At 45.0% G+C, this 69,894-nt stretch overlaps 2 protein-coding genes, 1 long non-coding RNA gene, 1 other non-coding gene and 1 pseudogene across 9 annotated transcripts; 2 read left to right on the top strand and 3 right to left on the bottom strand.

Moving 5' to 3' along the window:
* Positions 1 to 803: 803 nt before the first annotated feature.
* Positions 804 to 4,973, bottom strand: LOC118976405 (uncharacterized). 3 transcript variants are annotated; one of them, XR_005064267.1, is made up of 3 exons: positions 4,091 to 4,973; positions 2,104 to 2,187; positions 804 to 1,252 (listed from the first exon to the last, which is right to left on the bottom strand). It is a non-coding gene; the product is annotated as an uncharacterized LOC118976405 (long non-coding RNA). The 3 variants fall into 3 exon arrangements; XR_005064265.1 differs by having other exon boundaries at positions 4,113 to 4,945; XR_005064266.1 differs by lacking the exon at positions 4,091 to 4,973 and adding an exon at positions 3,838 to 3,913.
* Positions 3,920 to 50,295, top strand: RACGAP1 (Rac GTPase activating protein 1). Of its 4 annotated transcripts, none has more exons than XM_037030874.1 (17): positions 3,920 to 3,988; positions 19,136 to 19,224; positions 37,082 to 37,284; positions 38,351 to 38,487; positions 39,451 to 39,520; positions 41,095 to 41,148; positions 41,801 to 41,881; positions 42,279 to 42,396; positions 42,942 to 43,072; positions 43,752 to 43,916; positions 45,368 to 45,463; positions 45,549 to 45,747; positions 47,411 to 47,516; positions 47,677 to 47,809; positions 47,925 to 48,060; positions 48,766 to 48,874; positions 49,201 to 50,295. In XM_037030874.1, the coding sequence occupies exons 2-17, from the start codon at positions 19,140 to 19,142 to the stop codon at positions 49,274 to 49,276; spliced, it is 1,899 nt and encodes a 632-aa protein (XP_036886769.1). In that variant the 5' UTR covers positions 3,920 to 3,988; positions 19,136 to 19,139; the 3' UTR covers positions 49,277 to 50,295. The 4 variants fall into 4 exon arrangements, with proteins under 4 accessions (XP_036886769.1, XP_036886767.1, XP_036886770.1 ...); XM_037030872.1 differs by lacking the exon at positions 3,920 to 3,988 and adding an exon at positions 9,194 to 9,313; XM_037030875.1 differs by lacking the exon at positions 3,920 to 3,988 and adding an exon at positions 9,194 to 9,313 and having other exon boundaries at positions 19,140 to 19,224.
* LOC118976403 (ATP synthase membrane subunit DAPIT, mitochondrial-like) lies at positions 6,830 to 7,136 on the bottom strand (annotated as a pseudogene).
* LOC118976518 (U6 spliceosomal RNA) lies at positions 34,193 to 34,299 on the top strand. The gene has a single exon (XR_005064285.1). It is a non-coding gene; the product is annotated as a U6 spliceosomal RNA (small nuclear RNA).
* Positions 50,296 to 61,932: 11,637 nt separating the features above from the next.
* Positions 61,933 to 66,304, bottom strand: AQP6 (aquaporin 6). The gene is given in 8 exon segments (XM_037030977.1): positions 61,933 to 62,208; positions 62,825 to 62,905; positions 63,159 to 63,329; positions 64,105 to 64,296; positions 64,298 to 64,404; positions 64,407 to 64,512; positions 64,790 to 64,891; positions 66,278 to 66,304. Coding segments are annotated over 8 exon segments (1,020 nt in total). The 3' UTR covers positions 61,933 to 61,974.
* Positions 66,305 to 69,894: the final 3,590 nt, after the last annotated feature.

The following is a 69,894-nucleotide window of genomic DNA, read 5'->3' on the forward strand; positions in this document are numbered from 1 at the left end:
AGGGGATAAGAGTGGAGAGAGAGCATGGCCTCTCCTGCCTCCCCTCTGACCAGCAGCTGCTGCCTCCTGTTGTCAGGCAAGGCAGGCCCAAATCTGAGCATGGGGCCTCTCATAGTTATTTCCTTTCTAGACAGAACGCCCTGCCTGGACTGACCTTCCTCCTCCTTTGTCGCCAGCTTCGCCCTCAGAAAGGCTCCCCTTCCTCCACAGGTCTCCGCCTACCCCCTGTACTCCCAAGATTCGTGCCAAAGCCACTCACTTGGGATGGCATCGTGGCTTGTTTGGCATCCTTTCTTCCCTCATTTTCTTTCCCATGCCTGAGGACAGCTGGTGAAGTTCGAGCAACTTCCTATATGGGAGGCCAGGAACTGGAGATCAAGGTCCAACCAGATGGGAATTACCACTCACTGCTAGATGCACATAGGTGTATGCACAGCGCTGAGTGACCTGGGACAGGTCACTGTCCCTTCTGGGTCCCTCACCTCCCCCAGCTCTGGAGATACATCTCCCTTACAGGGCCTATGTGTAACAGGTCTCAGCTGTGATCAACAGACCCTGGACTGGAACCTTGGCCCGCCCTCTCCAGGAAGAAGCAGCCTTCTTGCCCAAGGGACTCAGTTTCCACATTGCACAGGGCTGCAGCGCCCCCTGGTGGCCTAACACCCCGGCTCCGGGGCAGCTGTATGAGATAGCAGCTGTAAAAGGCCTCAGAGGACATTTCCAACAAACATTTCCAAACTTCTCAGTTCCAAAGATTTTTTTTTGATAGCTGTTGATTGAGGAAACCCATAACGACTGCATTCTAGATCACATCATTAAAATTCACTGGTATTTTATTCATCCCCCGGCAATCACAGTTACATGTAGTCAATCTGTTCCACACAGATGGATTACGTATAGTTTCTACAGAGCCAGGGCCTGAATCTCCTGTGATCACTTCAAGGCTGCTGCACTTTGGGAACAACACATTCGAACCACTCCTCACGACACAGATGAGGATACAGGCCTGGGAAAAGGAAGAGATTGGTTTGAATGCACAAAGCTAGCGAGGGGGTTGCACCAGAATTTGAATCTAGGTGGATACTTGCCACAGGGACCACCATCAACCCTACAGGGGCCTAAACGGGAGTTGCAGGCTGAGCGCTGGGGGAAGGAGAACAGGACCGTCTCTGAGAGGTGCGGAGAGCTCCCATCCTGTCTTCTTCTCATTCAGATTTGGGTAAATGACACCTAGAGGAGCTGCAAAAGGGACCTAAGGGCAAAAGAACAAACAGGGATGAGTAACCAGCTCTGCTTCAAGCCCTATCCACCACCCCCCAACGCACACACACCATACCCAGATTGTACAGGCTCTAGGCAAGTCATTTAACTTCTCTGAGGCTCGGCCTTCTCCTCCGTAATATGGAGGGAACTAGAAGTCAACATTCCCCTCTCTGTGGGAATGATGCCTTTCTACCCCACAGGACAGTTGGGAGAATCTCAAGAAATGTGTATGGAAGTTCTGGGTAAACTGCAAAGTAATTGGGGAAGGGACCTCTGCATCCATAATCTCATTTTAAATCCTAAAATCAGATCTGTGAAGTAGGTTTCATTACTCTCATTTAACACTGGCGGGAACAGAAGTTGAACACAGTAGGGGAGAGCCCACATTTGACCCCAGATCTGACTCCTCTGAGAACTGGCTCTTGACTTAACTTTTAGGAGGAAGGGAAGTGTTACTTGTTACAATTTACATACACCTCTGGTCTTTTCTTAAAGAATTAGCAACTTTCCTCTCCCTCCTCTCCTACTCTCTCTCTATAGTCCCAGCCACCTTGAACCCAGAGTAGCCATGCATCCACTGAGTAAAATGCAGGCAGGCAGTGGCGCTTGCTTGGAGCAGGGTTAGCCGAGGTGGGCGCAATGAGGAGGGAACACAGGAGTATGCAGGGGAGAGTGGAGGCAATAGGAGGCTAATGGGTCCCAAACCTGTCTGCACCTCAGAATCACCTGGGAAGTTTTTAGAAAGTCCCTGAGTCTTACTCTTCATGAGTGTAAGCTTTGGATTCACATTTTTTGGATGCACATGCGCAGCAGGGCTTGAGGGGTTGACAAGAATGTTACCTTCTTGGATGCAGCCTTTCAATAGCTATTATAGAACAGTGGGGGTCTCCAGTGTGGTTCCCAGATCAGTAGCATCAGCATCACCTGGAAATGTGTTAGACACGCAAATTCTCAAGCCCCACCAAAGACCTACTGAATCAGAAACTTTAAATCAGTGGGGCATGCCAATCTGTGCTTTAATAAGAGCCCTTAGGGTATTCTGGTGCACCCCGATGTTTGAGAACTGCTGGCATTGGGCCGGAACCTCCTGAAGGCCAGGCATGTTGACAGAGATGGGAGGAGGTGGGGATGGATGAGCTGTGGCCTCTTTTTAATGAGGCTGGAGTCTGGTGGAGAGGAGTTCGTCTCTCCGTAACTACACCCCCTCCCTCAAGCAAGGCTCCTCAGAGCCTGGGCAGCTGGGAGAGGCACAGGTGTGTTTCTGAGGGGGACTTTGTTCTGTCAGAGCCTGACTGGTTTCAACACTTTACTCATTGTGAGAGGGTGATTCCTAGGCATGAAGTGGGGAAACCACGGATTTGGGGTGTTTTTGTTTTGGGGGAGGGAGGGAAAAGGATCATCAGAAGAGCGGAAAGGAACAGACAGGCAGACACAAAATAACTACTACTACTTACGGAGGACTTGTCCCATTTCATCTCCCCGACAGCCCTTCACACTGTAATCACCACCCGCATTTAACAGATAGGGGCATGAGGGCACAGAGAAGCCAAGGTGCCCATCACACAGGTCATAAGTGATGGGAGTAGACCTTGAACCAGGGCCCATAGAACTTCAAAGCCTGTGCACTTGACCACTAAGCTTTCTTACTTCTCTTAGAGAAGTAAGATGTACAGGCCGGCCATTTTGCTCAAAAACCTCCAATGGTTCACTAGTGCCCCGAGAATTAAACTTATTTGGGTTCGTATTCAAGGTTTGACACACTATGGCCTCAAAATTCCTTCCAGTCTTCTCCCTTCCCTCTAATCAGGATCCTGCACTTCAGCCGCTCTGGATTTTGTCCTTTCTATTTACTGACTACTTCACTCCCCACTCTCCTCCCCATTGGGAGCCTTCCCATCCTTCAAAGCTAAGCTCAAACGCCTCTTCTTCCAGGTAGACGGTCCAGATTCCAAGGCGGAAGCGGGCTCTCTCTCTCAACCCCCAGAAACTGCGGTTTGTCCCCACACCGCGCCCTTCCAGCTCAGCCTGGAACGCAGAAGTGGTCGAAACGTCTTGGTTGGATTGACCGAGGAGACAGTGGTTCTCGAATGGAGGTAGGGAGTGAGGTCACTGGAGATGGAGACAAACGCGAAGGGCCCGGGAGGCAAAAACCAAGGAGCGAGTGCCGGGGGTAGGGGGTGGGAATGAAGAGAAACCTTGGGCGGCGACCAGACGGACCGCAGCCCGGGTCGCAGTCCGGCATCTCCCCCCGCCCCGCCCCGCCCCGCCCCGCCCGGCCTTCCCCGCTTCCCAGGGACGGACCGCGGACCTGCGGCGACTGCCGGGCGGGCGGCGGGCCCCTGGCGCGGGGGCGGCGGGCGCGGCGCGCTCCGGCGGTCGCCCGCGTCCCCCTATTAGCATAAATCCCATTAGCGGCTGGCGGCGCGAGGCGGTGGCACCCGCGGGCGGGCGGGCGGCAGGAGCCGGGTCGCGGGTGGCCCTCCCCGCGCGCGGGCAGAGGGGCGGCTGGTGACGTGATTACCGTCCCCTCCGACGGCGCGTTCCAGCAGAGAGAAGCCCTTTTACAGCCATTACCTCGCTGGCGCCACAGAACCGCCCGGCGAGCCTGGCTCTCCAGACGCGGGAGATTAAATCACCAGGCCAGGAGCGCGCCTCCGATAAGTGGCGGAACGGAGAATCGAATCTGTGGTTTCTGGCAGCACATCTCGTGCTTTTCCCGTTACAGGTGCAGCCCCAAGAATGCCTCTCCACCGAAAGAACTACACGTTCATACTTTGGAAGGAGGGGGTTAGACACTCCGGTACCCCACCCCCGCCCCAACCCTTACCTTTTCTGTACCCGTTTCTTACCAGGCTGGTGCAGTAGGGAAGGGGGCTGAGTGAAATGGGAGGGGTTCGGTGGCGCTTTGGTTGGAGGGAGATGTAGGGTGAACAGTGTTTCCAACCCCCTACTCGTCACGTGGGACGCAGGGATTGGGAGGTGGGGTGGAGCGCCACCGCCATACCATTGACCTCTCTTCCGCTTACTCTAATGGCTGTTTGTGGCAGAATAAATAAGCAGTAAATAAAAGGCGCACACTCTTCTTTTTTGGAAGTTTATAGTTCAACAAAGAAAAGCAAGAATGTTTACTGAGCATTTACTGTGTGCTCGGAACTTTGCTAAATTCTTTATGTAGATATCTCATTTCTTCCTTTCAACAACTCTGTGAAATAGGTATTATTAGGACTTCCGCTGATAAGCGAGTGAGTAAAGGCACAGATGACTTTTGAAAGGCCATACGACTGGTAACTGGAAGAACCAGGAAGACAACATATGAGGAGGGAGAACAGTTTGCTGGGAGAGCCTATCGCAAAGGCATGGCCGCAGGCCTCAGAGAACTCCCCGCCGAAGGCAGAAAACACTTCAGCTACCTAGGAGGCTGAGTAGAATTCAACCAGGTGAAGAGCTAGCAGGATCCAGACCTGCAAATGCCAGAGGGTCAGGAAGTGCAGCTCCAGGAAGTGGTGCAGCTCCAGGTGCAAGGGTCTGGTTAGGGGATGGCAGTTAAGCATTTTGGTCTTTATTGAAGAGGGAGTTGAAGTCATTAATGGTTTTAAGCAAGAGAAAGTCATGATTAGAATTGCATCTTTAAAAAAGATCACTCAGGGTGTGAATGAAAATGGGAAGTAAACAGCTTTCTTGGTGGTTTGGGACTGCTAAACTGGACAAGGGTAGTGCCACTAGGAAGGAGAAAAGTAAGCACGTTGAAGAAATACTTAGCAGTTGCACTCAGTAATAGAGTGAGAGAGGGAGAAAGCTGAGTCATTTTACAGCCCCTTCTCTCCCTCACCCCCAGGTCCAATCACTTAATAAGTCCATTTAATTCCATGACTGATTATCCCATCGGTCCCCTCCTTTCCATCCCTACTGCCACTGGCCTAATTCAGCTTTCATCCTCTCTCCCTAATGATAAGAAAAAAACTTTCATTTTTTTAATTTAAATTTTATTTTTCAGTTACAATTTACATTCCACATGGTTTTGTAATAGGCTTGTTGGTGGCAAGAATGACATTGAGTGTTAGACCTGTGGGGTCAGACCGGACCTCGGTTCAGCCAACTCAGTACCTGAGTTCTGGCTAAGACAAAAATGTAGAGAGCCAAGACTCAAACACAAGCAAAAGTGTATTCAGAAAGTCACAGAGGTAAAAGAAGTGAGCTGTGGAAGAAATGGGCTCAGGAATCAAGTTATAGCGGCAAAAGAAAGGCCCTTGGAGCTGAGGAGAAGGAGAGAAAGGGGGCAAGGAGAGGGGGTAGGAAAGGGCAGGCTTGCTCCGGAGAGGGAGAGCTCAAGCTGGGTCCTCCATTTTAAGGGCTTCTAAGGGTGAAGATTTTAGGGGAGGTCCCAGGTGAGGGTCTCAGTCGACTATTCATCAGCTGCCAGGTGTGTCCTTTCGTGGTCCAGAAAAGACCAATTGGTTGGCTCCAGGGCAGGGGGTCATTAGTTAGTGCAGCTGGACCTGAGGTCAGAGTAACTGTCTAGTGTCCCTTGTTTGTTTCTGCTGCTTTTCTGGGCCTGGAGCAGAAACACAACCAAGGCCTAGATGTTATCCCTAAGGGTTAACGCTTAAGGGAGTGGCCATGCAAGGGCCCACATGACAGTTGCAAGAGGCCACTCTCCAGTCCCTTGTTCCCCCTCTAAGGGGTCTACCGCATGACTAGCGACATGCCAGGGGAGGGACGATCAGGGCGTCTAAACTGCATGATCAGCGATGTGCTATGGGAGGAAAGGTTACCTTGGGAATGAGGTCCTTGTTTTCCCAGTTTTGCATGTTGCTAGGCACCTGGGACTTTCTGTACTGGTGACTTTCTGTACCTGGCCCAGTGTCCTTGCTCTGCTCACATCTAACTGCCGACCACAGTTTTAGGTGTCTAGTAGGGTGGTTGGACAATCACATAGTTTACAAGGTGCCCCCCCCATATTTCCAGTCCTCACATGGCACTGTACGCGGTTATTGCAATATTATTGGCTGTATTCCCTATGCTGTACTTTACATCCCTGTGACTATTTTGTAACTACCATTTTGTGCTTCTTTTTATTAAATTTTTTAAAAATGTATTGAGTTTATAGAGGGAGAAAGAGAGAGAATGGGAGAAACATTGATTTGTTTTCTGCTTATTTATGCATTCATTGGTTGATTCTTGTATGGGGATTTGACCCACAACCTTGGTATATCAGGATGATGCTCTAACCAACTGAGCCACCCAGCCAGGGCCCAATTTGTGCTTCTTCATCTTTTCACATTTTTTACCCAGTCCTCCAACCCTCCCTCCCCTCTGGCATCCATCAGTCTGTTCTCTGTATCAGTGAGTCTGCTTCTATTTTGTTTGTTCATTTATTTTGTTCTTTAGATTGCACATGTAAGTGAAATCATATGCTATTTGTCTTCCTCTGTCTGACTTATTTCACTTAGCATAATGTTCCCTAGGATCCATTCATGCTGTTGCAAATGGTAAGATTTCATTCTTTTTTTTAATGGCCAAATAATATCCCGTTGTATACATGTACCAAAACTTTTTTTCCAGGTTCATAACTTATTGTACAAATTGAATATCACATGGTGAGTTGACATTAGCTTCTCCAGGCATGGGAATTAACAGATGATGTACAATTTAAAATCCTTTATGTTGCTTTCAAAGCTGGTGTTTTTTAGAGCTTAACTTTCAGTGTGAAACCAACAAAGCAATGTCTCCATATATGCCCAGATTACACTTCATTCTTCCTGTGAGAGTATAATAGTGGAATATTTTTTGATACCAGTAAAATGGAATTGGGCATCAGTTTCTGGAGCTTCCATGATTTCAGTCTTGCAGAAAGCACACATTCTGCCGGCTGTGCCCTTTAGCACACACAGCTCCTCCTCAGCCTGCCGTGCACCACAACTTTTTAATCCATTCAACTGTCGGCGGGCATTTGGGTTACCTCCGTATCTAAGCAAGGGTCTTTCTACCCTTAGGTTTTTCAGTCTCTAGACCATCCTCCATACTGAGCATATGATCTGTGAGAAATGCAGACCTAGTCACAGTCAATCCAAACCCCTTTGTCTTGTCATTGTGCTTATTACAGGGTGAAGTCCAATCCCTTCCTAGTCTGTTTCCAACATATTTTCTAGCTTCTCCTTCCCCTCCTCAGGCCAAAGCTGCCTAAGAGGCATCACACTCACTGAGCCCACAATGTCACCTGCATGTGGAAGTAAATGTTCCTTCACAGCCCTAAACCTTCGGAAATTATTTGCTTGTGTATTTATTAAATATACCCGTGACTCATTCCTGAGAGGTCACATGATCTTCCTGTTGTCAGGAATTTGCCACCCCTTTCTGTCTGGTAAATTTCTATTCACACATTAAGACCCAGCTCAGATATCAAGTAAGTCTCTTCAGGCTTGTCCAACACTCCCACTCCCAAGAGAGGATTAAATGCTTCCTTGTCTGTTTCTAAAGCACTTTACACAATTCTGTCCTAGTCTCACTTCATTGTACTGCTATAGATGTCTTAGAGACAGGCTAATGCAGTCGGCAGGCTGGTGCTCCTGACCTCAGAGGGTTGTCAGAGGTTTAAATGGGATAATATGTTGTATGTATAGTTAATATTTCCTTTTCTTCATCTCTTTCCTAACAATAATAATAACAATCTGTATTACACCTTACAAAGTATAAACTTTGTGTTCTATACAATCTCTTATTTTATCTGGAAATAAACCTGTGAAATAGGGATGGTAATATTATTTCTATTTTAAAGTTGCAGAAAGGGACGTACAGAAGGGGAAAAAGGTGAAAATGCAGACAGTTTGGTGGTCTGCTGCTACACAAAAGTGCTCTATCAGTAATTGTTTAAATGGAATCAAGCTTTCTGCTTTTAAAACCTGTGATCTTTCCCTTAAAGCACACTATTTCTTCTGAGCTATAGCCAGCTATACCTACTGTGGGTAGGTAATCATTATTGACTAATAAATTCAATGAAGTGGGGACAACTAGGATGGGCGGGAAAAAGAGAATAGAAAAGTTCAGGGTACATGTAATAAGGGTAAGCAGAGTTCTGTGATAGCTGGTTGTAATGTAAAATATATTTCTCACCGTTGGTCTTGGGAGAAAATAATGAAAGTCCCATACCAGCACAATGCCAAGTTCTAAATGAACGTTTACTAAATGGTATTATAGGACTTTCAATTTGTATTTACTTTTGTTTACCCAAGCTGTTTCCTCCATTCATAGCTACTGGAAAGCAGAGATCATATCATCTTTATTATTCTGATTTCTAGTAGAGTGCTCATTATAAATTTGGTGCCCTTAATAAATGCTGTGTCAGCCCTGGCTGGTGTAGCTCAGTGGACTGAGCACGGGCATGTGAACCAGACGATCGAGGTTCGATTCCCAGTCAGGGCACATGCCTGAGTTGCAGGCCAGTTCCCAGTGAGGGACACGTGAGAGGCAACCATACATTGATATTTCTCTCCCTCTCTTTCCCTTCCCCTCTAAAAATAAATGAATAAAATCTTTAGAAAAAAATAATAAATGCCGTGTCAAATTAAAACCTGGATGAATGCATCAATGAATGAAGACTGAATATAGCTCAGTAGGTATGGTTTCTAAATACTACTTTATCTCCTTCCAGATTTCTCTCTATTCGACAGCGAGACCTGATACTAAATTGATACTTTCTAAGAGCCCTCTGTCTCTGTCTGGGAGAAACAGTGAGACTAAGAAAATTTGTTCTCAAGAACTATCACTTGCCCTTAGTCAACATGGTGACTAAGTCTGGAAAGGGTTCGTGGCGGGGGAAGAAAACCAAACTGTTGACCTTAGTAAAAATGGCCGCCGTTGGCTTCGCTGTTGAGAATGCGCATGCTTTGTTTTGTCCCAGCCCCTCCTCCTCGGGCCTGATGATGCAGGGCAGAGGGACAGCGCGGGAGGAATAAATTTCTCTGTGATTGGTTGGTGCCGGATTTCAAACTAGAGCTGGCGGCCCAGTGCTGCTCTGCCGTTGGCGGCGCGAAGGGAAGCGGAAGGCTACCAGGTGGGGTTCGGCGGCCCCGAATAAGTGGGCCCTGGGGGTTGCGAGAAGACGTTCCTTTCGCGCTGTATTTGTGGGAGAGCGTTGGAAGCGGTGAGCCGTGGCCGTCGCTGGTGTCGCGGAGAAAGCGGCCCCTTCACTGGGACTTCGGCCGGGTCCGGAGCCGGAGCGGTCTGAATGGGTGGTGTCGAGGGTTGGGGGTTTCTTCCTTGGCGCCGTGTTTTGTAGAAAGTCAAGACAAGACGTCTTTTTGAGGTGGTGGCTCGAACAGGGCGGGGGCCACCCCAAACAACCTAGGTAAGGGCCACCCCCATCCTTTTCGGAAGAACAGGGATTTTTCTCAGGAAAGACCCTGGTGTTTGAGAGGCCGCAGCAGCTGAAAGTGGAGTTCCTCTTCCCTGTGTGCGGTGTGTGCCTAGCTGGGCTGACAGAGGCAATGACATCTTGCCGTTCCCATCCTACTTCTTATCCTAGGTAACAACGAGGCCTTACTTTTACACTTTCACGTGATTTCATTCGTAGGCGGTACGTGGGGTGGGTGGGAAGATAAGTCTTTTTTTTTTTTTGAAGAATTGTCATCATTCTCTGTAATGAGAAGGCGCCTTTCCTATAGCTTAATCATTGAACAAGTATTTATTAAGTGCAAAATGTTAAGTACAAGACAGTCGTCTTTGGTTTTAAAGGAGCTTGTAATTTGGGGGGTGATAGAACTTAAACAGATGACTACGGTGAATCTAATAGGCCTATACACTGTTAAGAGCACTGTACCTTAGTACAGACCTTTTAGAAAATATTTTGGCAATACTTATCAAGGGCTATAAGAGGTTTTTAGTTTTTATACCCTGAAAGAGTAATCCCAGCCTTGGATATATAAGGAACACTGTCACCTGAAGAAAAACAATGTCTACAGTGATGTTCAGTTCATTCAGTGAATATTTATGTATTAATTATTTGCTGAGTGTCCAGCACTGTTCTGGGCACTGAACAGAACTCACAAAAATCTTTGCCTTCTTGGAACTTAAACTATTGGGGAGACAGACAATAAACAAAATAAATAAGCTAATATGTAAGTATGTCAGATGGAGTAAGTGCTTTGGAGCAAAATAAAGCAGAGAGGGGTTGGGGGCTTGGGGAAGCCTGCAGTTCATTTGAAATAGGGTTGCTAGGAAAGACCTCACTGAGAAATGAGGTCTAAAGGAGGTGTGTGAGTAACCATGCAAAAGGTTCTAGGCAGATGTAACTGAAAAACTGGAAATTCCCTAAATGTCCACAGAAGAGGTTAAACAACTTCATCAACTTTTTGGAACTTAATGGAAACATGATAGGGGGGAAAAAAGCAGAATACAGTCTTTGATTGTAATTCTCTGAAATAAATGAGTGCATAATGGGCAAAGTTTAGGTAAGCAGGTGTGTATAGTTATTTAGGGTGGTGAGGTATTAGTTGCACTATTAAAATTTAATTTTTGAATATAGAAAATTAATAATATGAGGCAATGTTTTGTATTTGCTAAGTAAATGTTGTAGATAAAGAAGAGATCATTTTTTTTGGAAAAGATTTGATTTATTTTTAGAGGGAAGGGGAGGGAGAGAGGGAGAGAAACATAGATGAGAGAAAAACCTCAGTTGGCTGCCTGGCAGACCTGACCTCCAACTGATGGAAACCCAGGTGTGTGCTCTGACTGGGAGTGAGAACCAGCAGTGACCTTTCACTCTGCGGAATGGTGCCCCACCAAATGAGCCACACCCGTCCGGGCTAGAAGAGATCATTTTGGACTGAAATGGTTAGGGAATGCTTCAATGAATTGGTAAGACATATACTAGATGTTGAAGAATAGAAGACTTCATAAAGGGAATTCACAGATGAAAAAGAAGAACCTGGTATACTGAACTCGTAATAATTTTCTGAAAAAAAAAATAATTCAGCTTGTCCCTTTCTTGTAGTCTTCATTCATGTTGGCTTGAGGACGGTCTATTTAACCTTTCTGCAATTGATTTGCTCATAAGAACATTGTTTTCAAGATATTCCTTCTGCCTGCCAGTTGTATAGAGGCTTTTGATATGGTGAAGCAGAAGCTGGACATTTGGGGAAGACAGTTGTTCTGAAATGCTTTCATATAAAAGAATGCTGTTTTCCTTGGCAGCAGAGAACCTATATTGTTGATTTCTTGGGAATCTCCAGATTTAGTAATGTTTATGAGAATGTTTTTCATTAAAGCTCTTCCTGAAAAATCCAGGCAGTCTTCCATTGCTGTGTCTTACAATATTTAACACCCTTGGTGCATCTAAAAAACATGATGTATAAGTCTCTTAATAATGTTGTTTGTAGGGGAGGAAGAAGAGGTTAGAGACTTCCCCCAGGATACTCTGCAGTTAAGATATAGTAGTCTGTTATTCTGAAGGACAGACATGTCTGTCCCTTGGCTGGATGATTGAAATTAAATTGGGGACTAAAAGCAATCACATCAAGCTGAAACCCTTTCTCAGTGATGCAGAATTGCTCCCTTAGGGATACTCACATATTGGGAATCTGTAACATAGTGACTTCTCCACCTCTGGGGCTTCTCATCAATAACAGCTGAGATTTTCTAGCACCTTTTTGTTTAAAGTGCTCTGCAAACTGATTTCCCGGTTCCACACACGGATCATTCCAGCTTCCCTGAAAGGCAGCTGTCTCTGTGGTGAAAAGCGACAGCTGTTTTACAGATGCAAAGCAATGTACTATAATATGACTTTGTTTTTGTTTCCTTTCACGTTAGTGTATCTCCTGGCTATGGAGCTAAATAATAAAGAAGTATTCATGAGGGTGAAAATGTGACCCAGCAGGAAAATTAAAACCGTTTTCAATTGACATTGAATAGCATGAGTAATTTTTAACTTTTTGAGTTACATTTGGCTGTGATATCACAGAACTGATGAGGAAAGATATTTTTGTCTTCTATAACATTTTTTAATTCCTGAGAGTCACTTCTGTAGAACATTAGTAAAAATGGATGATAGTCCCCTAGCATCTAAAGAAAAGAGATTAGCCCTGGCTGGTATAGCTCAGTGAATGGAGCACAGGCCTGTGAACCAGAGGATCGCGGTTCGATTCCCAGTCGGGGCACATGCCTGGGTTGCAGGTCGGTTCCCTGCAGGCCAACTCCCAGCAGGGGACGTATGAAAGGCAACCATACATTGATGTTTCTCTTCCTCTCTCCTCCCCCTCTAAAGATAAATAAATTTTAAAAAATCTTTAAAAAAATTCTCTGAAAAAGAAAGAAAGAAAAGAGATTATACTTTACTAGTGCCATTTTTGATCAACCCAAGTAAAACTATAATAGAAGAAAAACTAACTTTTTACGAGCCTCATGTTGAACAGCTTGTTTTCTTTTAAGTATATTTTATTGATTATGCTGTTACAGTTGTCCCATTCTTTTTTCTCTTCTTTATCCCCCTCTGCCGGGTACCCCCATTCCCTCCAGCTTCCATCTCCCCTACCCCCACCTTAGTTCATGTCTGTGGGTCATATATATAAGTTCTTTAGCTTCTCCATTTTCTATACTATTCTTAACATCTCCCTGTCTCTTTCGTACCTATCAATTATGTCTTATTCCCTGTACCTTTCCCCCCATTCTCCCCCTTCCCTTCTGATAACCCTCCATGTGGTCTCCATTCTATGATTCTGTTCCTGTTCTAGTTGCTTAGTTTTTTTTTTAAGGTTCAGTTGTTGATAGTTGTGAGTTTGTTGTCATTTTACTGTTCATAGTTTTGATTTTCTCCTTTTTTTTAGATAAGTTCCTTTAACGTTTTATATAATGGCTTGGTGGTGATGAACTTCTTTAAGTTGACCTTTTCTGGGAAGCACTTTATCCTTCCATTCTAAATGATAGCTTTGCTGGAAAGAGTAATCTTGGATGTAGTTCCTTGCCTTTCCTGACTTGGAATACTTCTTTCCAGCCCCTCCTTGCCTGCAAGGTTTCTTTTGAGAAATCAGTTGATAGTCTTATGGGAACTCCTTTGTAGGTAATCTCTTCTCTTGTTGCTTTTAAGATTCTCTCCTTATCTTTAATCTCTACCAATTATGATATGTCTTGGTGTGTTCCTCTTTGGGTCCAACCTCTTTGGAACTCTCTGAGCTTCCTGGATTTGTATGTCTATTTCCCGGGCCAGATTGGGGAAGTTCTCTTTCATTATTTTTCAGATAAGTTTTCAATTTCTTGGTCTTCCTCTTCTCCTTCTGGCACCCCTATGATTTGGATGTTGGAATGTTTAAAGTTGTCCCAGAAGTTCCTAAGCCTCTCCTCATTTTTTTAAATTCTTGTTTCTTCATTCTGTTCTGGTTGAATGTTTATTTCTTCCTTTTGTTCCAAATCATTGATTTGAGTCTCAGTGTCCTTCCCTTCCCTGTTGGTTCCCTGTATATTTTGCTTTATTTTATTTTGTATAGCCTTCACTTCTTTCTTAATTTTGTATCCATACTTAATAATTTCTGTGAGCATCCTGATTACCAGTGTTTTGAACTTTGCGTCTGATAGGTTATCCATCTCCTGGTCACTTAGTTATTTTTCTGGAGTTTTGATCTATTCTTTAATTTGGGCCGTATTTTTTTGTCTTGGCATACCTGTTATGTTGTAAGGGGTGAACCCTTAAGTATTAACCAGGGCGTTGCCACCCATTTCATTGCCTTGTGGCACTGTATGTAGGGGGTGGTCCAGAGAGGGAACGATGCTGTTTGCTCAGCTCTTGCCCTGCTTTCCATAGACTGGCAGTTCTCCCACCACCACCACCTTCATAGGTTTTTATAGCCAGAGGTTCTGAGGCTTTATTTTCCCCATGCTGGAACTCAGGGTTATGTGGTCTGTCTTGCTCCCCAGTTGCTCCTCCCCATTATCCGCATGTGAATGTGGGACTGCCCAGTCTGCCAGCTGATGCCTTGCTGCGTTTCTTGTCCGAATGTCCTCTCTGCCCTAGCTGTCTATCTCTGCCCCTCCTACCGGTCCAGATGAATGTTTCTTCTTTAATCCTTGGTTGTTGGACTTCCATACAGTTTGATTTTCTGGCAGTTCTGGTTTTTGTTTTTAAATTGGTTGTTTCCTTCGTTTGGTTGTGCCAGGAGGCGAAGTGTATCTACCTACACTTGCATCTTGGCCAGAACTCTAGACCAGCTTATTTAAGAGCCTCGACCTGGTCAAATTTTGATATTCTCCCCATCTTCTTGGTCTGGGTTCCAGCTGTGATTTGGTAATCATTATTCTATAGTATAATAACAACTGTCAGACCAAATAAAAAACAAGTATTTCATGCTTACTATAATAATATCCTATAATCTTATGATGAGGTTCAATTTATACATTATAAAACTTAACTACATTAATTGATGTTATTCTGTGAGATAAATAGGACACATATTATTATTCCTATTTATATTTAGATGAGTCTCAGAAATTAGTGACTTACCCAAAGTTGTGCTACTGGTAAATAGAAGAACTAAAACTTTATGCTAGGGCTTCTGTCCCAATCCACCCCCCCCCCACCTTTTTTTTTTTTTTTTGACGTTTTAAAGAAATCTATATTACACATTGATGTTCAGGTAGAATGGAAGTTCTTTTGACAATAGAGTTGTGTGTATGTGTGTTTACTGACTTCCTTTTATCTAGTATTTATTTTTAAATACTGAGTGTTTGTATTTGTAGTGCCCTAGTGCCAAATGTAAGGCTTCTCTTCTTGGATTTAGAGTTTCCCCAGGACAGAGGAACAGGCAAACAGGCAAAGCTAGAGTGGAAGGTGGGTGTGTCTGAGTGCCCGCTGAGCACAGCAGTAGGGGAGGTCCGGTGAAGTAAGTGATGAGGACCTGCAGGTGGTGAGGGGGTGGTAATAATACACACGAGAGGAAGAATTCACAAGATTATACTTATAAGAAAGGGACTAACTTAAGATGATAAGGAATCAAAATTGGGAGTTGGTAGTGTAGGTTAGTGAATAAGGGTAATTGATAATAAAGTCATGTCGCTTCATGACAGGGATGTATTCTGAGAAATGTGGAAATGTGTGTTATGTGATTTTGCCTTGTGTGAACATCATAGAGTGCACTTATACAAATCTAGGTGGTACAGCCCACTTACTACACACCTAGGCTATATGGTGTGGCCCATTGCTCTTGGGCTACAAGCTTGTGCAGCATAGTACTATACTGAATTCTGTAGGCAGTTGTAACACAGTATTAAGTATTTGTATATCTAAACATTGGAAAGGCACCATAAAAATATGTATAAAAGATCAAAATGGTGTACCCATATAGGACACTTACCACGAATGGAGCTTGAAGGACTGGAAGTTTTCTTTGGGTGAGTCAGAGTGGTAGGTGAGTGAATGTGAAGGTCTAGGACATTACCATACACTGCTATAAATTTTATAAACAGTGAACACTTAGGCTACACTAAATTTATAAATGTTTTTCTTCAATAATAGCCTTAGCTTATTGTAACTTTTTTACTTTACTCTGTGTGTATGAGGGGAAAGGATAGAATACTGTCTCAAAGTCAAGTTCAGCATGTGGGGCATCCCAAGCAAATTGAGAGCTCCAGGACTGGCATTAGGAGAGAGGCCAGGGTTGATAAGATAAACTGGTGAGTTGTCTGTAGAGGTGTAATGATTAAAGTGCGGTGGCTTGATAATGCTCTTTGAGAGGTTGGAGGATAGAACTGCAGGAATGTCTGGTGTTGAGAGAGAATAGAGAAAAACCCATAATCAAACTATTTGTAAAACTGTAATCTGGAGACTACTATGGTCTGACAGAGTTGGTGTTACCTCTTTGCTGTTTTACAGTACAGCACTGGAAGTTCACTTAAACTCTATTTCCTAGGCACTAGGCATCATATCAGGAAAACAGTATAGATCCAGGTAGTTGTGTGAGATAACTTATGAGATAAGTTACTATGATGAGGAGATGTCCCCAGGTACATTCTCTGTGTCTTTAGACTTTTCAGGAATCAGGTGGTGTTTTCAAGAGAGTACCTGTCCCCAATCCTCACTCTAGAGAGTAGTATGCACAGAAAAATAGGAAGGAAGAATAATGGACTGGAGGAACTTGAGAAAATGTGAGGATTTCTTTTGAAGGGGCAAAGAATCAGGTTGTTCATTGTCACTTAAGACATAAAAACTGCCCTGGCTGGTGTAGCTCAGTGGATTGAGCATGGGCCTGTGAACCAAAGGGTCAAGGTTCGATTCCCAGTCAGGGCACATGGGAATTGGGTTGCAGGCCAGTTCCCAGCAGGGGACGCATGAGAGGCAACCATACATTGACATTTCTCTCCCTCTCTCCTTCCCTTCCCCTCTAAAGGTAAATGAACAAAATCTTTTAAAAAAAGACCTAAAAACTTTCTTTCTTTTTTTAAAAGATTTTATTTATTTTTAGAAAGAGGGGAAGGAAGGGAAAAAGAGAGGTAGATAAACAGCAATGTGTGATTGCCTCTCCCATAACCCCTACTGGGGACCTGGCTTGCAACCCATGCTTGTGCCCTGACTGGGAATCGAACCAGCGACCCTTTGGTTCACAGGCTGGTACTCAGTACTCTGAATCAGAGCAGCCAGGGCTAAGACAAAAACTTTCTGAAAAAAATTTATTTATTTATTTATTTATTTATTTACTTACTTACTTAAAGATTTTGTTTAGCCCTGGCTGGTGTAGCTCAGTGGATTGAGCGTGGGCCTGTGAAGCAAAGGGTCACTGGTTTGATTCCCAATCAGGGCACATGCCTGGGTTGCAGGTTAGGTCCCCAGTAGGGGGCGTGTGAGAGGCAACCACACATTGATGTTTCTCTCTCACTCTTTCTCCTTCCCTTTCCCCTCTAAAAATAAATAAATAAAACATTTTTAAAAGATTTTGTTTATTTTAGAGAGATGGGAAAGGAAGGGAGAAAGGGAGTGAAACATCAATGTATGGTTGCCTCTAGCACATTCCATACTGGGGATATGGCCTGCAACCCAGGCATGTGCCCTGACTGGGAATCGAACCAGCGACCCTTTGGTTTGCAGGTGAGTGCTCAATCCACTGAGCCACACCAACCAACCACGGCTGAAAATTTTTTTTAAACAACCAGTTTTTAGTATCCTAGCTACACTGTGAAATTTGACTTTTTTTGCACTCTTGGACAGATGGAAGTTTTCCTAGGTATTGAGCTTACTGTCTACATAGCTCAGAATATACAAATGGATGCTGAGATGATAGAAATCAATACTCCATATTAAAAGTGATCAGTGTCTTCCTTTTTACTGGGAGTCGAAGGAAATCATTTGAATAGGCTACTGAATTGCCTGCTCCCACTTCTATTCTGTAGCATTTGAGTATATTTGCCTGTTTTGTCACATTGTTGAATCCAGGACTTCTCCGTGACTTCCATCTCTCTTCCTGCCAGTTTTAATGCTATTACTTTAGTTTTGTTCTTAGTTTAGAGAAAGATCTTTGCAATAAATTTGTTGGTCTGGTTGTTTAGCAGCTTGCTATGATAATGTAGCTTGGAACAGATACATTGCCATTAGAACATCTTGATTTCCGGCCCTGCTTCGGGTATATATTGCATCCAAGCTTGGAATTGAAAGCTTTTTTGCTATTAGAGCAATCATATACAAGTGAAAATGAATAATTCTGTAGCATTTAATAGAAAAATATCCTTATGTTTCTATATTCTTTCCTTTGTGGATTTTTCCCCTCTCCTGCCCTCATAGCATATGGTGCAATTTTATAAACAGTGTAAAATCACTAAACCTTCATAAAAGATTTCTTCAGATTTTATTTAGAGCATAAAATAAGGACCTGGACTAAAATGTTGAAAGGGTGATTAGGCAAAACAGAAGAATCTTTTAATGGTATTTCTGAGGACATTCAGTTTTTAAATGAAATTTGATTTTTTATTTTATTTCCTTGATAGTTTTCATAATAGCCAGTTGTTATCTTTCTTTCTTGACTGTTAAATGAAGATCTTGTTTTCTCAGAGTGTTCCCAGGTAGTCTATTCAGAGCAGAACTGCTAGTAAGGACACCATTTTTAATGTAACATCAGCAGGTCTTTGGGGGGAAATATGAAGCCTGAAATTCACTATATAGAACATACTAGCAAATGATTTTTCCTTTGCCCTTCTAACTGTGAAGGTGGTGTATTGTCTTCTTGATGCCAGAATGTGGTACAACATAAGCCTTTGCCTATACTTAGTGTAAATTTATTAGACATAGTCCCTGCACACAGTCCAGCAGAGAGCCCTGCATTACAGAAATAATTCTTGTGCTGCTGAGCTGGCGATTTCCCCACTTAATCACTTGTGTGATGTCATCTGTGCTGTTGGTAGGAAATGTGCTGACCATGTCCTGCATTTTAAAAGGCAGATGCAACAGGGGTACTAGCTAAAAAGAAATTAAAAATAAACCTTAAGGTCATCAAAGTCCATCAGGATTAAAGTGGCAGAAGTGTTATTAATCAACAGGCTTGACTGAAAACCACGTTTTGTATTTGGTCACCTAGTAATCAACTAACGTGCTTGCCCCTAACTGCTTCCCTCTCAGCTCCATAGTGATTGCAGAGGGGGGTGGGTAGCAGTAGGTAGGAAGGGGGTATTCATTATATTTGGAGGTCTGAAATGTTTTTCTGATTTTCAAATAAGCGTTAAACTTTCCAACTTTGTTTTTGTAATAAGGATTACACAAAACATCAGTTGTTGGCTTGTCATTCTTATGATGGTAGGGTACAAATGGAAGAATCCAGATGTTAGTCACTGATGACTGTATTGGATTGCTACTGAAGCTTTTGTCTGGGGAGAAGCCATGACCCCTAACGTATATTTGATTTCTTGGCAGGAAGATGGATACCACGATGCTGAATTTGCGGAATCTGTTTGAGCAGCTTGTACGCCGGGTAGAGATTCTCAGTGAAGGAAATGAGCTCCGTAAGTCATTCTGAGCTTCCCTGTGTGAAGAGAGAAAACAGACTTTAGAAAACAAAGCTGAAGTGTGTTCCAGCTTGAAATTCGTTTTTGATTTGGGTTACCTAAAAAGAAAGTGTTGGTCACTTAATCATGGTCAAAGCTTAATAGACACTCATTTTAAGTGGTTACTTTTTTGTGTAGTTCTTAAATGGATTTTGTTCAGACTTTTTATTGTCTTTTTATTGATTCTCATTTCCACTAACAGTTGCCAATTGCATTTTTGTACCATGAACTGGGCAGAATCTGCTGAATTTTTAAGGATGTCACTTTTTTTCTTTAGAGAGTAGTTGTCTACAGTTTTTATCCTGGCCTTTCCCTGTGTTCTGTAGAACATTTTCATTTGAAGAGGAGAAAAACGTTACAACTTCTTTCTGAAGGAGGGACTATTCATCTGCTTTTACCCACTTAATATATTTGATGCTTAGTAATAAAGGACTGAGATGGATTGGAGACCGAGGGAAAAAAAGAAGGTGGCGCTAAAACAGTCACCTGTGAAGAAGATAAGTGAGAAAGGAAAGTGGGTGGGGCCAGCAGCAGGACTTAGGTGATCTACAGGAATTACTCTGTACCAGTTTCTGTTTGGTCTTACCATCCTCTCCTACATCAGATTTTTATTAATACCTGATTTAGCAAGTGTTGCTCTTAAGTCAGCCTCATTTATATAAAAGTAATGTACAAATTGTCTTGAACTTAAAAAAAAATCCCTACAGTATTTAGTATGGCATCTTGCTTATGCCATTCAGTATTTCCTTTAATTTGATTGATGTTTTTAATAGCTCTTATCCACTTACAGGCCTTTCAAAACAATATTCTATTTTCTCTCTCTAATAGCTGTTGCATGACCCTGTCATCCGGTACCAGCTCAGTAACCTTGATGGCATACTAATTAGGCTTCTCTTTGAGATCACATCATCCTAGAAGATGGATTACTTTGGAGTCTTGTGGGGAAGAGTACTGAATAAGAGATCTTAAAATTCAAGTTCATTTAGCAAATATTTAATGAGAATCTATCACAGCCTCTAGCACATGCTGAGTTGAGGGAAAGGGATGACTGAATAGCTTCATGGAGAAACGTAGGGTTTCAGTTGAGTCTTAGATGTAGGGTAGGGTCCCACCATACAGAGATGAAAGAGATCATTTAGAGTTGGGAACAGCCTGAGTGAAAGCAAGATGGTGTGGGGTTTGAGGGGAATAGGATAAAAGGGGGAGTGACATCATCAGAGCTGTGCTTTTGGAAGCTTCCTCCAGCAGAGGTGGAGGCTGTATCAGAGGTGGAGGCAGGAGACAACTGATTAGGACATGGCTGGCTCAGGAAAGACATAATAGGAGTCTTACCTACCTGGGATAGTGGTTGTGAAGGTGAAAATAAAGGGGAATGGGTGGAAGAGACTGTGAGAATATCCCTAGGAGGCAGCAGGTGATAGGGTGTGGGGGCAGATAGAGGAAAGGGGAATCTGAGGTCTGAAGTCTCAATAGCTAGTGCTGACTTTTGATGGTTGTTTCTGGGTGTGTTTATCTGTGAAATAGGCATTTAAATGTTTTTGTCTTCTTTGTGGGAGTGCTGTGAGGATAACGTGAGATAACTAGTTGTGAAAGTACTTTGGAAGTAATTATGCAAAAACATATAAGATATTTATTTTTATAGATACTCATAAGTAAATTTATATCTTCCCATTGATTTCTGTTATAAAATAGGTATGTTTTGTCTCTCTCTTAAATCCCTAACTTGGAATGTTGGCTTTTTTTTCTCTTTTAAATATTTTGTCTATGCTATCATAGTTGTTATCATTTTTCTGTGCTTTGCCCCCCATCTGCCTAGCCCACCCCCCATTCCTACAGTCAATCCCCGCACCATTGTCCATGTCTGTGGGTCATGTGTACATGTACTTTGACTAATCCCTTTCCCTTCTTTCAACTAGTCCCCACCTCCTCCTCTCTCCCCTTATAGCTGTTAGTTAGTCTAGTCCAAATTTCTGTGCCTCTGATTCTATTTTGGCCATTAGTTTATTTTGTTCTTTAGATTCCACCTATAAGTGAGATCATATGGTATTTGTCTTTCATTGACTAGCTTATTTCACTTAGCATAATAGTCTCCAGTTCTGTCCATAAAGTTGCATAAGTAAGAATTCCTTCTTTTTTTTTTTTTTAAACTGCTGTTTAGAATTCCACCGTGTAAATGTACCAAAGCAGCTTTTTACCCACTCATCTGCTGATGGGCACTTGGGCTGTTTCCAGCACTTAGCTATTATACATAATGCTGCTATGAACATAGGAGTGCATATATTCTTTTGAATCAGTGTTTGAGGATTCTTAGGATATATTCCCAGAAGTGGAATCACTAGGTCAAAAAGCAGTTTCATTTTTAATTTTTTGAGGAAAGGCCATACTGTTTTCTAGAGTGGTTACACCAGTCTGCATTCCTACCATTTTGACAGGTGTGAGGTGATATCTCATTGTGTTTTTTTAAAATTAATTTATATATTTTTAAGAGTTTATTTTTTTAGAGAGGGGAAAGGAGGGAAAAAGAAGAGAGAAACATCAATTGGTTGCCTCTCATACACCCCAAATGGGCACCTGGGTTGCAACCCAGGCATATGCCCTGACCAGGAATTGAACCAGTGACCTTTGGGTTCACAGGACAGTGCCCAACTCACTGAGCCACACTAGTCAGGGCTCACTGTGGTTTTAATTTGCATCTCTCTGATGGCTAGTGATGTTGAGCATTTTTTCATATGTCTCTGGGCCATCTGTATTTCCTCCTTGGAGAAGTATCTATTCAGGTCCTTTGCCCATGTTTTAATTGGATTGTCTTCCTGGTGTTGAGTGTTGTGAGTTCTTTATATATTTTGGAGGTGAAGCCCTTGTCTGATGTATCAGAGGCAAATATGTTCTCCCCTACAGTGGGTTTCTTTTTCATTTTGATGATGGTATTTTTCATTGTACAGATGCTTTTTAATTTGATGCAATCCCATTTATTTATTTTTGCCTTTGTTTCCCATGCCCTAGGAGATATATTGGCAAAAATACTGCTATGTGGGATATCTGAAATTTTACTGTCTGTGTTTTCCTCTAGGATTTTTATGGTATTGTGACTTACATTTAAGTCTTTTATCCATTTTGAGTTTATTCTGGTGTATGGTGTAGTTTGTAGTCTAGTTTCATTTGTTTGCAAGTACTAGTCCAGTTCTCCTAACACCATTTATTGAAGAGACTGTCTTTACTCCATTGTATTCTTGCCTCCTTTATCAAATATTAATTGAACATAAAGGCGTGGGTTTATTTCTGGGCTCTCTATGCTGTTCCATTGATCTATATGTTCTCATGCCATTACCAGACTTTTTGGTTACAGTGGCCTTATAGTTTGATATCAGGTATTGTTATCCCTCCAACTTTGTTCTTCTTTCTCAGGATTGCTGAGGCTATTTGGGGTCTTTTTTTGGTCCCATATGAAATTTTGGGATATATGTACTAGGTCTGTGAAATATGCTATTGGTATTTTAATAGGAATTGCGTTGGATCTCTAGATTTCTTTAGGTAGTATGGACATTTTAATGATGATAATTCTTCCAATCCATGAACATGGTATATGTTTCCCCTTGTATCTTTCTCAGTTTCTTTCTTCAGTGTCCTATAGTTTTCTGAGTACAAGTCTTTTACCTCTTTGGTTGAATTTATTCCTAGGTATCTTATTTTTTTTGTTGCAGTAGAGAATGTGATTGTTTTCTTAGCTTCTCTTTCTGACAGTTCACTATTGGTGTATAAAAATGCCATTGATTTCTGAGTATTGATTTTGTATCCTGATACTTTGTTGTATTCATTTATTAGGTCTAGCAGTTTTTTGGTGGAGCCCATAGGGTTTTCTGTGTACAATACCATTTCATCTCCGAATAATGACAGTTTTACTTTCCCCTTTCCAATCTGGATGCCTGCTATGTCTTCTTGTCTGTTTACTTTGGCTAGGACTTCCAGTACTATGTCGAATAATAGTGGTGAAAGCAGACAGCCCTGTCTTGTTCCTAATCTTAAGGGAAACACTTTTAGTTTTTTGCCCATTGAGTATGATGTTGGCTGTAGGTTTTTCGTATATGGCCTTTATTATGATGAGGTATGTCGCATCTATTCCTACTTTGCTGAGAGTTTTTATCATAAATGGGTGCTGGATTTTATCAGATGCTTTTTCTACATCTATGGATATGAGCATGTGATTTTTACCTTTCATTTTGTTCATGTGTTGTATCATATTTTATTGATTTATAAATATTGTACCAACCTTGGATCCCTGGATAAATCCCACTTGATCATGGTGTATGATCTTTTTAATGTATTGCTGGAGCTGCTTTGCTAATATTTTGATGAGGATTTTAGCCTCTATGTTCATCAGGGATATTGGCCTATAGTTTTGTTTCTTTGTTGTGTTTTACCTGGATTTGGAGTTAGGGCAATACTGGCCTTGTAAAAAGAGCTTGGAAGTCTTCCCTCTTCTTGAATTTTTTGGAATAGTTTGAGAAGGATAGGTGTTCTCTGAATGATTGGTTAAATCCACCTATGAAGCTGTCTGGTTCAGGACTTGTTTGCTCGTTTTTTGTTTTGTTTTTTAATATATTTTATTGATTATGCTATTACAGTTGTCCCATTTTCCCCCTTCATTCCCCTCCACCCTGCACACCCTCTCCCTTCCACATTCCCCCTCTTTAGTTCATGTCCATGTGTCTTAAGTTCTTTAGCTTTTACATTTCCCCTACTATTCTTGCCCTCCCCTTGTCTATTTTCTGCCTGCCATCTATGCTACTTATTCTCTGTACCTTTCCCCCCCTGTCTCCTCCTCCCACTCCCCTGTTGATAATCCTCCATATGATCTCCATTTCTGTGGTTCTGCTCCTGTTCTAGTTATTTCCTTAGTTTGTTTTTATTTTAGGTGTGGTTGTTAATAATTGTGAGTTTGCTGTCATTTTAGTATACATGTTTTTTATTTTCTTTTTCTTAGATAAGTCCCTTTAACATTTCATAAAATAAGGCCTTGGTGATGATGAACTCCTTCAACTTGACCTTATCTGAGAAGCACTGTATCTGTCCTTCCATTCTAAATGAAAGCTTTGCTGGATAGAGCAATCTTGGATGTAGGTCCTTGTCTTTCATGACTTGGAATACTTCTTTCCAGCCCCTTCTTGCCTGTAAGGTCTCTTTTGAGAAATCAGCTGACAGTCTGATGGGCACTCCTTTGTAGGTAACTGTCTCCTTATCTCTTGCTGTTTCTAGGATTCTCTCCTTCATTTTAATCTTGGCTAATGTAATTATGCTGTGCCTTGGTGTATTCCTCTTTGGGTCTAACTTCTTTGGGACTCTCTGAGCTTCCTGGACTTCCTGGAAGTCTATTTCCTTTGCCAGATTGGGGAAGTTCTCCTTTATTATTTGTTCAAATAAGTTTTCTGCTTGTTGCTCTCCCTCTTCCCCTTCCCCTTCTGGTACCCCTATAATTGGGATGTTGGAACATTTAAAGATGTCCTAGAGGTTCCTAAGCCTCTCCTCATTTTTTTGAATTCTTGTTTCTACATTCTTTTCTGTTTGGTTGTTTCTTTCTTCCTTCTGGTCCACTCCATTGATTTGAGTCCCAGTTTCCTTCCCATCACTATTGGTTCCCTGTACATTTCCCTTCATTTCACTTAGTTTTTAGCCTTCATTTGTTCATCTAGTTTGTGACCAAATTCAACCAGTTCTGTGAGCATCCTGATCACCAGTATTTTGAACTGTGCACCCGATAGTTTGGTTGTCTCTTTGTCACTTAGAAGTATTGGCTTTGGGGCTTTGAGCCATAATGTTTTAGTCTGTTCCCACCTATTACGTATGAGGGGCGGAACCAGGGCGGGGCAACCCAAGTGGCTGGGCTGTGGCGCTGTATGTGGGGGTGGGGTCTGGGGGGAAAATGGTGCTTTACTCCACTCTATGTTGCACCTCAGTCCCTTCCACTGCTTCCCCCAAGCAAACTGGGCCTTTCTGGTGCTGATTCCCATGTGGGTGGGCTTGTGTGCATTCTAGCACCCTGTGGGCTTCTCCAACAAATTTTCCTGTGAGGGTGGGAATCTCTCCCTGCACCTCAACCCCCACAAGTGTTTTCAATCAGTGTTTTGAGGCTTTATCTCCTGGCGCTAGGACCCTGGGTTGCGCAATCTGTCTTGCTCTGCAGTTATTTGACATGAATGTGGGACTGCTGCTAGGGGTCTGCCAGCCGCCGCCTGGGTGCATAGGGTGCCATGCGTGCCCAGTGTCACCGCTTCCTCTACCGAGACCCCTCTCGGCTGGGCCTCCCGACTCTGCCCTGTCTACCTGTCTGGGTGAATGTGTGTATTTTAACTACTTGGTTGTCAGACTTCCATACAGTTCAATTTACTTTCCGTTTTGGTTGATACTTTGTTTCTGAATTATTGTCCTTATTTTGGTTGTTTGAGGAGGCACAGTGTGTCTACCTACGCCTCCATCTTGGCTGGAAGTCTGGGTTTTTTGATTGCTGCTTCAATTTCAATAGTTGTTATCAGTCTATTCAGGTTTTCTGCTTATACCTGATTCAGTTTTGGAGATTGTGTGTTTCTAGAAATTTATCCATTCCTCCCAGGTTATCCAATTTCTTGGCATGTAGTTAGTTATTCATAGTATTTTCTTTAATTCTTCATATTTCTGTAGTATCAGTTGTTACTTCTCCTTTTTCATTTCAGATTTTATTAATTTGGGTCTTCTCTATTTTTCTTGATGAGTCCTGTTAAAGGTTCTCATTTTGAAGATTTTATTTATTATTTTATTTATTTTTAGAGAGAGGGGAAGGAGGAAGAAAAATATCAATGTGCGAGAGATACCTCTTGATAGGCTGCCTCTCACACACACCCAACTGGGGACCTGGCCCCCAACCCAGGCATGTGCCCTGACTGGGACTGAACCAGCAACCTTTCAGTTCTCAGGATGGCACTCAATCCACAGAGCCATTCCAGCCAGGGCAAAGGGTTTATTATTTTTGTTTATATTTTAAAAAAAATAGCTTCTGGGTTCATTGATATTTTGAATTGTTTTTTTTAGAGAGACAGGGAGGGAGGAAGAGAGAGAGAAACATCTATGTGTGGTTGCCACTTGTGTGCCCCCTCCTGGGGACCTGGCCTGCAACCCAGGCGTGTGCCCTGACTGGGAATCAAACTGGCCACCTTTTGCTTCGCAGTCCAACACTCAGTCCACAGAGCCACAGCCAGGGCCTATGTCACTTATTTCCACTCTGATCTTGATTATTTTCTTCCTTCTACTCACTCTGGACTTTGTTGTTTTTCTGGTTCTTCTGGGTGTAGGGTTAGATTGTTTATTTGAGATTTTTCTGCCTTTTTTTTTTTCTGCCTTCTTGAAGTAGGCCTGTAATGCTAAGAACTTTCAGGAATGCTTTTGCCGTGTCCCATAGATTTTGGGTTGTTGTGCGTTCATTTTCATTTATTTCCAAGTACTTTTTGATTTCTTCCTTGACTTCATTGATGACCTATTCATTATTTAATAACATGCTACTTACCCTCTATGTGTTTTAATCTTTTGGAGGTTTTTTTTGTTGTTGTTGTTGTTTTAACAAATGTAGTAAGTACAGTGGATTATTTTTTTTATTTTTTTTTAATTATTTATTTATCTTTAGAGGGGAAGGGAAGGAGAGAAGGAGAGAAATATCAATGTGTGGTTGCCTCCCATGAGTCCCCTGCTGGGAACTGGCCTGCAACCCAGGCATGTGCCCTGACTGGGAATCAAACTGCAATCGTGTGGTTCGCAGGCCCATGCTCAATCCATTGAACTACACCAGCCAGGGCGGAGTTTGTTTTTTTTTTTAATTGAGGTTGATTTCTAGTTACATGCCGTTATAATCTGAGAAAATGCTTGATTTGATTTCAGTTTTCTTGAATTTGTTAAGGCTTATTTTGTGTCTTACCATGTGGTCTATCTTTGAGAATGATCCATGTGTACATGAAAAGAATGTGTATTCTGCTGCTTTGAGATGAAATGTTCTGTAAATATCAATTAAATCCATTTGATCTAGTGTGTTGTTTAAGGTTGCTGTTTTCTTGTTGACTTTTTTCTGGAAGATCTACCCATTGATGACAGTGGGGTGTTATAATACCCTACAGTGATTGTATTGCTGTCAATATCTTCCCTTAAGTCCACCAAAAGGTTTTCTTACCTTTATATATTTAGGTGCTCCCATATTGGGTGTATATATCTTTGCAAGGGTTATATCCTCTTGGAGTGATCCCTTTGGTATTGTGTAGTGTCTCTTGTTATGGCCTATGTTTTGAAGCTTATTTTGCCAGATGTAAGTATTGCTACTCCAGCTTTGTTTTCATCTTCATTGCATGGAATATTTTTTTTCCAATCTTTCACAGTCAGCCTGTGTAAATCTTTTGTTCTGAGATGGGGTCTCTTGTATACAGCATCTATATGGGCCATGTCTTCTTATCCATTCTGCTACCCTCTGGAGCATTTACTCCATTTACATTTAAGGTTATTGTTGATAGGTACTCATTCATTACCATTTTATTCCTTTATAGCTATGTTCCCCTTTCTATTTCTTCTTCTTAAAACAGTCCCTTTAACATCTCATGCAATGCTGGTTTGGTGTTAATGTACTCCTTTAACAGTTTTCTGTCTAGGAACCTTTTTATTTTGACTTCAATTTTGAATAATAGCCTTAAATGAGAGTAGCCTTGGTTGCAGATCCTTGCTTTTCATTACTTTGAACACTTCCGGCCAGTCCCTTCTGGCCTGAAGTGCTCCCGTTGAGAAATCAGCTGACAGTGTTATTGGAACTTCCTTGTAGGTAACTGGCTGTTTCTTTGAGATTCTTTGTCTTTAAACTTTGCCATTTTAATTATGATGTGTCTTGGTATGGGTCTCTTTGGGTTCGTCTTAATTGGGACTCTGTGCTTCCTGAACTTGTGTGACTTATCTTCCTTCACCAGATTAGGGAAGTTTTCTGTCATCATTTATTCAAACAGGTTTTCTATTGCTCACTCACTTTCTTCTCTTTCTAGTAGCCCTGTGATGTGGATATAGTTTTATTTCACATTGTCTCAAACTTCCCTTAAATCATCCTCATTCTTTTTAAGTCTTTTTTTCTTTTAGTTGCTCTGATTGGGTGTTTTTTTGTACCTTGTCTTCCAAATTGCTGATTCAACTCTGCTTCCTCTAGCCTACTTTTAATTCCTTTTAGGGTAGTCTTCAGTTCAGATATTGTATTCTTGATTTCCAATTGGTTCTTTTTTTTTTTTTTAAAGATTTTATTTATCTTTAGAGGGGAAGGAGAGAGGGAGAGAAACATCAATGTATGGTTGCCTTTTGTGCGTCTCCTGCTGGGAGTTGGCCTGCAGGGAACCCGCCTGCAACCCAGGCATGTGCCCTGACTGGGAATCGAACCACGATCCTCTGGTTCGCAGGCCCGTGCTCAATCCACTGAGCTACACCAGCCAGGGCTTCCAATTGGTTCTTATTCAGAGTTTCTGTGTCCTTTTTCATGCTGATGTAGTTCCCACTAAGTTCCTTATAATTCTTGCTAAGGTCCTTTAGCACCCTTGTAACCATTACTTTGAACTCTGTTTGATAAATTGATTGCCTCAATTTTATTTAATTCTTTTTCTGAGGATTCCTTATTTTCTTTTTTAAGATTATTTATTTTTAGAGAGAGGGGCAGGGAGGGAGAAAGAGAGGAAGAGAAACATCAGTGCATGGTTGCCTTTCAGGCACCCCCTACTGGAGACCTGGCCCGCAACCCAGGCATGTGCTCTGACTAGGAATTGAACCAATGACCCTTTGTTTCCCAGGCTGGAACTCAATCCAGTGAGCCACGCCAGCCAGGGCAGGATTTTTCGTTTTCTGTTTTTCTATTTTTTAATTTAATCTTTATTGTAGTTTTCTCCTATTACCATTTAGACCCCTTTTACCCATCTCCCCTCAGCATTCACCACATGATTCCTCCTTTTCTTACATCTGGGGGTTGTTTCTTTATCTCCCCATTTTAGCTTAGTCTGTTTGTTTCTATGTATTTAATAGACTGCTTTGATTCCCTGCCTTCATGGGGTGGCCTTATGGGGTAAGAGTCATGTGGGACTTCGTGGTGCAGTCTCCTTGACCTCCTGAGCTGATGCTCTAGTAATGTCCCTTTTGTGGGTTATGTGGGCTCTCCTGATGTACTTGGGTTCTGATTGTTGTTGACCTCTTTGTTGGTGGGATTTTCCCTCCAGCTGACTAACTGCATGTTTCAACTCCCACCTCGCCTTGTGTGTTGTTGTACAGGTGCTGCCTGAATGAAACAAAACAACACAAAAAACAGCCAAAACAAACAAACAAACCCCCAAAACCAAAAAAACCCCAGATCCTAAACAACAATGGCAAAGTCCATGACAAAGAGCAAAGAATGACAAAAGTAGAAAGAGAAATACTAAGTAAGTAGTAAGGGAAAGAAGAATGATTATGAGAGGAGGTGAGGAAGACAAACAGCAAGAGTAAGGAATACAAAGAGGAAATCACCAAAAAAAGAGCAAAGAAAGGGAAAGAATAAAAAAATAAGAAAGGAAAGAAGAAAAAATGGGGTAAGAAAGGGAAGAGTAAAACAGAAACTATGAAAGAAAAGTTGAAAAAAAGAAAAAACAATAAAAAGTCTATGCAAAAGAAAAAATAACATGAAAGAACAAAGAATTTTGCCTCCTGGGTTCTCCCTTTGTATACAGCTCTGATGTCTGAAGCTGCTGTGGGCCAATGTCAGATGCTGTCTATGTCAAGCCCTGGCAGCCAGTTCAAAGCTACAAGTGATCCAAGTTTGTAGTTGTCTCCTCCAGGCTTGACTGGGCCCAGGATGGGTGTCACTGCCCTGTAAGTCTGGCTTTTATCAGCATAGGGCCCAGAGGTGGGTCAGCAAAGGCACTTCAGGCTCTGCCTCCACCTTACTCTGCCTGCTGTCAAAGTCTAACCACGGACCCCACTCTCTCTGAGATGGCTTCTGGTGGAATCAGGAAAATGGGACCCCTGGATCTTATGTAGGAGGTGCCACTCAGACTTCAGGGAAGGTGCTGGGTGTGTTCCCTTATCCTGCACCACACGTTTGAGTCTGTCCTGGATCATTTCCCTGAACTTGGCAGGTAGAGCTCCTAGCAGGAAAGTGAATTGGGGCCTCCAGAGCCCAGAGTTCATGTCTGCCGGAAACCAGGAGGGTGTTTCTGTGGCTCTTCCTATGGGAGGAAAGCACCAGTCTGATTCCTGGGAAAGTGTATGGAACGGCTGCATCTTAAAGCCAGTCTTTGACATTGCCTGAGTCCATCCATGTTGCTGTCTCCTCAGCAGGGGTTAAGATGTAAGGTGGGGCAAAGTAAGAGGGAGAAAAGATGCAGGGGAGGGGAGGTGGTGAGCATGATTCCAGAGTAAGGCAAGTGTTTTCCTACAGAGTGGTGTAATTGTGTTTTCCCTGGGACAGGCTTGCTCTTTTCAAGAAAAATGTCTGTTGTGGTATTGAAGTATGTTTTAGCACAGGGAACCCAGTAGCCATTCCCCCACATCTCTCCCCAAAGCCGCCTTCTCCAGACTCTCCTAAGGTTACTCCAGTCTGTGCCACCCTCCCTTTGCCCAAGCCTGAGATGAATAGCTGTGAATGAGGAACCTGTGCTTTGGCCCCTTGGGGGAAAAACGGGGTTGAGGGGGGAGCTCTGTCTCCAGCAGCCTCTGTCCCTGGCAGACAAAAGCCCTCTGGCCTTTTACCACTGGATGCTACATGGGTGGCTGACCCTGGCACTGAGCTCTGTTTGGGAGCCCAGTCTGTAGTCCAGGCTTCACTTCTCTCAGAGGGAAGCTTCCACAGCTGTGCCTTACCTTGGGCTGCTGACAGTGGTAGCAGTACCAGTCCCTTTTGCGTCCCCACCCTTCCTATCCATCTCATGGTGGCATATGTCTGTTCTTGGTTAAGAGTCTCCTCTTCCAGTAGTCTTTGGTTGTTTATTTTGGGTCGCTATTCCCCTCTATTTCCAGTTTGGTTCTAGGAGGTGGTGTGAGATAGATCCTCCTACTCTGCTGCCGTCATACCCCTCCCCATTATGTTCACTTTTGAGGACAAAGAGGCCCAGCGTTTTCTAGACTCCAGAAATCTCCTATCTGCAACTAGCCAGTCTCAGTCCTATTTTTTGACTCTAGGAAATCCTCCCATGCCTGGGCATCCTGACTCTTTACTCTTGAGTTTCATCATAATAACTTCATTCCTCCATCTCCTTCTTATATAGTCTTTTTGTTTGTTTGTTTGTTTTTTGAGGCTTTTTTTAAAATTAATTAATTAATTTATCTTTAAAGGGGAAGGAGAGAGGGAGAGAAACATCAATGTATGGTTGCCTTTTGCGCATCCCCTGCTGGGAGTTGGCCTGCAGGGAACTGGCCTGCAACCCAGGAATGTGCCCTGACTGGGAATTGAACCGCGATCCTCTGGTTCGCAGGCCTGTGCTCAATCCACTGAGCTACGCCCTCCCCAGCCAGGGCTTTTATATAGTCTTTTTTAAAGCTAAGTTCAAGGTTACTGAAAGATCAGAGTGAAGGTTAATATCCACATAAAATGACTTTAATAGCATTAGGTATTTTGTTATCTTTGTTTTCCTAGGTCTACATGATTTTTACCTTTTATTTTATATGAGCTGCCAGAATTTTATATTGTTGGTCTGTCAATGAGGAATAAATATAACAGTATTTATGAGGTGCCTATTGTATGCCAACACCATGCTGAGTTTGTACTATGCTATATACAGTAGGCTATATTGAAGTGTATGTGATATGGTGCCTGTCTTCAAGAAGATTATGGATTTAAGTTTTAGAGACAGAATTTTTTCACATGAAACAGATAATACAAGTATCAAAATATATGCTTGTGGGAAGTAGAGAAAAATTTAGTGTGGAACAAACAAATTAGGAAAGGATTCATAAAGCAGATGCAACTAGAAAAATGGGTACATGAAGAGTAGGTAGGGCGTTCCATTTGGAGTGCATAAGTGGGAAGACAGAAATGAGCATGGGTCTGTTCTGGGAGCCGGGACAGACTGGGTTAGCTACAAAGAAGGTGTTGCAGTGGAGTGGTGGGAGTAAGTTTGGTTAAATCGGTAAGGTGGGCTTGGATCCCTGGAGTTTAAACTTGATCTGAACAGCAATTCCACATCCATGCTTTCGGTGAATATTTATTTACTTATTTTTTAATTTTTAAAAAATATTTTTATTTATTTATTTTTAGAGAGAGGGGAAGGGAGGGAGAAAGAGTGGGAGAGAAACATCAATGTGTGGTTGCCTCTTGTGTGCCCCTCACTGGGAACCTGGCCGGCAACCCAGGTATGTGCCCTGACTGGGAATCAAACCTGTGATCCTTTACTTTGCAGGCTGGCGCTCAATCCACTGAGCCACACCAGCCAGGGCTCAATGAATATTTAAATGCTGGCCATGTATCAGACAGAGTGCAAGGCACTGGGGGTAAAAGAGCAAAACAGACACAGGGTCATTGCCCTTAAGAAGTTTAGAGGGTAGTGAAGGAATATAAAGGGCCCAGGAGCGAAAGCCGTACGTAGGAGGAGTAAGCTGAGAAAACAAGATTTCTGGAACTACTTTAATCTGTTTACTGAATTATGAACCAAATCCTGATGTATTTGCACACACACACACAGGTCCCCAGTGTGTGTATACACATATGTGTGTGTTTATTTATGAATCAAATATTATCCTCAATTTATTTTTTAAATTTTCACCTAAGGATATATTTTTTGGTTTTAGAGTAGGGGTGTCCAACCTGCAGCCCATGGGCCACATGCAGCTCAACACAAAATCGTGATCATACTTAAAACGTTACGAGATTTTGGGGGGATTATGTGTTCCAATATATTTAATGTGTGGTCCAAGACAACTCTTCTTTCAGTGTGATCCAAAGACTCTAAAGGGATGGACATCCCTGTTGTAGAGAGAGAGGAAGGGAAAGAGAGAGAAACATCATTGTGAGAGAGAAACATTGATTGGTTGCCTCTCATACGGGCTGCAACAAGGGATCGCCACAACCTAGGTATGTGCCCTGACTGAGGATTGAACCCACAACCTTTTGATACATGGGATGATGTTCCAACCAACTGAGCCACCTGGCCAAGGCTCAATTTATTTCAGGAAAATTTTCTTCTTTCTCCTCTTTGTTAGTTTCATTTTATAATTTAATGTATATGATTAGGTCTGTCTGGAAAAAGTATAGCCATTGTTAATACAATGAGAATTGTTTGCTCAACATCCATGTAACCTGGCAGCCAAGGAGAATGGACTGGAATGCACATGTGTGAACAATGATGACTTCACTGTACAAGTCAGTAGGCAGTAGATGCCATCGAGTGAACATGTGTACTGTGTGGTCGTCACATTCAAAATGACTCCTACAGCAATGAATATGCATCAGATTTTACTTTAATCTTCAACGTTCCTCTGTAGAAACTATTTGGCCAATGGAGAAGGCCGCAGCTATGGGCAGCTGGTGATGGGCAGCTTCATAATGATAAATTGCCTGCTCATGCATCTATATCTTATGCAGAGGTTTTTGGCAAAACATCAATCACCCAGGTGACTCAGCCACCCTACAACCTAGATTTGGCACCCTGCAACTTCTGGCTTTCCCAAAACTCAGATCACCTTTGAAAGGGAAGGATTTCAGACCATCAATGAAATTCAGAAAAATACCACAGGGCAGGTAATGGCAATGGGAAAACCGTGTGAGGTTCCAAGGTGCCTACTTTGAAGGGGACTGTGGTGTCATTGTCCTGTGCACAATGTTTCTTGTATCTTCAATAAATGTCTCTTTGTCATACTGTGTGGCTGGATACTTTCTGGACAGACCTTGTACATAACTTTTTAAGGAGATAGTTTGAATTTATTAAATCTTTTGGTGCTCACTTCAGCAGCACATAGACTAAAATAGGAACGATACAGAGAAGATTAGCATGGCCCCTGCACAAGGATGACGTGCAAATTCATGAAGGGTTCCACATTTTTTAAAAAATATTTTTTAATTTATTTATCTTTAGAGGGGAAGGGAAGGAGAGAGGGAGAGAAATATCAATGTGTGGTTGCTTCTTGTGCGTCCTCTGCTGGGAACTGGCCTGCAACCCAGGCATGTGCCCTGACTGGGAATCGAACCACGATCGTCTGATTCACAGGCCCGTGCTCAATTCACTGAGCTACACCAGCCAGGGCCGTTTCACATTTTTTAAAAAATTAAAAACCTCTTTTGAATGTGTACTTCATGACAGGCTACTACCACATCAAATTATAATCCACAAACTGGCACAAAGAAAGAGCCATGTTTGTTGATCTCCAACATTGAAAGTTTTCCTGGTCTGTGGTCTAAAGTACCTTTTTGACCCATTGTAGCAAACTTGGTTTATAACTGAACTGTATGCAAAAAGTAGTAACTTAGTCATGTATGCAAATGTTCTGGTTTTGGTCTAACAAACTAAGTTGAACTACTAGTAATTTAATAATTTGTACTATTAAATTAGGAACTTCTTCCTTGAAATGAACTGGTACAAATAAAGTATCAAGGTTTAAGTTCTGTCATCCAATTCAGTGAGACCTGTAATATATGACAGTTAACAATAACCAGAAATTAAAACCTAAACTTAATAAGACTTATCAAGGAGTACCCTAAAGAACAAAAAACTGGCAAAATTAGGTCAAATGGAAATGTTTCCATTCTCAGATTGTTTTTTAATTTTCTAAATATTTGAGTGTGTGTATGTACCACTATATTTAGGAACATTTCATTAACCACAGTGTGGAGCTAGAAAGTTTTTACACTGTGTAGTTGAAAAGTGTTTCTTGTTCTTTATTTTTTGAAATTGAAGTATTATGTATTGAATACATCAGGGAAACACACAAGTCATAAGTGTACTACTTGATGAATTGCCAGTGAACATGGTGAAGAACTAGCTTTGGTTTCTAGTTTTTTTTCCTTGTGAATCTGTAATGTTGAAATTATTCAATTTGCAAAAGGATGCATTGTTTGTTTTCTTTAAATTAAGAAGGAAGAGCCCTGGCTGGTGTGGCTTACTGGATTGAGTGCCATCTTGCAAACCAAAGGGTCGCTGGTTGGATTCCCACTCAGGGCACAGGGTTGCAGGCCAGGTCCCCAGTAGGGGGCGCCTGAGAGGCAACCACACATTGATGTTTCTCTCTCTCTGTTTCTCCCTTCCTTACCCTCTTTCTAAAAAAAATAAATAAATCTTTGAAAAAAAAAGTGTTTAAGAAGGGAGAAAAATACCTTAGTGATGTGTTTGAAACTTAACCAGTGTATCATTTAAAACTATTTTAATTGTTTTATATATATATATATATAGTCCTTGATATTTGCATTGTCTAAGATAACTAGGTCATAATACTCTTTTGCTGAAATCTTGGGTTGCTAGAATCTGGTAATTCCTTATGTGTGTGATTTTGTTTTTGTAAATTGAATTGGTACCCTAATTTTCATTTGAAGTTTGAAATTTAGTCACATTATTCAAATTGCTTTAAAAAGGCACTCACTATATTGCCCTGGCTGGTGTGGCTCAATGGACTGAGTCACCCACCTGTGAACCTAAAGGTCACCAGTTCAGTTCCCAGTTAGGGCACAAGCCTGGGTTGTGGACTGGATATGTGGTTGAGGGCGTGTGAGAGGCAACCAACTGATGTTTCTCTCACACATTGAATGTTTCCCTCTCTTCCCTCTCCTTTCCTCTGTCTTGGAAAATAAATAAAATCTTTTTTTTTTTTAAGTGCACTATATTGTTTCTATGCTCTTAGGTTAAATTCAAAATTGGAAAAGTGCTCTTACTACCTAAGACTCTGCTAGCCTTGTGCAAATTTGCCTTAATTTCAGCTGTAAACTGGGTTAGTTTGATCAACAGAGGTACACCTTTAAAACTTCCTTCATGGTACTGGTAGAAAATGGTGCTTAGAGATAGACTCAGGTTAACTAGAAAATAGTAAGGCATTAGAAAAAAAGTCTTTGCCTGTAGCAAATGATAACAATGAATGCCACTAGGGCTTTCATGCTTTGAGGTGCTGCCTTAGAAGTGATGTTGTCTTTGCAGACATTTGGAGAAACTCTGTATTCTGTTTTCAGTGACTCACCCAAAACTAGTATGATCTTCTCTTCCTGTATCTTTCCAACAGGAATGTTTATATCCCCTTCAGGGCAGTGTTAAACAACAAAGCAAATTGGCTTTTTACTTTCAAATCAATATTTGTATAATTATATAGCTGAATGGCATTGTAGGCCTAGACATCTGTAATATTAATCTACATCTACTGGAGCATATTACAATAGTTACATTTGAATTTGCTGTTTAACATCTCTCTGGCACAGCAATGGGTGCCTCTAAAGGAAGCTGTTATGGTTTTGTAGCTGTAACTGTCCTGGTGTGTGACAGCTGCCCCAAAGGTATCCCCCACTTTGATTGCCTTCTGTTCAGGAGCTTTCAGTGTTGGTGTTACATCTGGAGCCAGGTGACTAATGAGTTACTTATTCCACAGCAGATGCCACTGGCTAAGCTAATGTAAGTGGGCTCTTGAAACAGGAATTGCTCCCCACAAAGCTCTCTCATCTGGAGTGATGAACGTATATCCAGGATCTGTTTTGGGTTGTTTTCAGCTGGATTTGCCCATCATTTAGCTGGTCCCTTAATTATGTATTTGGAGTAAAACTAACCAGAGGAATCAGTTAGGAGAGTGTTTATACACTGTTTGATGCTTGAATTATTAAAGTGCTCCCCCACCCTCCACATTCTTTCCTTAGAATTCATCCAATTGGCAAAGGACTTTGAGGATTTCCGTAAAAAGTGGCAGAGAACAGACCACGAGCTGGGGAAATACAAGGATCTTTTGATGAAAGCAGAGACTGAGCGCAGTGCTCTGGATGTGAAGCTGAAGCATGCACGCAATCAGGTGGATGTAGAGATCAAACGGAGACAGCGGGCTGAGGCTGACTGTGAAAAGCTGGTGTGTATTGTTTTCTGTGCTAGAACTACGGCGCTGGGGAAGGGGGAAGCAGCAGCTGATGTTTCCACTTGCCAGATGCACCCCGTTTTTTACTCCACACTAAAGAACTAAACCTGTCCATTGATAGCTTGTTCATTATTGGACCTGAAATTGGCAGGCTGGGAATCTTGTTTTCCACAGGTTGAAATTTAATTTTTTTCCTCCTTTAGACTTAAAACTACTACTTATTAGACAGATTCAAGTGAGAATTTGAAGAATTAAAATTAAGGGGGAGGGCAAGGAAATCCTGGAATACTTATCTGTCACAAGACGATTGGCCATCTCTCATGCCACCCAGAGTATTCATCCTTATATTAATAGCTGGTATTTTGTCATTGACACAGGTAAGACAACTCCAAGTCTTTTCTTCAGTACTACTCCTAATTCAGGGTAAAATACATGCAAAAGTGGAGAGATTAGGATAACTAATCCCTGGTTTTTATCCAACAAGCTGAGCATTGTGGCTAACATAGAACACTTTCATCTTGATGTACCAAGGTGGGTCACAGTACAAAGGAAAGAAAGCCTTTACTCAGAGGCACTAATCCATCATGGTACAGTGTTAGGTGCCTTAGTAACCTCCGATTGTTTAGTTCTAGTGAGTCACAGCTTTGTATCCATTTTAATACATTTTGCTCCACCATTTAGAAAGGTGGGTGACTGTTTTGATCTGTAGAAGCAGCCAATAATTATCCTGATAAAATGACACTAAAGTGTTTTTGCTATGCAAAATCTATTTTGGAACTCTCATTTTGCAATACCCTGTCCACTTGGATTAGCAGTTTGATCCAAAAGTCTTGTAGCAGAAACCTTACTACTCTAGATGGAGTTCATTTTACCAGTCAGAAATCAGAGACACAATCTGGGCTTGACATGAATTAATATGCTATTAGTGTAGCAGCCTTCCTGAATGCTCATTTGCATAATGCTATATTTTAATGTTTTCTGGTCTGCCCATCCCATAAATTCGAGGTGAAGTTTTCTCCCCTGGTTAGTTAGGATGTTTTTACTCTGCTTTGGTCTGTAGGAAAGACAGATTCAGCTGATTCGAGAGATGCTCATGTGTGACACATCTGTCAGCATTCAACTAAGCGAGGAGCAAAAATCAGCTCTGGCTTTTCTCAACAGAGGCCAACCATCCGTCGGCAATGCTGGGAACAAAAGGTGGGGGAACTGCATCTGTTGTTATCTGATCGCAGGCAGCACAGCCGTCAGAAGTTCCTGTTATCTTAACTCTTAAATATACTGCTTCCAGAGTGTGTGCTGAATAAAGCAGAAAAAGACTTTGGAGGAAGGGTGGGTGGGAAATAAAGGCACGAGTACCACCCTATTTCTTTTTACTTCAACAGTTTTTTTAAAACCTTTCTTTAGGATGTTGTTTCACCATGGGTAAAATTTTGATGTTGGTGCTAAATTGCACATCAATAACTAATCCTGCAGATTGCTAAGAAGCCTAGAGGTGAAAGTGGTAGTTCAGCAGCACTTTCAGTGTTTACTCTCCAGAGAGCACTTGTAGCCCTTCTGGTTTAGAAAGGCTTTCAATGAGCCAAGACCAGACAATCATTTTGGTTCCGCTGCCTCCCTCTTTAAAAGTCTCAACCAGGCTTTGAATTTAATACCTCCAGTACAATATGTAAGGAAAGATCAGCACTCTTAGAGCTATTTATTTTGTTGCTTGGTTGTTTTATGTGGAATCTTTATAACTAAGAAGATGTACAGGCGTAATTTCTTAAAAAACTAATGTTGGGTAGTACTCTGTCTTGTAGAAAGCAAGCACAGCTGGGATCAAATCAAACTTCACCCCTCTGCCTTGTGAATGTTTAGTAGCCTGTTGTACAAACTCAGTAGGGAATAGAACCCATACCCCTGACTGTAATTTTCAGCAGTAGTTATAAGGCCTCTGCTGAAAAAGCAACTGTGTTGCATGTGGACACACACATGACACACACTCCTTCATGAACCTTTAAAAAGCAACCCACCACAGCTAGCGTTTGAGCTGGGAGTTATCTCCACAGGGAAGGCATGACCATGAAATTGCTGACATTACCTGGCCTCTTAGGTAACTTGTTCTGGGTGTTGGTGGGTTTTGCTCTCTGTATCTAACTTTGTATTGTTTCACTCATCTAGACTGTCAACCATTGATGAATCTGGTTCCATTTTATCAGATATCAGCTTTGACAAGACTGATGAATCACTGGTAATGAACATTTGATCTCTGAGAATGATTTATATTCCTTCTCCCTCAGGAGTACCCCTGCAGTCCTTTATTATTATGGAATTTCTTTATTGCTATGTTATTAATTAATGTGTTACAGATACTGAGCTAGCATTTTGTAATATGAATCCACACAAACTATAAGAGACCAGCATATATATCTATTTTTAGTTTCTGGAAGTGAGATTATAGAATTCAGGATTTTGCACAAGGTTAAATTTGTAATGGATCTGTGAGCTGCGTGTACTAATTTATTATATCTTGACTTATTAAAACCCCAGCTAGCAATAAAAAATTAGCAAAATTCTATTCACACAGGGCTTATTTGTTGCTCTTGGGGAGAATTGACTTGTACCTTATTTCTGAATTAGTTTGGTTCTTGAGGGAAATTTAGTCGTATTTCATAATAAGAAGGAAAACCAGTGCTCTGGATCTTCATCGAGAAGACCCATGAAAGCCTCCAGGTTCTGTGTAGGCTCTGATCCACAGTGGCTAGCGTATCTAAACTCTAACACCCTGCTCTTGGGGGGCAGCACCCTTCTCTTAACTTCTGGTCGTGTTTTTGCATGAAAAGTCATCTGATATTTCAATCTTTGATGTTCAGGAGACAGGTAGTTTATTGGTTTTCCTGGCTGAAAGCTAGCAAACAAAACAATAAATCAGAAGGTTATTGGAGGCTGGTTTTCTGATGATAGCAAAACAAGTGACAGCTTCTTGTTACATGGGCTAAGACTTTTCTGTCCAAGTGCAGTGTTTGGCTAGATCTGGGATATATACTAAAACTACAACATATTTTAGCTGATTTTGGAGGTAGACCAAAATGATAGCTGTTGTAACTGAAGCCGAACCAAATAACCAGTAGCTAAATTATTTGACCATCCATTGGAGAAGTTAAATTCATTTAGCTAAGCTACAATTTGCTATAGACAATGTTCTGGATTTTGTGTTCTCAGGAATTATCAGAAGTAAGAAAATCACAGGAGGGACTAAAAGTGAATGTAAAAGGTTAAAATAAGTGAAGGGAAGTTAGACCACAGGAAAAGACAGATAACTCTTCAGTGGTGAATGTTTTCAGGACCCAAGGAAGAGAGATGATTGAGAGAAGTGAAACCTAAATGGGAACTTTGTAAGTGGCTCTATTGTACAAGACATCTGATTAGACGGTAGGAGTCCCTTAAGAGCAAGAATCACATCTGACATGATCAGTACGGTGCCTAACTTTCTGTAAGTTCTAAAACTAATTACAAAAATAATCAGAAACAAAGGACCAGGCCCTGGAACTAATCACGACAGAAGTTGATTCTTTAACCTTTTCTTGCCTCAGTGGTATTGATTCCTGATTCTATTATAATAGCTTCAATTTTGGAAAGAAGACATGTTAACTTGCTACAGCTCTATAGCCATAACACTTGAGACCCCCCTTTCTCTTCTCCCTAAATTGTGAGTTAGGGAGTCTGACTCAAGAGGCTTTTTAACTTTCTCTGTAAATTTACTTGCACAGGGTTTAGGGGAAACCCAACCAAAGAACTAATTAATACAGTGTAATTTCTCAACAGGATTGGGATTCTTCTTTGGTAAAGGCTTTCAAACTAAAGAAGAGAGAAAAGAGGGTATGTATTTTTTAAAAATCAAGTAATAATAAAAGACTTTTCTCTGAAAATTCTGCCATGAGACTGCATTCCTGACACATTGCTCTAGCCATTGTTGAATATGTTCCAAATGAATTCATGCTGGGAATGGTGTTGGTGTTCCTTGAGGTAGTAACTCAGGACAGAGTCCTGTCCCATTTTACTATTCCGAGCTGCTCTCGCTTCATTCATTGTGTGGAAAGGATATACTTGTTTGTTCTGAGTTGTCATATGGATTTTTATGCAGGACTTTTGTGCTTTAATATAAACTTCAGATGAAATGTGTGTATAATGGGATATTCAGAGAGCTCTCTGTGTGTTTGTTTAGCGTACCGAATATGTCTCGAAGACGTGATGTCCTTGGATAGGATTACAGCTCTACTTTTTCTGGTGCTGTTATCTAAATTTTTCCAAAGCTTGCTGGATTCTTCAAGGGCACTAAAGGCATTTTGTGTTGCTACCACTTATGCTTCACGTGGAAATAGACAGTGAGAGAGAGAGCATGTTTTTTGTTATTCACCATAGCTCTGACACCTGGGATTTGCATCCAAGTTGTCTAATGGGATAAGTGTATCTTCTGTGCTTCAGATCTTCTGCTTGGCACTAAAGTTACTGGTGTTCGCCCCCCCTCTAGCGATCCAGCAGCCGACAGTTCATTGATGGTCCTCCTGGACCCATAAAGAAAACGAGATCCATTGGCTCCACAGCCGACCAGGTAAGAAGAGTCAGGCCAAGAAAATTGTGGTCTTGAGCACATCAAAGATTAGGGGCCCCGAGCATTAAAAATTCTGAGTCAGCATTCATTACACTTTTTCTTTTGAGAGAGGTGTTGGTGAATTTTTTATGTAATAGGATCCTTATCATCCATATGAGTGGAATTGGTCTGATTAAGTAAACAACCATCAGTTTTATGCTTGATTCTTAGATGCTTGTGTGTGTGTGTGTGTTGTGTGTGTGTATCCATGTCTAAAATGTGAGATTTCGACTTAATAGTGATTTGGGTGGGACCTTAAGTCCTGACAAAGGAATTTTTCATGCACTCCAAAACCCTATAATGGAGGAGAAATTAGATTCAAATCTTCATCTTTCCCTCATTACAACTTTTGTTTCAGGGGAATGAATCCATAGTTGCAAAAACCACAGTGACTGTTCCCAATGATGGCGGGCCCATCGAAGCTACGTCCACCATTGAAACGGTGCCGTGCTGGACAAGAAGCCGAGGGAAAACAGGTCCGCTGGGTTTGTGGCTGAGTTGCCTGTGTAGACAGCTGGTGAAATTTGGGAGAATCTGTTTCTTAGAACCTTCCAGAGGCAGGAGTTGGATGTTTTGGGTAGTTTTTTAACTGCTGCTTACAGAAGGCCAGAGCCCTGTGTCAGGTCCCACCGGGGGTGCCAGCCTGGCCCATGCCTCCAGTGCATGCCTTGTTATTCTTGGTGCTGCTTTTTTTAATACAGAGGCATTTCTGTCCACTTCTGGTTATGGTTATAGATTACTGCTTATCTACCAGTGATATTAAAATTGGCTTTAAGCCCTGGCTGGTGTAGCTTAGTGGATTGAGTGTGGGTTCGATTCCCAGTCAGGGCACATGCCTGGGTTGCAGGCCAGTTCCCGGCAGGGGACCCCGGAGAGGCAACCATACATTGATATTTCTCTCCTTCTGTCCTCCTCTTCCCCTCTAAAGATAAATACATAAAATCTTTTTTTTAAAATTGGCTTTAAAACTCAGAAGGAACAAAATACTTAAGATTTAAGGTTCAGGTTGCTTGTCTTATAGGTACTTTACAGCCCTGGAACAGCGACTCCACCTTGAGCAGCAGGCGGCAGGAGCCACACTCTGAGATGGACGGCCCCAGCACGCCGCAGAGTAATGGAGGGACGCGCCTGCATGACTTCGTCTCCAAGACGGTAAACCTGGGGTTGCTCCTTCACCTTTGAGCACCTTTAACTTTTTAATTGTGAAAATAATATACCCCAGGAACAAATTTAAATAGCTTAGCGTTACAGAGTTAAATGTTGGAATTTCCTTCCCTCTGCCAATCCCACTCTCCAGGGGTCACTACTAAATTACAGAATGTGTGTAGCTTTCCATTCGTGAGTAATAATACATTCAAAGAAAGCAACTTTTCGGAAGGAGTTGTTTTTACTTTTAAGGATAAATATTTGTGTTTTATGCTTAAGTAATAGGATATTTTAACTTCTCCCATTTGGTTTCCTCATAAAAACCCGAGCAGACTGACAGACTCGGAGGAATTAACTAACCTGATGGAGCCACATGGCAGTGAGTGGCATAGTTAAGAGGGAGGTTTCTCTGACCCCTTGTAAACGAGTTCTTTCCACCACTGTACACTATTCCCTTCCAGCTGGGTGGCCTTATGCAAGTTACTTGGCCTCTTTTTGCTTCTGTTTCCTTAAACAAAACAAAACCTATTTTATAGGATTATTGTGAGAATTACATAAGCAGATGTATATAAAAGGATTAGAAAGTTGTTCAGCACATGCTAAGCACTTAGTAAATGTTGGTTGATGATGTTGATAATTTTGTAATTCATACCACTCTATTCCTTCCACCCTGTTTCATCCTTAGGTTATTAAACCTGAATCTTGTGTTCCATGTGGAAAGCGGATAAAATTTGGCAAGCTGTCTCTGAAGTGTCGAGACTGTCGTGTGGTCTCTCATCCAGAATGTCGGGACCGCTGTCCCCTTCCCTGCATTCCTACCCTGGTAGGAACACCTGTTAAGATTGGAGAGGTACGACCTATGGGAAGCATCCTTGTGTTAGGGCTTCTTAGCTTTTCTTTTTTTTTTTTAGAGTTTATTTATTTATTTATCTTTAGAAGGGAAGGAGAGAGGGAGAGAAACATCTATGTATGGTTACCTTTCGTGCATCCTCTGATGGGAACTGGCCTCTAGGGAACCAGCCTGCAACCTAGGCATGTGCCCTGACTGGGAATCGAACGGTGATCCTCTGATTCGCAGGCTTGTGCTCAATCCACTGAGCTACACCAGCCAGGGTGGCTTCTTAGTTTTTCTAAAGCTGAATGTCAGTTTTTGTTCTAGAAGTAATGCCATCGAGTATGTTTCCTCCCATGAATAATGAATAGAAATGACAAAATGGTAACTTGCAGACGAGTGCTATTCGTGTTTGTCTCTTTTTTGCAATCTTTCTAGACCAAATTCCTCTTCCATACTCACCCTCTCTCTCCACCCTCTCTTCCCCTTTCTCTCTCCCTCCCTTCTGTCCTCCTCACCCTTCCTTCTTTCCATCCTCTCCTTTCCTCTCTCCCCTTCCTTTTCTCCTCTTCTTTCCTCTTCCCTCCCCTCCCCAGCTTATCCTGTTTCGTAAAATTTGAAACATATACAAAGTAGGGAGATTAGTATAACTAATCCCTGGTTTCTGTCATTCACATTCCACAATTACTAATTCATGTCCAGTCTTGATTTATCAATACTTCCATCTCTTCCTCCTGGCCCTGTCTAGTGAATTATTTTGAATCAAATCCCAGCTGACATAAAATTTTATCTGTGAATGAACATTCTTTTACGTTAGAGGTATTCCATACTAGGCTATTAAGATTAGGTTGCTTATTTCTAAAATTTGATTTAATCCATTGAGAAAGTATTTATTATACAAGCAACATTAGGAAAAATCAAATCAAAGCAAATGACTAAGCTGCTACCCGGCTCCCAGCAAATCAAATACTATTTTTCCCCCTAATCTTAAGAGTTCTTTTTTTTTAATTTTTTACAAGACTTCTGTACTCTGATATAGTACTGTGGAGTTTTCCTCTATAGGTAGGTTGATGTCAAAATTGAGTTGTGTTAATTTTCCTTACTAAGAATAATTTTAAAGGTTTTCTTTTTTTAAAGTAATGAATTAGTTTATATTAAAGGCTATACCTGCAATCTCATTATTGCTTGTTTTTGGATGCCCTTGAGTAGAAGAGAAGCAAGGATGCCATTGTAGCTAGTGGTTTTATTACTTGTTCATGAAGAGTGTGGTATCTCTGACCATAAATCAGTCTGGTGTGGAGGTAGGAAAAATAATTGAGTGTCTGTGTTCTAACGTATGCATTTGGAATGGGAATTAAAAGTAGACCTGAGGTCCTGGCCTGAGTATTAGTCTGGAAGTGGTTCTGCCCACTGGTCTAGGCCTGCTGGTCTAAGTGGTATAAACGATACTTTAAACTTCGCCTTTGCAGGGAATGCTGGCAGATTATGTGTCCCAGACTCCTCCAATGATCCCCTCCATAATCGTCCACTGCGTAAATGAGATTGAGCAGAGAGGGCTGAGTGAGGTAAGTGTACAGTAGAAGAGGGTGAATTTGTTACTCGTCTTAATGCTCAAGAGCTTCTTAACTGAAAGTGCCATCTTGATAATAGACAGGCCTGTATCGGGTCTCAGGCTGTGACCGGACAGTGAAGGAACTGAAAGAGAAGTTTTTCAGAGTGAAAACTGTACCCCTCCTCAGCAAAGTGGATGACATCCATGCTATCTGCAGCCTCCTGAAAGACTTCCTTCGAAACCTCAAAGAACCCCTTCTGACCTTTCGGCTAAACCGGACCTTTATGGAAGCAGCAGGTAAGGGCGTATCTTAATGCCTGAGTGTGAGTCCCACAAGGGGCAGGAAGTTTTGGCTCTTTTGTTTGCAGTTTTATCCCCACCTCCTAAAGTTCCTGAAACCTAGCAGATACTCAGATACTTTGGTAAATAACTAGACCCATATTGCCCATGCCTGTCCTCTCCACGTCTAAACTGTATAGGGCTCTAACAGGTTCTTGTTGTTGTTGCGTGGTCAAGTTTTAGGTTGTCATTTTGAACTTGAGCCATCTTTGGTTCCTTTTCCTCACACCCCACGTTTAATCCATTGGTAAATCTTGTCCACAAGGTCTTGTAAAATAGAGCTGAAATTTTAAATTTGTCACTCCTTCTACTACTGCCACTTTTAACATCTCTTGCTCTGGAGTGATGTAAGAGCCTCCTGATTTTTCTGTTTCTACTCTTGCTCTCTATGGAATGATCCTTGTACAGAAGCAAGAGTGGTCCTTCTAAAATTTAAATAATATGGCCCTGGCTGTTATGATTCAGTGGATTGAGCACCAGCCTGTGAATCAAAGGGTCACCAGTTTGATTCCCAGTCAGGGCACATGCCTGGGTTGCAGGCCAGGTCCCCAGTGCAGGGCATGCAAGAAGCAACCGCACATTGATGTTTCTCTCCCTCTCTCCCTTCCCCTCTGTCTAAAAATAAATAAATAATTTTTAAAATGTAAATTATATGATGTCCGTTCTGTCCTCAGCATCTTCCAATGACTTCCCTTCATTGGCAGAATAAAACCCACAGTCCTTAGCATCCTTAGCGTGGCTCAGAGGCCCTGCATGATTTGGCTCCTGGCTATGTCTCCAACATCATTTCCTTTAATATCCTTCTCTTTTTCCTTTCCAGTTACATTAGTTGTCCCAGCCTGAGATGATATTTGCATGATTTGCTTCTTTATTTCTTTCAGGTTTCTTTTCTTTCTGTGTAATTTTTAGTCAGATACCTAAAAAGAAAGCAAATATTTTTCCTGACCACCTTGTCTAAAATACATCTGCTTGTATAATTCTCAACAATAATCCTCCAGGGTGGAAGGAATAGAGTGGTATGAATTACAAAATTATCAACATCATCAACCAACATTTACGAAGTGCTTAGCATGTGCTGAACAACTTTCTAATCCTTTTATATAAATCTGCTTGTGTAATTCTCACAATAATCCTATAAAATAGGTTTTGTTTTGTTTAAGGAAACAGAAGAAATATTTTTCCTGACCACCTTGTCTAAAATAACAGCTTTTTAGCTTCTGGCCTGCCTTTTATTACATGTGCTGCTACCTGGTAGATATTTGCTTTCTGACTAACTCCTCCAATAGTAACTGGTACACGGTGGGCCTATAAACACATTTTATGAACAAATACCTTCTTGATAACTGCAGGCAGCGCAGCTGTACTTCTGCCTTCCTGACGCATAGGTTGCTGGCTGCTTTCCCTAACTGCAGGAGCTGCTTTTTAAAAGTTCTGATTTCTAATATTGAACTGTTGGTCAGTATCCTGCTTGTTAATGAAACTAGAGTCTGATGTAGTCATGAACCTAATCAGAAGTTCCAGAAGCTTACTGTATAGATGAGACTTTGTGGTCGATAACTTGGAAGCCTGCTGTCAAGGGAAAGAAGTCTTAGGCCTCTTGGTGCTTTCTTTTCATTCACAGAAGTCACAGACGAAGACAACAGCATAGCTGCCATGTACCAGGCTGTTGGTGAGCTGCCCCAGGCCAACAGAGATACATTAGCTTTCCTCATGATCCATTTGCAGAGGTGAGCACAGCAGAGAGCTGTTTCTGGAGGTTGTGATTTTCCAAGGGAAGGTAATGTGCTCTGTGTGTTAGGGAGGTGAATCGTTTTCTTGTAGAACTTGTGTTTTGGTCTGTGTTTAAGTGGAGGAGCAAGTCTGCTAATTTAGTGCTCTTTTGCTTAGAGTGGCTCAGAGCCCAAACACTAAAATGGATGTTGCCAATCTGGCTAAAGTCTTTGGCCCTACAATAGTTGCCCACGCTGTGCCCAATCCAGATCCAGTGACAATGTTACAGGACATCAAGCGTCAACCCAAGGTAGGCAAGCATATATATGTGTGTGTGTATGGACATGTGTGACAACATGATAAGAGACGGGTGAGAAGTGAGCCCTGAAGTTTGGAAGTTTGCTGACATGTTCGGTGACTTTTAGGTGGTTGAACGCTTGCTTTCACTGCCCCTGGAATACTGGAGTCAGTTCATGATGGTGGAGCAAGAGAACATTGACCCCATGCATGTCATTGAAAATGCAAATGCCTTCTCAACACCACAGACACCAGATATTAAAGGTAAGTAAGGCCTGGGTTGCGCTTTTTAAAGGACCCGACTCCCTCTCCACTTTTGGTCACATGCTCTCGCCTGGCCTTTGCTAGAGTTGTTTGAAATTCATATTCTTCAATAAAAATTTATTTTGAGAATTCTAACAGTAAAAGGAAAATTTGTACAGTTCTACTTTCCTGATTTATTTTTCACTTTTTTATGTTATTCTTTACCCATATGGAATTTTTTAAAAACACACACTTACATTAATTTATATATTTATTATTATTACCAGGTTTCTTGATATGTTTTACCAACCTGATTTCTTAAAAGCTTTTCCAGTTTATATTGCCACCAAAAATGTATGAGGCTGGTTTCAGTTCAGCATCACAGGTGTTGGAGATCTGTTCGTTCTTTCATTATAAGGGAGCATATTACTTTATCTAGTATAGGCAAAAAATCGAATGGTCAAATGTTAGGTTCATGAAGTTTAGAGTTTGAGAACGTCCTAAATCAGGAAGTGAATGTCAGCTGTTCACTGAGCAGTTGCCCGCATGGTTCAGAAGACACACTGGCGTCCTACACACGGTGACAAAGGTGATCCCCGAGACGGCGCTAGGTCTCCAGCCTTAGCTCTTAAGTGCTTCACGGGGATTCCAGCGCAAAACTAGCCACTTACAAGGGTGCTTTCTTTCTTCCCCTCCTGTAAAAATATGTCTTACCTTTGACTGAAGTGAGTTTGCTGGGGCCCGTGACAACTCCTGAGCATCAGCTTCTCAAGACTCCTTCATCCAGCTCCCTGTCGCAGAGGGTCCGCTCCACGCTCACCAGGAACACTCCCAGGTATGCAGAATTGGCCTGCTTGGGAAAGTAAAAAATTACTGCTCCCTTACGTTTCTTTTCCATCATACTGAAGCTAATAGAAAGAAAGATTGAGTTAGATCTTACCTGGCCATCAGACTTTAAGAGGGAACTTTGAGCTGTGAGCTTCCCCCTTTTAAAAGCATCCAAAGGTCTTTACTGTTTCTCCTCTCATCTCAGGTGACAGAGTAGCTTACAGAGTAGTTTTGAGGGGTCTCTACCTGTAGTTGATTACATTGTCGTGTTATCATTGTTCATTTACTATTTTTTTATAGACTACTTTTCTAGTTTATTCTCTTTTTCTTTAGATTTGGGAGCAAAAGCAAGTCTGCCACCAACCTAGGAAGACAGGGCAACTTTTTTGCTTCTCCAATGCTCAAGTGAAGTCACATCTCCTGTTGCTTACAGCGTATACCGACTGCAAGGAAGGGCGCGCCTGTACTCTGCTCCGCAGCCTCCTGTACTGTTACTACTTTTAGCATTCTCCAGGATTTTAATCAAGTTTAATTGTGCATGGGGGTTTTAAAACTATATATATCTTCCTCTCCTTCTCCTCAAGTAATGTAATATGAACACTTTGTGCTGTCGCTGGGATCTTTTAGATGGGAGATCTTTATAGGAATAGTATGGAATTCACTATGATTTTTGGGGGGTGGGTAGGGGTGGGTCTTGTCCCTTTGACTTAGCTAAATGCTGCTCATGGATTGACCTTTCTCTGGTTTGTTTAGAACCAATTTCCATGAGACAAAGACAGAGGCCCTACTTCTCCAGAAAGATGGGCTTGTCTCAGGGTGGAAGTTGGGAGGGCAGGGTAAAGAAAGATTTGGACATAGGCTATAGGATGGCTCTTTCTGAGAACTTGGAAGTTCTCCTTCTCTCATGATGAACTGGAGCTGTAATATGGAGCCTTCATAAAAATGGGGTAAGGTGAGGACAGAACTAGTGATGGCTGTAAGCTTAGCTCTAATTTACATTGATTGGGTTTACTAGTGTTAAGTGGCACAGCCTTGTAAAAGTGACACTACAATTATATTTATCTCTAATGGGTCTCTGGCTGGACTTTGGGTTTGGTTGGGGTCAAACCCAATTTGTTCACAAGTTGAATTCATTCTAATACACGGCCCCCCCATCAAGTCCCCCGAGTGGTCAGTATGCTGTTTAGCATCCCAACTAACAAGAGTAAGCTATAGGGGAGAGTGTTAAATTTTGTGTGGCAAGAAAGGCCACAGTCATTTTGTCTTTGCACTTTGGATGCTGAAATCTTCCTGTGTAACATAGCCACATCTAGATAAATATGAGTGTTTACTTTTATTAAAGTTATTTTCAATGTCTGTAAAAATGCTTTTTTCTATCTAACGTTTATGACCCATATTGACCCTTATCTGTAAAACGCATATTTAGAATAATATTTGGAAAAAAGTAAATAGTTTTTTCAAAATGATTATGAGATTGGTTTTTCTTCTGAAAGTAACCTTTAAGACATTTTTAGGAAACAATTTTCCCTCCAAGTGTTTTGAGTCTGTTACTGCTATCCCCCCCCCCCCCCCCCCCCGCACCCTGACTTTACTTCCACCAGGAGTGTGTTTCTTTGTTTCTCGTCCATTTTCTTGTTGCCCAGATTGAAGGCCTAGATCTGTCCCTGTGGCTGTTACCCTCTAATTTGAAGAAACTACTTTAAACAAAAACCAAACTTTTGAACAAGTCTTTAGGGACCAGAATGGTGCAGACTTTAAAAAAAAAAAAAGTCCGGCTGGCTGACTGCCTGGAAGGAACATCCTTCACTGCTGGAAGTGACTCTGGAGTGAGCCGGGGTGATTAACTGAGGGCACCTGCACTGGGAACTCTGAAGCTGGTGAACAGAATGTGTCTGAGATTGAACGTAAACACTTGCAGGCTTAATGTGTAACAGTGGAGAGGGGAGGCAACCTACTGGCTTTTTTCCCAGGAGGTGACAGCTCTCACAGCAGGGCCCATCTGCCTCAGCGAATTGACAGAGGATGGTCCCTTCTCCCCTTCCTCCTCTTCACACACACGTGCCTGTTAGGTTTTGTTTTTTTAAACTTTGTCCTAGATGCCATCCCTTTTCTTACATCTCTGTAAGCCTAGTGTTGGCCTGGCTCCATGTTTGCTGTTCTGTAGTATCTCCCCAAGGTGCATTTTCAGTCACTAATGTGGAGGAAGTAAATGGATTGTATAATGTTAGTGAAGGCAAGACTTCCCTATGCAGGAACTGATGGCCCATTAACGAAAAAGGAAATGGTCCTGTGTGTCAAATGTTGGCAGCCAGTTACTCAGTTTTGGGCTAGGCCAAGAGACCTTAGCCATGAAAATAATTCTGATGTTAGCAAAGGGAAATATGTACCCACCTTCAGCTTCTTTAATAGCACTTCATGTGGAATAGCTTGACTTTCCACTCTCAAGGGCTTTCTTAATTAAATTATGCTTCCTTGTGTGAGATCTGCAGAAAGCGTTTGGTGCTTTGGTGTGGCTGTCACCCCTGTTGTCTGCTCCTAACCCTTTCTGCTGCTGCCTCTTGCTCCTCCTTTAATGCAGTTGAACTTGAGTGTCCCACTTGCTGATAACCAGAATCTTTAAATCTGTTCTCCATCTATCTATGTAGGACTCCTGAGTTTGATGTTTATTTAACTGGGTAAGCATTACATGGTTTGATTTAACAGCAACAATTTGCATTTATTACTGATGTTTAATGATTCTCCTTCCTTAAGAAGGTTAATTCATTACTTGCAGAAACAGAAGGTGAGTAGGCATCTGAGTGAGTGAGCTATTTATTTATTTATTTATTTATTTTTAGAAGAGGGGAGGGCAAGAAGAAAGAAAGGGAGAGAAACATCAATGTGTGGTTGGTTGCTTCTTGCATGCCTCCAGCTGGGGACCTGGCCCACAACCCAGGTATGTGCCCTGACTGGGAATTGAACTAGCAACCCTTTGGTTCGCAGGCCCATGCTCAATCCCCTGAGCTACACCAGCCAGGGCTTGGCATCTGAGGTTTGATCGGAGGATGATAGAGTGCTCAGATGATTTACTGTGCTAAAATAGTTTTTTGTTTTTTTTTTACTATGAACTGAACCTGTGGCATTGAAAGGGGTCTTGAGTTCTCCCCCCGTCCCCGCCTCTGCCCACGCTGAGCAGTTTTCCTTTATTTTCTTATGTTTTTTAAAGTATATTTTTTATTGTGTTAATACAGCTGTCCATTTAAAGGTCATATAGTTTGATCTTTTTCTTAAGTCCCTTTAACATTTCATGTAATAATGGCTTGGTAATGATGAACTCCTTTAGCTTTACCTTGTCTGGGAAGCACTTTATCTGCCCTTCATTCTAAATGATAGCTTTTCTGGATAGAGTAGTCTAGGTTTTAGATCCTTGCTTTTCATAACTTTGAATACTTCTTTCCAGCCCCTTCTTGCCTGCAAAGTTTATTTTGAAAAATCAGCTAATAGTCTTATGGGTACTCCTTTGTAGGTTACTCTCTGCTTTCCTCTTGCTGCTTTTTTTAGACTCCTTTTAAATTCTAATTTTAGTATATGTGCTGCTGAAGCGAGCACTTCTTTTTAATTCTAAAGACTTTATTTATTTCTTTTTTAGAGAAGGAGAGGGAGAAAAACATCAAGGTGTGGTTCCCTCTCATGTGCCCCCTACTGGGGAACCTGGCCCATACAACCCAGGCATGTGCCCTGACTGGGAATCAAACCAGTGATCCTTTGGTTCTCAGGCCGGCACTCGATCCACTGAGCCACATCAGCTGGGGCTTCTCTTGCTACTTTTAAGATTTTCTCTTTATGTTTTTACCTTTGTCATTTTAATTATGATATATCTTGGTGTGTTCCTCTTTGGGTCCAACTTGTTTGGGACTCTCTGTGCTTCCTGGACTTGTATGTCTATTTTCTTCACCAAATTAGGGAAGTTTTCTTTCATTATTTGTTCAAATAAGTTTTCAACTTCTTGCTTTTCCTTTTCTCCTTCTAGCATCCCTATGATTTGGTTGTTGGCACATTTGGAGATGTCCCAGAGTTGTCTTATACTATCCTTATGGGGGTTTTTTTGTCGTTTTTTATTCTTGTTTCCTCTTTTCTGGATAAATGTTTATTTCTTCCTTATGTTCCAAATCATTGATTTGAATCTGCTTCCTACCCTTCACTGTTGATTCCCTGTGGATTTTTCTTTATATTGCTTGTGTAGCCTTCATTTCTTTGTTTATGTTGTTGCCATACTCAATGAGTTCTTTGAGCATCCTGATCACCAATGTTTTGAACTTGGCATCTGATAGGTTGGTTGGCTGGCTATCTCCATTCACTTAGTTCTCTTTTTCTAGGGTTTTATTCTGTTCTTATTTGGGCCATATTTCTTTTCTCCTCAATTTGGCAGCCTTCCTGTGTTTATTTCTGTGTATTGGGTTGAGCTGCTTGGACTCCCTGTAAAAGGCACCTGTAAATTGTGTGGGGCGTAGCCTTAGGTATTGCCAGGGTAGGGTGACCTGCCTCACCACTCTGTGGCTCAGTGTGGGGGGAGGGCTTAGAGATGGGAAAGTACCACTGCAGGGCTTCCGGGTGTTACGCAGGACACTCACCCTGTTTCCAGTCGCTTTATCCACTTCCTGTATGTGACTGGTGGTGCCCTTCCAGCTGTTGCCCTGGTGTTTAATCCCAGAGTGGGTGAGTTTGTGTATGTTTGTGTATGTTGTGAAGGCCCTTTAAGTGAAGTTTCCTGAAAATTCAGTAACTTCTTCCGCCACCCCAAGCCTATTGGTTTTTATAGCCAGAAGTTATGGGGGTTTGTCTTCCTGGAGCTGGAACCCTGCGCTGTGCGGCCTGGCCTGGTGCTGGGGTCGCTTGCTCCCAAAGTAACCCTCTCAATTTTTATCCACCACACGCCAGTGCCCAGTCCGCTGCTGCTGCTGCTGCTGCTGCTGCTGCTGCTGTCTCCGCGCCACACCACTTCTCACCTTGCCGCCCCATCTCAGCATCTCCGCCTTCCTACCCGTCTGTATGACTGTGGCTCCTTTAAATCTTTGGTTGTCAGACTTCCATACAGTTTGATTTTCTGACAGTTCTGGGTGTTATTTGTTTTGAGATTTAGTTGTAATTCCTTTTTGTGGTTGCATGAGGAGGTGCATGGCTACCTATACCTCCATCTTGAATGGAAATGGAGTCTGGAATTCTTATATTCATGGTTAAATTATGGATAGCACAAAGTGATAAGTTGTGCTGAATGCGTGAAAGAAGCAAGGATACCAGGATTGTTGGGGCATTTTCTTTTTTATTTTGCTTTGTTTTTTGTTATAGTAGGGCCTCCTACCCACCTCAGTCTACAGGTAGACAGGTATGTACACATGCCTACACATATGTTATATGATGTCCTATTGGAAAAGCATTTAGGAGACCCACTTCTGTGCCTGGGACATCAAGTGGTTTGCTTAATCACCATCACCTTTTCTTAGACCCGCAGCATGAGCAGGGAAGCGCTATCGTTCAGTCCACATCTGAGAGGCCCGGGTGAAGAGTTCAGTATTCAAGTCGTCACAACTCACACAGTCGGCTCCTGGGCAGTGTGCTCTGATGATAGAAGAAGCCAAGCTGAAGCCACTGATGCAAAAAGCTTTTTCAGCACGCAGGGTCGGGCATGTTAGTCACCGTGCCTTTGTATAAACAGGGTTGGAGAATGGCCACTTAACCCACGATCTCAATAAGTTTTAAAAGTCTGCCTCCCTGAGGCTGATATATTTTGTAAATAAGTGAAGATTGTAGTCCAAGAGGTCCTTAACTTGTGTGATTCATTAGGCTCTGGTTCTCAGAGTTGGTGTTTGTTGATGTTTCTATTCGTGAAGTCAGGTGGAAGACAGCTTGACATCACCAGGAATAACCTTGTCGTGGGTGGGAGCCTTCTCCTCTGCAGTCATGTGGGATGAGAAAGGAGGCCACTTTTCAGGGACTCAGACTTGGAGAAGGAGTTTTTTTCCTTTTGTCTACTTTCTCTAACCCTTGCCGTGCTTCTTTGCTTGCATTGTTTTTATGTAGCAGCACTCACTCGTCTCACACACTCGGACGCCATCTGTGTGCTGGGTCAGACACGCGTAAATGGATAGTTAAGACTTCTGATAAAGAACTTGCCAGTTCCTATCTTCTCTGGTCATCAGCGGGGATGGACTTAGAAACTGATTCCCTACAGAGCCTCTAGGAAAACTGACCGATTTACAGTATACAGAGTGCTTTCATTTGCCATCTTACTTGATCTTACCGCACCCACATGCGGTGGGCAGGATTGGTGACATCATCCCAATTGACAAATTCAGGGATGATTTGGCTCAAATTCCTACAAACCAATTATAGCTTATCTGGGATTAGAATCTGGGAATTGTAACCCAGCTCTGGAGGTCAGCTGTGGCGTTTGCTTTTTTAGATTTCTTCAACATCGTGGACTTGTTAATAATTTATTAGGTACGTATATGATTCCACTCAGGGCTGTGTGTGGATCTGCTATGTACTCTCAACGGATGACTCAGAAAGAGCAGGGAGGCCCAGACCCCTGGGCAAAGCAATTGGGACCAGAGACTATCTTAATGGTTGGGTAATGCTAGAGTGGAAGACCTGCACTTGGTGGTCCAGGGCTGTTTTCTGTGTGGAAGGAGGAGGAAGAGCTGGTGTGGGCGCTGTAGGGTTGGTCCCGGTGGGAATCTGTTCTCAGGCCACCCGTATACATCTTGTGTGCTCTGCAGCTCAGAGCCAAGAACAGGCAGGTCTCTAAACCAAAGCCACCAGCCTGCTTTTAGCAACGTGTCATTGGATTAGCTTATTGGCTTTCCCCCTGAGTGGCATTAGCTCTCACCCTGTCTCATGTTCACCATCTGGCTTTGAGTAAGAAGTTTGAGCGTTCTCTCTTCAGCGGTCTGCTCTGTGCCAGGGCTTTCTGAGGGCTTTCTCACTGAGGCTGCCCAAGAAGAGGTAGTCAGTTTGTTGTGTCCACATGTTTGCATACCTGGGATCAGAAAAATACTTAGGACCTCAGAGGGGGAAAAAATCAGCTTCAAGGCGAATGAGTCTGCCTGGTTAATGGCCAAAACTAACAAGTGAATCTGCCCTTAGGTGAGTTTTTGAAATGGAGTTACTCCTGTACAGAGCAAGCTCTTTCTGCCTGTGAGATGATAGTTTGTCCAGTTTTTAGTAGAGCGAGGGAGATAAAGGGGCAGGAATTATTCTTTCTCATTGGAAAGCAAAGCCTAGGGGTGGAGGTGCTTAAATGAACCACCTCCCCTCCTCCCAGGGAGCTGGCTGCTCTCTCCTTCTAGGTTAATATACATTGACTGAGGCTAAATGCCTGATGCTTCTGGACAGAGTCCAGCCCCTCAGCAGAGCAGCCGCACTGTGGAGATACAGCTGCTGGCATTAAAGGGCTAAGCCTTTTCCAGCTGCTTTGCTTTAATGGGAACTGCCTGCGGTCGGCAGCTTAAAGGAGCTGTCTTAGCCCGATTAGGAGGAAATGACTAATCTCTGCATCTTCTCATGGCACTGGCCGGGAGACTCTGGGGCCGATAACCTGGCAGGGTGGGAAGTGGTTGGATAAACGGTGTTGGAGTGCTGGGCCATTGTCTCTTCAAGTATGGTGGCCCTGGCTTGGCATGAGGAAAGTGGGGTTCCCTGACACTGAGAGAGGGAGATGTTCACAGAGAGGGGAGGCCTGGGTCTTTAAAAGCTGGACTGACAAGATGTGCAAATGAGTTGAGAGCATATGAGGGCAATGGCATCCGTCCACCTAGAGGGAGGGGAAGACTTGAGACCCTCCAGTGTGGCCCCCTTTGGCCTTCCATTCCCCTGCCCTTTAAAATCTGATTTAAAAGAGCCAAGATTTGAGAGAGAAATGATCATTTCCTTCATCATAAGATGCACTTAAAATATGTATTTTAATATCTGAGAATTGGCCTCTATTACAAATACAATGCAGTGATTTGTTTTTCCCTAGTGGCTCGTAAAGTGGAGGTGCACCTTCTTACCAGTACCATTCGGGTTGGGAGTGTCAGCTGTTTGTGGGAGATGGGCTGTTGGCTAGGTCACATATGGGGGCCGGGGGCCTGCGTCTTAGCTGTGGGGACATTAGCGCCCGGAGTTCCCTCAGGTCGGAGGGAAGCTGAAGTGTAGGGAAGGGGAGGCTCAGGTCCAGGACACGGGGCACGGAGCCCGTCCTGTAGGACAGGATCAACATCTTTCCCAGTCATGACCCCCACGCCATTACGTGTGGCCCTGAATCAGACGCGGGGGGGTGGGGTGGGGCAGCCATTGGTCATCGGTGAGGCCAGGGCCGGAATATAACACATCCCTGCGGAGTTCTGAAATCCCAGTATAGGACCGAAGCACTCGGGGTGCTTTAACTCGAAAGAGGTTAGAAGCATTAGACACTCTGGGCAGCGGCTTGGGAGTGCTTACTGCAATCTTTTGTCCAATTTGCTCACCAAATCCACAATATCAGAGGAGGGCCTTTTCTCCCTGGAAACTGGGAGGCCATGGTTTGGGGACCTACGAGGAAAGGACCAGGTTAAGGAAGCTATTGCCCTAAGGTGGGAAGCAGACTAAAAATAAAATTTTGTTAAAGAAGGTCTTCCTGTTTGGAAGAGAAAGGTGTTGGAATAACTCTGGACGAAGGTGCTGAGGGCTGCGGGAGCTCAGAGGAGGGAGGGAGCTGGAGGCTTAAGAGAGCCTGGAAAGTGAGCCGCTAAAGCTGGACCTCAGGATGAGCAGGGCAGCTAGAGACACCGGAAGCCTATTCCAGGCTAAGGACGTGCCTCCAGCCTGGGGTGCCCTAACCAGACACCACACCTCCATCAGGACCTGGCCTCTCCTTTGGCTGGCCGGGCCCTGTTTTATCTGTCCACAGGGGTGGGTGGGCTTGTTGGTCTTCGCCTCTGTCTCTGGCAACAACTGCCCTTTTATCTGACCTAGAGCTCTGAAATAGCTTTTCATGTGCTTCTTTTCTGCCCATTAACTGCTGCCTATTAATTAGTGCCGTTGGACTCCCCACCCTCACAATCAGCCTTCAGCTTTTGCTAAATACGTGTCTATGCTTACTGTAGCTGGAGCTTCCTGAGCCTCAATCACAGATCTTAGCTGTGTGGACCCCCTGCCCCAGCTGCCTGAGTGGCCGTAGCTTGGCCCCCGATGCCTCATCTTGATTAGCCCTTCACCTCCCTGGTCCCTGTCTTCCCCCTGCCGCTGCCGGGCCTGGCACTGGCTGCAGGTTAGCATCTCTTGTGATGAAGGAGTGCTCTTCTGCTGCTCCAGATCTTGGACAGCAGCACCGGGGGCCCAGAGGGACTGAGGTGTCCCCTCTGCTGGCCCAGCCGATTCTTCCATCGAAACCCCAAGGGAGGGGTTGCCTTGTTCCAGGTCGCTTGGCCCCTTTGTAGCTCAGAGATCACAGGTTCTGATCTGCGCTGCCTCTTACACCCTGAGCTACGATGATGACTGCTCCTTTTTGTTCCTCTGCGGGGTGAAATTCCAGATGCTCCAAGCCCTAATTCTTCTCACCCCTTCTACCCCCGCCCAAGCCTCCTTACCCCCATTCCCTGAATCTCCCCCAAACCATCATGCTAGTGCCCCACTTCTCTGTTCTAAGGTCCTCATTTCTCACTTTAGGGTTTGATTCTTGACTCCTCTTTGCTCTGGATCCTCCTCTCCCAACACACTCATACTCGCACTCTCCTTTGCTCCAGCTAAGCCTGGGATACTGGGAGTAAGTGATGTCTTTTTTACTAATAGCTGGGCTGTATTAGAAGCCACAGGGGAGATGGCCAGACTCATTGGCAGAGGGAATGGCAGTCCACGTCAATGGTGGTAGAACCTGCTACTACTGATTGCGACCTGGCTCGGTGCCAGGTGTGGTGCGAGACACATGCACTCCACGTAGTTCTTCCAGCTCTCCGGGACAGACCCCATTTCCAGATGAGGAAAGTGAGGCTCAGGATCCTTAAGTGCACACAGCTGTAAGTGTCTGAGCCTGCATCTAAGCCCCTTCACCCCCTGGCCCACCTTTATGTAGTATTCTCCTTTTAACCTTGGTCTACAGAATCCTTTAGGCCAAAATGATTTTCTTTGGAGAATAAGTCTCTGGATTATCCTCAGTCCGAGTAGCCCAAATGTGTCCCAGAACCTGGCCTTTCGTGGGCTCTCCCCCTTCCACCACCCCGTGGTCCCAAATTAGACCTGTCCTCTTTACACCCCGAGTAGCAGTGGGGGTAGGAAGAGGAGAGGGGCTTCCTGCCAACGAATGGGGAAGCGCCAGCCTGGGCCCTGCGCTGGCATCAGCTGCTCCTGCTAAGACAATCATCAACATAAAAGGCTAATTGTATTAATCACCAAGGCACCCGTCAGGAGTCCCCCTCCCTTTGGGGAGAATTATGAATTGCAATTGCAGATGGCTCTGCTGATTGAAGGCAGCACTCAGCAGGGAGAAGGGCCAGATCAGATTACACACCATTAATTAAAAACTTCCCCTGACAAATGGGAGGAAGGGAGGCATACCAAGGGTCTGCCTGGTTGGGTCTCTGCCCCACCGCACTCCTCGCCTCCCACCCAAGCCCAGGGGCTGTGGCTGTGAAGCCTGCTGCCCCCACCCCCACCCCTCCCCTGGAACTGCTGAGCCTGGGCTCCCCAGAGGCCAGCCTTTCCCTCATTCAAACAGATGGCCGGCTGTCCTTCGAAAGGGCCGCGGAGGAGGAGAAGCTCACCTTTGGTTACGCGTTCTTGTCTAACTTTGGATGCACTTCAGATTCTAACCTACTTCCTCACTCCTCACAAAGCTCATCTCCTTGCTCCAATCTATTCTGAAGGCGCAGCTTCACAGAACTGCCACTTGTGAAAGTAGCCCCCTCGCTCTCCCTTGCCCTTCAGGCCATCACTCTGACCGTTTTGGCCCAAAGCTTCTGGGACAGAGATTACACAGTTGGCTCTGGAGTAGCGGTGGGGACTCAAGAGTGACTGTGTGCCCTCTTCCCAGCTACCCCTGCCAGCAAGCACTGGCTCCTTAGCTGCTGTCATCTTGGCTCACTTGGAAATGTAACTACCGAATTCTCCTCTTGATCAATTACTACTTCCCCTCCCTCCCGGCCACCCAGCCTCAGTCACTCATTCATCAGACTTACTGAGCACCCAGTGTGTGTTCGGCTCCAGGGATGCAGAGATCATTTGTCTGGGAGCTTAGGGGCCTACTGCAGGAGCCCCGCCCCTTGCCCTCTTCATCCTTCTAGTTCCTGCAGCCTTCCATCTCTGGCTGTAGCTTGTACAAGTCCCCCTGGAACGCTATTTTGGAAAATTCTAAGCTGGGAGCTGGGGAGACCTTAGGGGGCTGTGGTACTGAGCTGGGCGACCTTTAGCAAGTTAATCACATCCTACACACACACCCTGCCCCCAGCTGTCCCTGCTCATGAAAGGGCACAAGAAGCCCTGGGCTCTGAGAGATTGTGAAGATGGATGAGTGTGGCCCAGCTTGGAGAGATGTGAATGGTACTCTATGCTGACAATATCCCAGAACACTGAGTGTGGCTGCTGTGGCCGCGAGTACAGGGGCCTACTTACTGCCCTGGTCACAGGCTGGGCCCTGCCACCCAGCCCTTGGAAGACTTTAGCAGCCTCTCCCCCACCCCCAGCCCCTTTGGAGACATCATGGAAGAGAACCTGTCTATTTTATGAATTTGGTTGCTGCATCTCAGAATACCATGGTGATGGGCGCCATAGAGATGAGAGCACTGACTTTTATTGGCTTGCCTCTTCATTCCAGGGTCCCTCCCCCAACCCCCCCCTCCCCCCCGCTCCTTCCCCACAAAGCTCCACATACACTCATCCCACACAGAAAAGCTCCCAGGTCAGTACACCCAGCAGAGAAGGAGGCAGGGCCCCCGTGATAGGAGCAGATGAAATGACAAAAAAAACCCTCTCTGCCTCCCTCTCAATCATTTCCCTCTCTCCCTTCTTCCCTCCCGTTACCAACAGCAATTGTGTTCAAACCCAATAATTACAGTAATAGCAACAATAATCATCATTTATTGGCTTCATTTTTCTAACATTTTAACTTCCAAAAACATTTTCCAACTTCTCATTTGTTTTCACAGCAGTCTCTGGGGGAGGCTTGTGCCCATTTCACAGCTGGGGAAGCCGGGACCCAGACAGGCCCCCAAGTCATAGGTGGGGCAATTACCGCAGCCTGTGAATACTGACAGATGGACTGAGACCCCAGCAGTCCTCAGGCACGGAACTGAAAGTCTTGGTTTCCTGGGTCATTCCTACAGCTTTTTGGGGGGAGTCCCTGTGGATCTGAGAATGAGGCTAGGGACAGCTTCTTCAGCCCAGGTCATGGGCCAAAAGCTGGGCTGGGGCTGTCCCCTGTCAGAATCATCCCTGTGAAGGGGACTGTGGGGTGGCAGACAGGCAAACTCCCAGAAGAGCTTGCCCTGGAAAAGGCCCATCTGGCTCAAACCTTCCTTGCCAAGAGCCTGCCCCGCTGCTAACCCGAGAAAAGCTTCTCTGTGTCAGCTCCTCTGAGCATTCGGGGGAGGGAGTGGGGGTGAAGATCTATTGGAGGTTAATCTCTGTCCTCAGGAAGACCCCAGTCTGAGGGGGAAGTCATAGCCCCCAAAACCACACCCAAGAATGGAGACATACTTCTGAGGGACTTTGAGTCTTGGGAAGTCTGGCCCTTCCTCCCCAAGGGTGGGGTGAGGGGTTAGGGTTCCCTGAGGTCCCTTTAGCCCACCGCCTCTAAGCAGACTGCCTGGGCTCTAATTCCATTTTTTCCCAGGACGTGGGGATCTGGAGTCCAGATGGATGAGAGAAGGGGAGAGTAATCACAAATTCCCCTTCCTCCCTCTGCTGTCCCGCTAGGAGATGGAGGGGGAGGAAACTGAACAGACCTGCTCCCCACATTCTACCTAGAAATGGGGTGCCTAGGAGAGGGGTTGGCGTCCTCTGCCCGCCCCGTGAGGACCAGAGGCCAGGCCTCCCTACACACCTTTAGCCACCTCCCCACCCCCTCAGAAAACCTGAACTTCGGTGACGCCATCGTGCTGCGCACATACAGAGCTCCTCTCAGAGGCCTGAGGGCTGGGGCCAAGTTCTACGTGTTCCGACACACACTGCATTTGGGTGTCCGCTGAACTGGGATTCCTTTTTCTGGGGCTGCACCTCCACCGCTTTCTCCACCTCTGCGGTGCCTGTGAGGATGGCCAGTCGCTGGGCCAGAGTCTTGGTGTCCGGGAACAGGATGAAGTTGTAGATCAGCGAGGCCAGGACAGCCCCTGTCAGGGGCCCCGCCCAGAAGATCTGAGGAGGCGGAGAAGTGGGGACCCGGCTTGTGAGCTTTGGGACCCCTGCCTGCTTGCCCAGTGTTGCCTTGGTCTCCCAGGAGCCCTTCAGCTGTCTAGAGGTGGCAAGTTTGAGAAGCACGGGTGCTGCCCCTCCCCCAGAGTCCCTGCAGGCGAGGGGATCTTGCCGCCCACCGGGCAGGGTGGGCGCTGTCTCCTCACCACCCCTCCCTCCCTCCTCTCACCTCCCCTGTTCCAGTCAGGAGCCCTGGCTAGTGCTGTTCCTGTCTTTGTGGGCGTGTGTGTTTATTTGTTTGTCTTTTTCTTTATCCAAGTTTGGAAATTGGCCCAGCTAGAGAAAGTGAATAAGGAAACAGCCAGGACTCGAGGCCTGGGGCTCTGGCTCCTGCCCTGGCCCGTTTCTTGCCACTGATACCTGGGCTATTGGAGCTGCAGAGAGAGGAAGTACGAGCCAGGACGCCTGCCCTGGTCTTCTGAGTTCGGGGAGACCTACACTGGGGGTCAAGATGGTCTGTGGCAGGGAGACCTGTGTGCCTGCTGCTGGTGACAGCCACAGTCCCTACAGCCCTACTTGGGGCCCCTCCCCTCCCGTGGCTGCAAGCAGAGGGTCTCACCCAGTGGACTTCAAACTTCCCAACCATGACGGCGGGACCGAAGGAGCGGGCTGGGTTCATGGAACAGCCAGTGAAGTAGATCTGGGGAGTGGAGTAACTGTGGGTTCAGGGTGTGAAGAGGCTCAAGGCCTGGGTGGGGATAGTCCCCACCTTCTCGGCTCAGAGCCCCAATTCCAGCCTTGGCCTCTGCAGCACCGTATCCTGGGCCAGGAGTGTGGGGCATAGCCTCGGATGAGGGCCTCGGGGAGGGACATTTCCTGGCCTTCGGGGCCCCTGCAGCCCCTCCAGGGAGGTGGCTGTGTGTGCACATACATGGTGTCCCTTTGCCCCTTACCCCAATGAGGTGGCCCAATGCCATGGAGACCCCAATCATGGTGGCCAGGGAGCTGGAGGTCAGACGGCTGTTGGTGGACGCCAAGACACAGAGCACCATCTGCAGGGTTAGAACCAGCTCCACTGCCACCACCTGGCCAGTCGAGACGCTGCTCCGGATCAGAGTGCTACACTGGGGTCCCCGGCTTCCTACCAGAGGGTGGTGACGTGGCTGCCCCCCACCCGCCCCACCTCATTCCTTGCCATAAGTGGGAACGCCTCACTGCTGCCGGTCCCAGGACTTGAGGAGGACTGTGCGGTGGGTTCAGGACAGCCCCGGACACTTAATCCTGGCCGAAGTAGGGTCCCCCTTCCCTCCCCAAAAGTTGGTTGGAGCCAGTGATTTGAGGGGTGGCAGAGGCTCAAGACTGGTGGGAAAAGGGAGGCGCAGAAAAGTGGAAGTGAATGTTTGCAGGCTGCCTGGGGGCAGACCTAGGTGGGAGTGGAAGGAAGAGATGTGGGGAAGTAGGTGGAACACAGCTGACGAGGGAAATCTGGTGGTGGTGGTGGTGGTGAAACAGGCCTTAGAGTTCTGGGGTGGGGGGAGCACATGGGGGGCCTTGAGGAGGAAGATGAAGAGCATGCAGGGTCCCTGCCACCACCCCCAGCCCCACCCTCCCTGGCTACCCCAAGCCTTAAATGCCTGGTCCTCCTCCAACCCCTGCCCCTTAGTGTGGCTTGTCCCATCTGTTCGTGGACCACAGCCCCACACCTGCCCCACCTGCACTAAACCTGCACACAGTCCAATTCCCCTGGGCCCGGGTCCAGCACACAGCAGGTGTGAAGCACGTGCCCCAGAGGGCACCCTCTGCCCCTCTCCTCCAGCATGGTGGCCCGCCACAGTTACACAATTATACCTGTTCAGACACCTCCCTCCTGCCCCACCAGGAGCCTCTCCCTGTACCTACCTCATTGACCCCAAGGGTCTCTCGGATGTCCTCTGGTGTAACCCTGTAAAGCAGAGTAGCCCCCACAATGGCCCCTGCCAGCTGGGCAGCCACATAGGCCACAGCATGGGGCAGAGAGATTTGGGAGCCCACAAAGTAAGCCAGTGTCACCGCGGGGTTGACATGGGCCCCTCTGGACTTCCAGGTGACCTGCATGCACGACCATGGCCATGACCAGGTTTAAGGTGATGGCGATCTGCGGCACAGAGGGAAACGCCGGGGACCAGGGCAGAGTGGAACCCACACCAAAGAACACATACAGCCGGTGGCCAGGGACTCGGCGAACAGCGCCTTGCAGGTGGCCATCCAGAGCAGGTGCCCCGGCATCCTGGCCAAGCTGTGCCCTTCTGACTCCACTGCGTCTAGGTCCTACTCTGTGGGGTCTAGGTCTGACTCCACTGTGCCTTGGCTGCTTCCTACTCTGCTCCCAGGGCCTCTGCCCATCCCCCACCTCTGGTGTCTAGGCCCCGGCCTGCTCCAGCTGTCCCACTGTGGACAGGCTTCACTGCCTCCCACCTGCAGTCCCTCCACTGCACTGCTGCCCTGGGACTGTGCTGGGCAGACTGGCGGGGGTTTGTGTTTGGGTGAGAGGAAAGTTTGGAGGTGGCATGAGGGGTGGTGCTTGCCTGCTCCACCCTGAACTCACCTGACAGCTGGGGGAGGGGCAGTCTCGAGGCACTGAACTGGAACCTCCCAGGAGGTTAGGGAGCTGGGCAGGCTCCACTGTGCTGTGGGCCCAGCCCGAGGGCTGCAAGTGCAGGAAGGGGGTGGGGCACAGGGCCCCAGGGTTCCCACGTTCCCGATGTCAGCTTAGATGGTGCAAGCTCGCTCAGGCACCCAAGTCCAAGGCCTGCTTCAGAGGGTCCTGTGCATTCTGGCAACACAAAGGGTAAGATAAGGGGGGTTTCCTGATCTCCTGGCCCCTCTGCCTGTAGGCTCTGCCCCCAGATGGGCTCACACTATCTGCGCCCTGTAACCCCAGATGGGAAATGAAGCTCTCTCTTCCATCCCCCCCTACGAAACCCCACTCCTGGAAAGCGATGCGAATAGAGTTACTAAGGACGTGGGCCTATGGGGGTGCAGAGGGGACAGAGGGAAGGAGGGTGTACGCCACAGTGGGCCAGGACACGAGACAGTGGGACCTCTGCCGTGCCCCCGCTTCTGTCTCTGCTTCCCTCGCTCTTCTCCTTGGCCTCAGCCCCTTTCCCACACTCTCTGATCTCCTTCTCGGGGCCACAACAGTTCCTCACACATCTCGCACAGGGCGGCCAAGCCACTTTTGTAGTATTGCTGCCCTAGGCTCAGCCCTTTCCCCGGCAGCATATCAAGGCTTGTACACAAGCGGAGGTGTTCTCCCCCTAAGAAGAATCTGCTGAGTAGTTAAAATAACACAGTCTCCACCTCTTAACCACATCCGGGTGCCGGGACCTCACCCCTGGCCATATCTACCTGCTGGGGGATGTCCCCTGGTTGTCCCCTGGTTGTCTTCAGGCCCCTCAAGTGGAACCTTGTCTCAAAACGAGATCTTCCTCTCCCGACCCCGCCCTCCAAACGCACTCCTGTTTCTGCCAGCTCGGTTGGAGGCACCTGGGAAGCATCTCTGACCCTTGTCCCCGCTCCTGCCCCACCCACTAAAGGCATTGAGTCCTGCTGATTTTCAGTCACAAATATTTCTTGACTTCGCTCTCTTCTTGCCATCCCTGCTGCCCTGCAGCCTTTAACCACTCTCTCTCTCTGCTCCCTTGCTCTGTTCCAATCAATTATCCACACTGCAGCCCCAGTGATCTTTCTAAAATGCAAATCTGATCCTGCTGCTTCTCTGCTAAAATCCCTTCAAAGCCTCTGTCCCCTCCATGAGCTCTGTGCAGCCCCCAAGGCCCTCTGGGGTCCTGCTCCTCCACCTCACCTCTCCCCACACCTTGCCTTGCTCTCCCCACACCTTACCCTGTGGCCTCACCAAACGGCCAGTGGTTCTGAAACACTCAAGCTGGTCTCCTTCGAGGATGCTCTTCTCCTTGGAGAACCCTTCCCCCTTCCTTTGCTCGAGTAACTCCCTAACCCACTCCTAAGTCTCAGCTTCAACGTCCTCTCCTCCTTTCCTAGGTGAGGCCCTCCCTGTGCCCCCAACACACACCTGGGCATTTTTGACCCCTGCAGTCATCCTAGGGTCTCCCCAGTGTCACGGCGAGCCCCTCGGCGGGCAGGGGACAAGTTCTGCTCATCCCTACACGTAGTGTCTTGCACAGAGATCAGTCACAGTAGGTGCTTGGTAAGTAACTGTCGAATGAACGAGTGAATAAAAGTTTCTCGAGCTCCTGGAGGCAGGTGACTTTCATGTCTGCTTCTGTTCTGCTGGCTATTCTTAAGGCCTTATACCACCCTCACCCAGAACCGGGCCCTCTGGAATCTTCCACTGAATGCCCCAGCTCTGAGCGTGGGCTCTGCCTCCCACCCAGCCTCCCCCATCTCTGTCAGAGTGAAATCCCCCCCTCCCCTTTCTCCTCTCCCGGCCATCCTGGCTTCACCCTCCCTTCTCCAGCCCGACGCCCTGGCATCACACCTCCGTGCCCCGCTGTCCTGGCTCCCTTTCCTCTCTAACTACCCCCTACACGTGCATCTCCCCATTCTCATTCTCCTCACACCCCTTTGCCTGCCATCTGCGCTGCTGGGCACTGCTGGAGGCCCTTGCCAGCTGCGACAAGCCCACGTCCGTGGCCTCAGCAGGGGTCACAGCTCATCAGCAGTCCTCACACCCTCCCCAGGCGGCTCTCTCCCTATTCTTCCAGGGCCTACTTCAAACCTTCCCCACTCTCTTCAAGTACCCCACTCTCTCTGGCTTTCTGCCAACTTGCCTCCTGTCCCACCCAGAAAGCCAAGCTAGCAGACAATACTCCTTCCCACCCTTCCTCCCCAGCCATGAACTCCCCAGAGGCCGCCCATGCCCTCACCAGCTTCCCTGCACTCCGAAGAAGAGGCAGCCTTTCTCTTGTGTTGAGTCAGGGGCCCCTCCCGGTGCTCTTGGCCATTCCCAGTCTTGTCTGTGGTTTGCCCTTCTCCCTCTCCTGGCTTCTTTATAACATGCCTGGTAATTTCAGAATAGTGGAGAGACTATGAATTTCGTCTTCATCTCTCTGTTCAAGTCCAATTCCTCCATGAAGCCTGCCCTGATTTTCCTTTCCAGCAGAACCAGGGCAAGCTGCATGGAGAAGCTGGGCTTGAGCAAAGCCAGTGGCTACTTCTGGCTTCAGCTTCCTCCTGCCTCCACTGTTCCAGTGCAGACTCGTGTGCTTTCCTGGCTTAGAGGATTCTGTCAATAAACACCCAAGGAATGAAGGAATGGCCAGTGTGGGTGACCTTCTTCCCTGCCCCAGTGGGTTCTCTGCCTAGGGGCTGTTTCAAGGAACCACAAGGGCGTCTCTCTTCTTCCCTCCCCTTGGACAGAGCCATAGAGGAGTGCAGACAGGCACTCACCCGTCCCTGCAGCTCACCTAGCCTCGGTTTCTTTGCCTGCATACCAGGCACCGAACAATAGGAAAGACTATCTGTTGAGACCTTTGATAGGACAATACAAGTGAAAGCATTTGGACATCACCATGTACACTGTACCCTGACCAGCGCTTAACTTCTGTGACTCCAGTTCCCCCCTTATAAAATGGAGATTAAAATTCCCCTCTCCATGTGTCGTTAGGAGTAAAGCTGCTAATACCTAGGAGGATGTCTCTGAGTCAGAAAATGTTGGTCATTAGAATTGCCACTCGTGTCCCCTCTCCAATGAGACAGCTATGAGGACCGGTCCAATGAGGACCAAGCTGGGGTGGGAAGGGTCCAGGACAAGTAGCACCTGTGGCCCCTACTCTGGACGCTAGAGGCTCAGAGCATTAGGTACAGTAACAGTTCTTGTTTCCAGCTGGCCTAGAGCAGGGACTCCTGGGACCCCGCCTGGCCGGGGACAAGGTTCTCCAGCCACCACCACCCTGAGGCCAGCCAGGCATCCGCCAGGGCTTGCTCCAGTTCCAACCAGCACCTTACCAGGCCCAGCCAGTTTTGGGCTCGTTCGTCATGCTTTGAGGTCACTCACGTTCACAGGACTTTTGTAAGGCCCTACGCCGGGCTGCCTACAGTAGCCTGTCAGGCAGCTGTGGGCTCTTAACCTCCCAGAGGCCAGTCTCTGGGGCCCCCAGGCTGCCGAGGTGGGCACCTCCGTGGGAAGGTGTGCACGTTTGCACACATGCGCACCTACTTGCGTGCATGCCCAAGGAGCAAAGTGAGCTCTGACTGAGGACTGGGGGCCTGGGGGAGAGGAGGGATGGGGGAGTGAGAATGAGAAAGGTATGGGGAGAGAAGAGGGACATTAAAAACATGACAGGGAGGGAAGAATTCAAGGTCGCTTCCCTCGAATTATCTCACTGATCCCCACAAATTGTGACAGGTGAGCAGTGTGACCTCATCCGAACCGGATAGGGAAGGAACTGAGTCAGGAAGGGGCTGAGAGAGCTGACCCTCCAGCAACCCCTCCTGGCCATCCATCTACACAGCCGGCCTCCTGTCCATACTCTGTCTTACACCCAGTCCTCCCCCGTCTCTCTACCCTGACACCATGTCCATCTTCCTACGGGGTGAAAACTGGCAGCTCCTGGGCAGAGGGGCGCGGGAGGAGGACAAAGCCTCCTAGAGGAGAATCAAGGCTCTCCTTCCTGGGTCCAGAGGGGTGCCTGGGCACGTGTGCTTGGATGTGACACACTTGTACCTCTCCGAGAACACATGGAACGCAGGCCCCGAGCAGTCCTGTGAGAGAGAATAGGGGAGGGTTGATGTGGCTGCCACATGTACGCGGAGTGAGCAGCCCATGCCGAGAAGACGCAGCCCCTCGCTGCAAACGGAAAGGTCAGTGTGGTTGCGGGAGGCTGGAGTGCGTGCTCCTGTGTGCGCGGGTGAGCCCGGACTTAGCCACCAGGGAGCACAGCGCCCTCTGATGGCCACGCCACCGCAACGTGTCCTTCCAAAGCCCTAGTTGGACCTTAGCCCTCTCAGCGGGCCAGGAACCTCGAACTGGGTGCCCACCCACCCATAATGGTCTGTCCTCCACAGGTCCACCTGTCAGAGAAAGGAATGCAAGTTGCTGGGCTGAGGGGAGAGGCCAGCCTCCTAGTCATGGCTGTGCCTGCACCTGAGCCTTGTGGAGACTGAGTGGGAAAGGGATCTCCTCTCTTCGGCACCCAGTCTCGGATAGTGGGGTGAGGGTGAACTGAGAGTAGCTGCTTCCTGCGGGCCCAGAGGACCCAGGCCTGAGAGATTCCCCGTGTCCTCCACCCCCCACGCCCCATTGGCTGGAGCCCAGATTCAGGATTCTTGCAGAGAAACGCAGCAGTTTGCATTCAGTGGACGAGGTCTCCCCCTGCTGGTCGGAGCTGGCACTTGCGGGTGGGGGACGGCTTCTTCACGCATATACTGCCTTTCGGTGTTAACTGCACGCTGATGGAGGCGGGCAGGGCAGTGGAGGGCAGGGAGATGGCAGCACCCATTCGCAGATACTAGACTCAAGTGTGGAGGAGGGCTGCGGACTCTGCCGCCCTCACAGCCAGGCCCTGGGACCGATCCTTGCCAGCAGATTGTATAGACTCTCCCACCTCTTCTCCATCTCCTGACCGCCTCCCCCGCCCCGCCCCCGCCTTCCGCGGCCTTTCCTCTTCTGGGGAGAACCTAAGACTTCGGGGAGGTTCCCACACAAGAGAAAACCTGGAGCTCAGGCTC

This window comes from Sturnira hondurensis, unplaced genomic scaffold (genome assembly GCF_014824575.4).
Source record: "Sturnira hondurensis isolate 20B ecotype Veracruz unplaced genomic scaffold, ASM1482457v3 Scaffold0020903, whole genome shotgun sequence".
NCBI classification, from domain to species: Eukaryota; Metazoa; Chordata; class Mammalia; order Chiroptera; family Phyllostomidae; genus Sturnira; species Sturnira hondurensis.

What these genes read in the sequence shown, in the direction of transcription:
- RACGAP1 (XM_037030874.1), top strand. Translation starts at nt 19,140, where the DNA reads ATGGATACCACGATGCTGAATTTGCGGAATCTGTTTGAGCAGCTTGTA. An exon ending in ATGACTTCGTCTCCAAGACG is followed by an intron (nt 43,073 to 43,751) that starts GTAAACCTGGGG and finishes TTTCATCCTTAG; the next exon opens with GTTATTAAACCTGAATCTTG. An exon ending in ACAGACACCAGATATTAAAG is followed by an intron (nt 48,061 to 48,765) that starts GTAAGTAAGGCC and finishes CTTTGACTGAAG; the next exon opens with TGAGTTTGCTGGGGCCCGTG.